Consider the following 72,089-nt stretch of genomic DNA (forward strand, 5'->3'; position numbering starts at 1 on the left):
CCATAATCAACATGGATCATTAGCCAAAACCATAAATATGACTGATTGAATTAATCAGTCCTTGTTAATTTAATCTATCTCTTTGGATCACTAGATTACTTCAAAATTATTTCTTGATCAATACTAATTAAATAATATGATTCCTCAATTAATATATTATACTTACAATATATTAATAAATCACAAATAACCTCTTTCTCAAATAATCATCCAATCAAATTGTCCTGTTGAAGGCGACCCGAAATGGACCATGCTAATCTCTCGGGTCAAGTACATACCAGTTATAGTTGTGGGCTTAGATATTTAACCCAACACGATGATATCTTGATTTTCTCCTTTTCTGTGATGTTCATCCTTTTTAGTGCATTTAGGAGTACGATGCTGACCGTGGACCTCCATCAACAAAGATCCTTCTAACGAAGTTGTTAGCCATGTACAATGTTATCACGAGTCCGTCATGGTGAGGAGCCTGGATCCCTTCCATGTCTATCTCGTTAAATGTGATTTCCTTATCGTTGCTAACCATGATATTCTTCCTTGTTCTATCCTCCTTTTTTGTTTTAGAGACCTTGGCGTGTCTTTTAGCCTTTAAGTAAGAAGTACCTCAAATGTTGGATTTGTCCGAGATAACATTACTTATCTTGTTGTTTGGGGGTGGAGATCATAGTTTCTTCGGGATCTTGTGACCATCCTGGTTGTTATCCTTGGACTTTTCTCTTTTTTACTGAGAATCTCTTTGAGGTTCCCCTTGATAAGGAGGTAGCTGATCTCCTTTCTTAGGACTATAGAATCCTCCATCGTATGACTGAAGTCATCGTGATAAGCACACCATTTAGATTTTTCTTTCGAATTGGTGGAGATGTTATCTTTCTTTGGCCATCTTTCTTTGTCTTCGAGGTCTTGCATAGCATGGATTATACCTAAAACATCCATAGAAAAACAATAGTCAGTGATCTTAGTGTTGGATAAGGTGTCTAAGTCCATAACTTATTTGGTATATACTTGACCCGACCCAGCATGGTCCATTTGGGTTGCATTTCATCCAAACTATTTATGGATAATTTTATAAGAGTTATACACATATGTTTATTAATATATTACAAGTTATAATATATTAATATGAAGTTATGTTATTTAATTAGTTTTAGTCTTAAATTAATTATGAATTAGTTTAGAGATTAAAAGGAAGACTAATTAGATTATGGGCTATTGGTTTTATATAGTGTGGGCTAATACTCATTTGTTAATGGGCTAGGCTTATATGGAAGTCCATGGATGATCCATGGAGATTTCAACCCATGGATCCTTGGAAAGGAAAAGACATGGGTTATTAGGGTTTCACCCTAACCATGCACACTATATAAGCATGCTTATGGAGCATGAAATGGGAACTAGTAAACTAGTGTGTGTGCTTGTGTGTGGCTGAAAATACAAGAGTGTGTATACTCTCTCAAAGTTTTCCAAGTGTTTGTGGTGATTTTTGATTCCATTTGAGGCATTCACATTATTAATGCTTGGCCCTCAAACTCCAAAGAATCAATCCCATTAAAAAGGTATGTAATCTCTTCTAACTCTTTTATGTTTAAAAGTACCCCATGGCATGTTAGATAGGTTATGAACCTTGGAAAAATCATTATTTTGCATGTATTTAGACAAACATAAATCCAAGGTTTATTAGGGTTGCATGCACACTTAGGAAGTGTTAGATTGCTCAAAACCGAATAGTGGTATCAGAGCCTAGGCTTGCTTGTTTGATACTTTATGCAAAATAGTGAAAAAGGTTGAAATTGTTGTTGTCTGACGATTGGATTCGCCGAGTACAAGGCAAAATTCATCCTACTCGCCGAGTTGGTTCGTGCACTCGGCGAGTAGAATGAACAGAATACAGAATTTCGACTTTTGCTGCTGGAAATGGACTAGAAACATTACCCTAAACTGTTTTGGTGTTTTAAAACTTGTTTTAGTTGGTGTAATGGTTGTTCTAATCCATTTACAATAACATATATCAAAATTCCATGATTTTATGTGTTCATATAATTCTTGAAATCTTGGTGATCATGTTCATGTTCTTATGAATTTAGAAAAATGATAGGGATTATTTGCTGAATTGTTTAGAATTAATTCTTGATCATTTATGTGTTTTAATGGAGTCCATAATTTGTCCTCAAGTTATGGATTTCCAAAGGTCACTTTTATTTAACACACACTTAAAACACATAAGTTACATGAAAATGAAGAGTCTTCATTTTTATGAATCTTTAATTCATAAGTTATGAAATGAAAAGTTTTGCATAGTTATAAAACTTGCCCTCAAGTTTTGGAATTTGTAAAGTTTCACACACTTTAATAAACTTTAATTCCAACCCTTAGAGTTTTAATAGTTAAAATTCAACCCTTATACTATTTATAACATTAATGGTTAATTATTATATATATGTATAAGAATAAGTCGTTTTACCGTTAGTAGGCCTCATTCACGAAGCCGGTCTATAAGGTGGGTATAAGGTTGTTGCTTATAAAATAGCGACTTAATGGGTGTCCATTCTCACCCACCGCTTGCTTGATCGGTGGAGGGTCGTCAACCGAACGGGTAGAATAATGACTTTAAATCCTCACTAAAAGTATAATGATTATTATAAAGTAACTAAACTCCTTTTAATTCCCAATCTTAGTTACTTTAGGAAAAATGTGAACATGGTGCTAGTCCATGGAATTCACACTTTGTACCTTACCAAGTCGTTGGTGGAGCGTGTGTGGGTAACCGGCACACTAACTTGGACTAGTAAGGATCACGAAGGGTGACTTAATGTTTGTCATAGATCAATTGAGCGTGTATGGTTAACCGACACATTGATTAGGTGATAATATTAAGGGTACCAAGTGAATTAGCATGATTATTCACACCTTGTTTTGTGATCCTCGGCATCCCAGTCACAAAACATGAAGGGCACAATCGAGATTGAAACATGCCATTGAAAAGTTCAATGAATCTCAAAAGAATCTAGGAATTTCAAATCCAATTAAACCTAATAATTCATTTTGTTTTCGTGGTGGAAATTGGTGAATCGTCATTCACCTACCTTTCAAATATATTATTACTTAGATTACGGCATCCCTCTTCTAAGTATAATATATCGTGATTGGGTGCTAGCCTTAATATTACATTTGGGTGTCTTATTAAGGATTCTATGTATCTAATCTAAACTTGCTTTCTTCTTTCAGATGTCTTCCAACACTAATGCTTCGGGCTCTAACCCAACTGGTTCTTTCTCTCTCAGGAATCTTTGTGGGAGGGTCATCTTTGATGGTTCCAACTTCATGGATTGGATTAGGAACATCAAGATGGTTACTCGTTATGAGGGCAAAGAACATGTCCTCGATAAGGAGTTAAAAGAGCTTGATGAGTTTACTGCTACTCCTGAGGAGATCGCTGAATTCAGGACTCATGAGAGAGATGCTACTAAGGTAGCATGTATCATGATGGCCACGATGACAGCCGAGCTCCAAAAGTCATATGAAGATTTCTACCCTTTTGAGATGCACCAAGACCTGATGGAAAGGTACCATCAGAGTGCTCGTCAAGAGCGGTATGAAATAATCTCCTCCATAATAACTACCCGCATGAAGGACGGTGAATCCGTCACAGCCCACATGCAAAAGATGCAAAGGTATGTGGACCGTTTGCTGCTCCAACATCTACCCCTCTTTTGGCTATCGGGCAAGGCAAAGGGAAGAAGAGGTAGCACCCTTCGAAGGGTACCAAGGGAAAGTCTCTTGAAGGCTCCTCATCGAAGACCAAGAGCGGTTCTGTCACTCCTTCTTCCATTCCCAAGGATGCTGAATGCTTTTATTGCCATGAAAAGGCACACTGGAAGCAAAACTGCCCTAAGTACTTGCAGGATCTAAAGGATGGGAAAGTGAAACCCACCCACGCAGGTATTTACACTATATTGTCTAATTACTCATCATATTCTTACTCTTGGGTGCTTGATACAGGATGTGGTATTCACATATCTTCTGATTTGCAGGGCCTAAGAAGAAGTGAGGATGTGGAGCACGGGAAGATAAACTTGATCATGGGGAATAGGAAGGCTTCGCCTGTTTCCAAGATCGGAGTTTATACTTTGTTGCTTAATAATGGGTTGAAATTAGATTTGAATAAATGTGTGTACTCGTCTGAAATGGCGAGGAATATTATTTCTTTTCATGCATTGTACAAACAAGGTTTTACCTTTTCGTTTGATAATGAATGTGGTGGTATTGATGCTTTCTTTAATAATGTGTTTTATTTTAAAGCATTACCTTGTGATGGTGTGTATGAAACTGTGTCGATTGTAGACAACTTAGGAAATAATGTGTTTTATATTGATTCTTCTACTAGTTTAGATAAAGCATCATTGTGGCATTGTCGTCTTGGACATGTAAACAAGAAACGCATAGGCCAACTCCAAAAGAGTGGAGTCTTGGATTCGTTCGACCTTAAATCAGATGATAGTTGTGAATCATGTCTACTTGGAAAGATGACAAAATCACCCTTCACGGGAACTTGTGAGAGGGGTGAGGGTTTGTTGGACCTAATACATACTTGATGAGATTTTAACTCTCTTTGATCGATTAGATCTTTGTAACAGGTTTATAAAGAAAGAAAAGCAATGAAACAATACTCAAGAATGGATTTGAATGTGTTGAATGATTAGAACTTTCAATCCTCAGCAGAGCTCGATAAAGAACTTCCGCTGTAGAGGATTCTAGGGTTACAAAAGAGATCTTCTAAAATTACATGTAAAAACCCCGATCTATCTCTTACTAAAAAGATGCATGCAAACATCTATTAATACACAAACCCTAGAAAATAAGATACGGATGGACAGGCCCATACCGTATAAAATATAGGCTAGGAAGCGAGCCCAAGGCGCAACACCAAGTAACCAAAAATCTCCCCCTTTGCGTCAATTGGGGCGAGACCTCACTCCAGCTTGCTTACCTCCGCAGCATTGGCTTTCTTGACGGTCTTGAAGAGGAAGGGGATGATAGCAAGAAGTGTTTCTTGGAAGTGAATGTACCAGTTTATCATATCATTGAAGTACTTTTTATCACTATCCGAGTTCTACTTGCACTGATTGATTATACCCAGAACATGCTCCAGACAAGTAGTAGTGTAGAGATGTTTGTCAACCAAAGCAAACAGGCATTTCTGACCTTCTGCTCTGGTGAACATGACTGAGTTCTGTTTCGGAATAATCTTTCCCATCTTCATTCGGTTTATATCGCTTGCAGAACCGACTGGAGTGATGATGGGCTTCTTCCTCAGAACATTAGCAACCTCTTGATCAAGCTTAGCTACCTCCAAAATATAGCAAACTAACATTCTCTTGAAATAGTCTATGATCAGACCATATTCAGCTTCATTGACAAGAAGAATGTTGTGCAAGACAATCCAATCGTGAGGGTTGAGGTTGGGAAGATCAGCCAGAGAAATGGAATGCTCAGATTTTTCAGATCCCCTCAAGACCTTGAATCTAACATTAACGAAATTACCTTCATGAATAGGCTTGAGTACCCGAACGTTGGTTATCTTCTGTGCGCTCCAAGTCTGGTACTGAGGTTGAGCAGTCCTCAGGTAATAGTCTATAAGCTCCCTATCCACCTTCGGGTGAGGATGGGGAACTTCAACTATATGAGCGAACGCATAAAAGATGAAGGCCTTTCGGGTCAGGGACATGTCGAACTGGGAATCAACCGATTTGACACGGTCTAAGGAGATGACCGGTTTTAGCCACACAGTGCAAGGGGGCTCAATGGCTTCTTTGATAAGCACTTCGAGAGTCCAAGGAGGAAACAAAGTTTTCCTGCTTTCAAGGAGATCATGGAGCCTCCTTTATCTTCCTCTCCTTGGCCTCGGCTTCCCTGATGATGCGAGCATTTTCATCCAGCTCTCTCTCTCTGGTCTGCTTCCTGACTAAGCTGACAATCGGTTCTTGATCATCACTTTCATCACTGTCGTCGGCAATTTGTTTGGCTTTGGTTTGAGCACTCAAACCTAATGAAGGACCAGATGTTGGTTTGGGTGCTTTCGGAGGGACAAGTGATGAAAATGGAATAGTTTGAGCTTTGGAACTTGGAGGGGGTTTCTGTTGAGCTGTGGACTTCTTTTCTCCCCCTTGTTTCGGATGGTCCTCCTGCTCAGGAATGCCTTCAATACGGCTAAGCAGGGCAAGAGCAGGAGCGAGCTTCTCTGCAAGACTACGCCTCACCGAATAGTTGAGAATCAGATCATGGGCTTCAATGATGTTAGACAGAGCTCCGTGGACATCTGAAACACAACTCTTGACCACAGCTTTCTCAGACCGAAGAGAATCGATCTCCTTCTCGGCTTGGGAGAGTTGATGAGTTGCCAAGGTAAGCTCGGATGACTTTCGGGAAAACTCTTCCTTTGTGGTAGATTCGGCAGCAAGAGTGGCTTGGAAGGAAAGAAGACGATCTGCAACCGAAGACTGAAATGATTGGTTGTCTTCTTTGAGTTTTTGGCGAAAGCTGGAAAATTGGTCTTTTTCAGTTTCGAAGGAATGGACCAGCTTCTCCACAACGGTGCAGATCTTCTTAGTGTTTGTCTCTGATGCCGCCTGTAAAGACTCCAGCCAGATCTGGGCGTCTTGAAATAGTTTTTCGACTTTTTCGGTCGCAACAGCACTAGCCTTCGTGGATTTATCAATGGCAGCAACAACTGAGCTGATAGAGGCTTCGTGTGCTTTGGAGAGTGACTCCACCATACCCTGAATGGCAGCCTCCGAAAAGTGAGATGTTGAGGAAGAGGAAGAAGCCACAAGATTGTCAATTTTCTCGTGGAGATCCTTGATGTGGTTTTTAGTGACTGGATCATCATCATCATCATCACTCTGAAGTTGATAGGGGCTGTAGTAGATGGAGTCAAAAACGGTATCCTCCCCTCCCAAAAAGGTTTCGGTTTCAACAGATGGAGTGGGAGATAAGGGTGCGGTTGGTGGTTCGGTAGTGATAGTGGGTTCAGGAGCAGAAGTAGGTTCGGGTTGTGAAGTAGAAACCCCCATATCAGATACGTTGGTTGGAACCTCACGGGTGGTAGTTTTGGTGGCTTCTGTGAAAAGTGGTGGGGGGAGGGTGGTTGTTGTGGTTGGAAGAGAAGTAGAGGAAGTTATGGGGGGGATAGAAATAAGGTTAGATATGGAGGGAATGGAAATGGAGGAGGTTATGATGGGAATGGAAGAGGTAGGTATAGGAGAAGGGGAAGGAGGTTTTGATGAAACATGTACCTCATGACCAGGCGAGTGAGGCGGAGTTTCGCCTCTAGCTGACTCATCTGAGTCAGAATGATTCTCTTCCGAATCGCTGGAGGAAGAAGAGAGAATAAGTTTTCTCTTGGGCTGTACTTTCTTCTTCTTCACTGGTGGGGAAAGATCTGGTTTTGAGGGTTTTCGCGTCTTAGGAGAAGGACCATTTGCCCCCTTTGCTGCTTTCTTTATCTTCCCTTGCTCGGGTTTCTTCCCTCTAGCAGCAGGTTTATCTGCATCATTAATGGACTGAACCATTTCAGCAGAAAGTTCCCTTGGGCCCGAAGGACGAAAGTCCTTGTAGGCTTTCATTATGATGCTCTCCTTGGACACCCCAGCGGACATAGAGTCCGGAATGGATCCGACGAAAGAAAATTTTGTCGGATCGGTGACAATTATTTTGGTGGTGTGGAAGACGCTAATGGTGGAGAGAAGGGAACCTGCAACAGTGGGAAGAATATTTATGCGAGCACCATTGGATACATATAATTCTCGTAAGCTTTAGGGTTGAGATCAATCACCAGGCTTTGTTGAGCGCGGATTGGAAGAATATATGTGTGGGAAGAGGTTTCCTGAACTAATGAAGAATCCGCCATTGTTGAAGGTAGAAGATGATGAACATTAGATGAGAAATTGCCTGATTTTGCTCGTTTGAGTTTTGAGTGTGATAATTTTGGAATGAAGCAGATGTGTTCCTTTTATACCGTGGGTAGAGGAGAGAGAAAGATCATCACCCAAATCTTCTTGATACATGAAACGGTTTCGGATTTGACTGAAGCGCGATGGTTGGCACCCCCGATGATTACACATGAGAGAGAAGAACTGTTCCGTTTTGCACGCGTGCCCGTCACCTCACTATTGAGGCCGTTACTCTGTCGGCTGAGTCAGCATCTTATCTGTTTAATAGCTGTCATCCAAACATAAGATTATAAGGTCACCGAACGAGAATTTTGGAAAATCAAAGATTTCCGTGCATAGAGTGTGAAAGATAAGGAAATTAAGCGAGATATATATGGGAAGTAGTGATGTCAATATAGACACAAAACAGTTGATCCCGGGCACGAATCACTTTCTTCAAGTTCAAGAGAGACCTTAAAGTGTTTGTATGGATTCCCGTTGAATTACGATCAATTACTTTCTAAGAAGTGTTGAAAGGCATCTTTTTCTAAGGCTTAAAAGGGTGGCTTTCGCTTCAGTTTATAATCCCGGACCTTGACATAAGACCGAGACTAAATGAAGTACTTGTGAGACCGATGTGGTCTGTTGAACAAGTAGGCTGGATAATTGATATAGTGACTTGGAGAAAATATATGATGGTGAAATCTCAAAAAAAAAATTAAATTGGATTCTAAGGGAAGAAATGTTATGGTAAATAACAAATTCATAAGAATCGCACAACCAAAAAGAGATTTCATGTTGACCGTCAATTCATGTTAGGTATTGAATTTTTGGTTTCACTGAGCACGTAGTGACACGTGGCTTAGATCATAAACACAGATATTTCGGAACCATAAACCTCAGTGTTTAATTCTGAGAGTCTCAAGGGTTACGATAAGGGACCGAAATATGATGGAGAAGAGTAAGGTGGTGAAGAGAAGCGATAGTACCTCTACTGAAAATAGTGATCAAGCAGTAAACTCTCAACCCATATGAGAAAAGAGTAAGGTAGCTCAGGATTAGAATAAATGGAGCAACCTTATTGGGAAGACAAGGTTTGTATATACCTAGTCATTAAGGCTTTTATTCAAAATCAGTTGAGGCTTTGGACAACATGCAGCAGCATGCTTCTAGGGACGCTTAACTAGTTAATATAAAGTGTGAGAACCAAACCTATCCCAACTATATTTAAACAAGAATGAAAGAAAAAAAAATATTTTTGGAGATTTTAAGATTTTGATAAGAGAAAAACCAAACAAAATAAGAAAGAGAAAAAAAAATTGAACCGAACCCAAAATGGACCGAACGCTCGGTTCATTTCGGTTCCTAAAAAAAATATTTTTGGATTTTTAGAAAACAGCTTTACAAAAGAGAAAAACCAAAACAGAATAAGTAATAATAATAAAAATAAATAATTGAACCGAACCCGAAATGGACCGAACGCGCGGTTCATTTTGGTTCCTAAAAAAATATTTTTGGATTTTTGGAAATCAGCTTTACAAAAGTGTACAACCATAGACAACACCTTTTCGAGATTGAGCGAAAATATGTGCTATGGTACCAAACCCAAAATAGACCGAACGTTCGGTTCATTTCGGTTCATTTCGCTCCTTACTTTTAACTTTGGGATGATGTCTTTGGTACCGATTCTGATTCCATCATTCCTAGACCATGAAGGATTTTATTGAAACTGGCTTCAGGTAGGGATTTGGTGAAGATATCGGCCAGTTGATCGGTGGTTCGAACAAAGTGAATTTCGACATTTCGATCCTCCACATGATCCTTAATGAAGTGATACCTCAATGCTATATGCTTGGTCTTAGAGTGTTGCACTGGGTTATGACAGATCCTAATTGCACTTTCTAAATCACAATATAGTGGGATCTTTTTCATGTTAAGTCCATAATCTCTGAGCTGGCTTTGGATCCATATGACTTGAGATGTGCAGGAGGCGGCTGCGATGTACTCTGCTTCGGCTGTAGAAAGGGAAACAGAAGTTTTCTTCTTTGACTGCCAGCTGACCAATTTCCCATCAAGGAATTGGCAACCCCCTGTGGTGGTTTTCCTGTCTAAACCACATTCTCCAAGGTGTGCATCAGAGAAGGCTTGAACGAAGAAGCCTGAGTTGGATGGATACCATAGACCGAGAGAGGTAGTTCGCTTCAGATACCTGAGTATATTTTTCACTGCAAGCATATGTGGTTCTCGTGGGTTCGCCTGAAACCTAGCACAATAACATACGGAAAACATGATGTCAGGCCTGCTAGCAGTAAGATACATTAAGGACCCAATCATCTGGCGGTATAGCGTAATGTCAACTGCTGGTTTATCCAGTGAAGGGGTGAGTTTGGTGTCGAATGCCATTGGAACCTTGACCTTTGAATCTCCCATCATACCAAATTTGGCAAGAAGAGTTTTGGTGTATGCTTCCTGGTTGATAAAGATGTCTTCGGGTCCCTGTCTAATATTTAACCCAAGGAAAAAGTTAATCGGACCCATGGAGCTCATTTCAAATTTAGTCTCCATCAGCTTTCTGAATTCAGCTGTTAAGCTGGGATTCGTTGAGCCAAAGATGATATCATCGACGTAAATTTGTACATTCATAAGGTGGTTACCTTCCTTCTTACGAAAGAAGGTTGGGTCAACCGAACCTTGTTTGAATTTAGACATCTTTAAAAACTTTGTTAACATTTCATACCAGGCCCTAGGAGCTTGTTTCAGACCGTAAACCGCCTTGTCCAGAATATAGTAGTGATTTGGGAACTTCTCATTGACAAAGCCAGGAGGTTGCTCCACGTAGACTGTTTCTTCGAGTTCTCCATTCAAAAAAGCGCATTTGACATCCATTTGGTAGACCTCAAAGTTTTTGTGTGCTGCATAGGCAAGAAAAATGCGAACAGATTCCAGCCTTGCAACTAGAGCGAAAGTCTCTTCATAGTCAATTCCTTCCTCCTGACAGTATCCTTTCACTACCAGACGTGCTTTGTTTCGAATCACATTCCCTTCCTTGTCCATTTTGTTCCTGAATACCCATTTGAGACCAACAACTAATGCATTTTGAGGAGTTGGAATGAGGCGCCAAAGTTTGTTCCTTTCGAATTCGTTCAGTTCGTCTTGCATAGCTTGAACCCAATCGAAGTGGTCAAGAGTAGCGTTAACTGTCTTTGGTTCAACTTTTGAAACGAAGGAATTAAACATACAGAATTCTACATTTGAAAATAGGGAAGTTTGTTTTGCCTTAAGTTGTGATCGGGTCAGAACTTTTTCAGAAACGTTACCTATAACTTGAGAGACAGGATGATTTCTAGTCCATTTGATGAGAGGAGGGTAATTTGGATCATAGGAATGATCCAATTCAGCGTTTACCATCTCTTCTGGTTGGGATTGACTTTCATTGTCATAAAGCATATTGGCATTCTCCCCCTCGAATGATGAGCTTTCTGGAGCAGTCGAACTTTCGGGTATAGTGAAGAGTTCGGGAGCTCCTGTGCCTTCAGATGTTGTGGAGTGTTCAGGTGTTACAGTACCTTCGGGTGCTGTGGAGCATTCGGGTGCTACAGTACCTTCAGGTGCTGTGGAGCATTCGGGTGCTACAGTACCTTCGGGTGCTACAGTACCAGTGTGCTCCCCCTCGACTGAAGCGCTGGAACTGGATACTCCTTCATTCATTCGCCTTGTAGCATCTTCTACTAGTTGCTTCAGATGATCCACCTTGTTGTCTGTTGCGCTGGCTTCCGAGTTAATGGCCTTCTATGGTTCATCAAATAACTCGACAAACTTCTCGAAGAGATTTGCAATTGATACTGTGACTTGACCTGTTTGAGGAAAGATTTCACCAGTTGTGTCTACGTTGGCTTTTGACTTTTTGACATAGCTATCATCAAAGGTCACGTAATACGTCTCTTCTATTTTCCTTGAACGTTTGTTTAATACCCTGTACGCTTTAGAAGTGAGAAAATAGCCCAGAAAAATCCCTTCATCGGATTTGACATCAAACTTGTTGCGATGTTCTTTAGAGTTGAAGATGAAGCACCGGGAACCGAACACATGGAAGAATTTAACGTTCGGCTTCCTGTTGTTGATGATCTCATAAGGAGTGAGCGTGAATCGCTTATTGAGATATGACCTGTTTTGTGTAAAACAAGCTGCAAATATAGCATCAGCCCAAAAATATAAAGGTAAAGAAGCAAAACTTATCATGGTTCGAGCTGCTTCACACAAAGATCGGTTTCGTCTCTCGACTATTCCGTTTTGTTGAGGTGTGTAGGGAGCTGAGAAGTTGTGACTAGTTCCTCTTTCCGCCAAGAATTCTTTGAATTCTATATTTTTGAACTCCAGCCCATTGTCGCTCCTGATGTTGCGAACGACTTTCTTCAGCTGTACTTCAACCTGCTTGATGAACATCTTTAGCTTGTGATTCGCTTCAGATTTAAGCATCAAAAAGAACACCCATGTAAAACGTGAAAAGTCATCAACAATAACAAGAATGTACTTGCTACCGCCGATGCTTTCAATTGATGATGGACCACACAAGTCAATGTGAAGTAACTCTAGTGGTTCAACAACTTTTGTGTTTATGATTGATGGATGACTTTGATGACTCTGCTTCCCCATTTCACATGCCGCACATAAATGTTCTCTATCGTACTTGAGCAATGGAAGACCACGAACATGACCTCCAGTGACAAGTTTGTTGATATCCTTAAAGTTGAGATGAGAAAGCCTTCGGTGCCATAGCCAGCTTTCGTCAGATTGTGCTTTTGATAACAGGCAGATTGCTGGATTCCCTTTGATGGGTTTGAGATTTAAGGGAAACATTTCACCTTTGCGCTCTGATTTGAGAATAACTTTGTTCGTTTGCTTCTCAATAATTTCCGAACCCTCATCATCGAATGAGACCTTGAGACCAGTACCTCCAACAAGCTAAGATACACTGATGAGATTATGTTGTAGTCCTTCTACGTATGCAACCTTCTTGATCGTGAAATCACCGTTTGTAATCATTCCATAGCCTTTTATGGTTCCGAAGGAGTTGTTCCCGAACTTGACATTTCCACCGTTTGAAAGAGATCTGAATTCCCTTAGTTCTTCCTTCTTTCCTGTCATGTGACGTGAGCAGCCACTGTCGATATACCATTCTTTGTCAAACTGCTCGTCACTTATAACCTGCACAAATTAAGCAGATTTAGGAACCCAAAGTTTCTTGGGTCCACGTGAGCCTTTCACAGGAACAGGAGTAGTAAGAGAGATGTCAACAAAATATGTTCTTTTTATTAACGTTGTTTCATCTTTCTTTTTGATGGTGAAAACTTTAATTTTAGTGGGATTTGATGCTTTTGGTTTGGACTCGGATTTAACTGACGAAATCTTTGATTTCCCTTTCAGGTCAGTTGAAGATTTAGGTTTTTGAGTTCGAGCAGAATTGGATTTAGAGTGGGGTTGAGAAGAAGAATGATTGGAAGGATTAGAAGAATTAGAATGAAAGAATTTAGACTAAGATGATTTCTTGACTTGATATTCCAGGTGACTCTTTCGGTTTTGATTATCAGTGGGACCAAACCTAGAATTTTGGTCTCTTTTGCTCTCTGAACTGAACCTCTGCTTTCGGTTGACGTTGTTTTCTGAACCGAACCTCTGCTTTCGGTTGTCATTGTTCTCTGAACCGAACTTCTGCTTTCGGTTGTCATTGTTCTCTGAACCGAACTTCTGCTTTCGGTTGTCACTGTTCTCTGAACCGAACTTCTGCTTTCGGTTGTCATTTCTCTCTTGTGATCCAACAGTATTTTTCTATGACTTTAAATTTCTGTCACGATATGAGAAATAGGCATTTTGAGACTGCCAAAACTGTTTTCTTTCAAAAAGATTCTTCTTGTATCTCTGATTCCTTTGTTGTTTTTGGTTTCTCATCTGTTTTGGGTGACGATGGATGTTCGCCTTTTGTTTTTGATTTGTGTCAACAGGTCCACTTTGAACTAATGAAGATTCACTTGAATCTGCCTTTTCTTTAGGAACATTTTTTGTACCACTAGTAGTTGGTACGTCAAAGTTATCAGGCTTATTCAGTGGCTCCGGAATATATCTTCCTTATGTTTTCCAGGATGTTTGCTCTGATAAACTAACTGTTTCATCAGCATTGTCGATAGGGGCAGACCAGAAGAACTCATCACAATCATCGGCATTATCTTCATTTACAATGGCTGTGAGTTCGGTTGTCTGATGTTTGGTTACACTTGATTTGGTGTTGTCCTTACCTTTTGGTAAACAACAGCCTTTTCTTCAAGTTTCGGGGACTTTTGTTGGGCTAAGCGAGCAAACTCTACAGAATTTTCTGAGATGAGATTTTTGTGGATTTCGGGTTCGCTCTTGACAAACTCAGAGCAGTCAACTTCATCCTCTACAGAAATTTCACTCATGTCATTATCCTCATTAAGCTCAGATGCATTTTCAACATCGATTTTATTTTCTGAGCTCAAATTGGCATTTAATGAGTCAAATTTTTGTATGGTTTCGGTCCTTAGATTCAGTTTGTCATTTTCATCCAAAAGGTTTTTCAGCATGTCCTTATGGTCCTTTGACTTAATGAAAGATTCAATTTTGTCTAGACCATACATATACATCGGATTAACATCCTCAGACGAAACCACACTTTCACAATTGTATGCTTCAGCGTCGATTTCATCCTCCTTAAACTCAAGGAAGGGCAAAATCATACGATGAATTTTCTGCCCTATTTCACAATTTAAATGAAGTTGAGTAATATTATTGTAAAGACGCTTAGCAATCAAACAAAAAACATTTCGCTGTTTCAAAAGTTTTAAATTGTCTCTTTGCAAATAAATGTTTTCGTCCTTGGGTTTGATTAACTCCGACTCCTTCAGTTCGATCCACATCCTCCGTTCCTCACTCTTCGAAGACACCCTGCTTATTTGGTCAGTTAGGTTAGAATTGGTGACTCGAGTTTGAGTTAAACTGCTGTCTAGATGAGAAATTCTTGAATTAACATTTTTTAATTCCTTTTCATATGAGCATTGTGGGACTTTGAATGAAACAAAAACGGATTGTACCTTCATGATCAGTTCATCAAGCTTGTTGAATTGCACGCTGAGCGGTTTTTATGTAAAGCACATGTCCTATTGCTCCTTCGTGTCTTTGCTCCTTCGTGTCTTTATTCCCACCATCTGTGTTGTATCCCCTCATCTGAGATACATCAGACACCATCAAGCATTTTCCACTGCTATCCTTCTCTTTCGCCACATAAGCTTTTCCATGAGAAGGCCTCCTTACTTCATCATCCTCGGAGTCGGTTTACCAGACCTCCACTCCTCTGAATTCATCATTTGCTATCGAACCCTGCACAATTAAAGCATTCATAGAAGGGTTAGCAGTAGATTTCTTCTTCCTGATCTCATCCAGCTTTTTCAGCAACAAAGCTTCTTCATCTTTTTCCTCATCCTTTTCTGCCATTTTCTTGAGGATACAATCTTTAGCATAGTGATTCTTTCCTCCACAGTAATAGCAGCTCACTCCCGAATCTCCTTCAGCTTTCGGTTCCCTCTTTGATTCTTCTGCTTTTGGTTCGTCTTTGACCTTTTCAGAGCTATAACTTCCCTGCCAATTTTGGTTCTTATTGGTGGGAAATATTTTCTTTATGAACCTCTTGGGGTTTGATACCATCATAGCATAGTCTTCAGAAGTAAGATCATAGTCTTCTATGTTGAGGTCTTCATCTTCCATCACCGCTTTACTTTTGGATAGTAGGGCTAATGAACCCAGGCTTGAAACTACATTTTTCTCCTGTGGTACGATCTTTTCTTGAGATTTTAGAATACCCACCAGTTTCGCTAGAGAATAAGATTTGAATTACTCATGCGCTTTAACTGTGGACACTACAACTCTCCACTCAGATCTGAGGCCGTTCAAAAACGTAACCTTCTGCTCAATTAGCTTCCTTTCAATATCATGTTTAATCATCTTGCTAAGAAGATGATTGAAGCGATCGAACGTTTGAGTCACGGTTTCTTCGGCTCCCTGCTTGAATTCACCAAAATCGGATAAGAGTAAGGTTTGAATGGAGTGTTCAAGATCTTCGTCCGTAGAATACAATTCTCGAAGCCTGTCCCATATTTCTTTGGCAGTAGTACATGAACTCACCAGCCTGAAAGTGTCAGATTGAAGAGCGAATATGATTAATCTCAATGCTTTAATATTGCACTGAAATTTATCTTTTTCGTCTTGGGCAACATCTTTAACATCTTTCAAAAGATCATTATACTCCTTTTGAGTTTTAATAATCCTTGAAGTTGCAGAATGAGTGAAGGGTGTCGATACGATTGCTTCCCAGATGAGGTATCCATTGTCCTCAGATCCTATAACATAATCTTCAAAGTGATGTGCCCAGACTTCATAATCTTGGGTGTAAAGGATGGTAATCTTCGTTGTTGATCCAATGTTGTTCGAAATATTAATGGGATTAGATGGCGACTCGTCCATGCTTGATCAAATAACCTGTTTGAAAGATCAGACTTGTAATATATAATATTAGGGCAAAACGAACAAGTAATGAGATACGTCAATTATGGGGTGACGACTCAATAAATATTAGTTAATGCGGAATAAACCCTAATAGCTTCTTTCACAGAAGAGATGTGTATGAATTACACAGCCTCCTGCTCTGATACCAATTGATGAGATTTTAACTCTCTTTGATCGATTAGATCTTTGTAACAGGTATATAAAGAAAGAAAGGCAATGAAACAATACTCAAGAATGGATTTGAATGTGTTGAATGATTAGAACTTTCAATCCTCAGCAGAGCTCGATAAAGAACTTCCACTGTAGAGGATTCTAGGGTTACAAAAGAGATCTTCTAAAATTACACGTAAAAACCCTGATCTATCTCTTACTAAAAAGATGCATGCAAACATCTATTAATACACAAACCCTAGAAAATAAGATACGGATGGACAGGCCCATACCGTATAAAAGATGGGCTAGGAAGCAAGCCCAAGACGCAACACCAAGTACCCAACAATACTGATGTATGTGGGCCATTCAAAACTGCCACAAGGGATGCTAATCGGTATTATGTGACTTTTATTGATGATTTTAGTAGATATGGGTATGTCTACTTAATCAAACATAAGTCAGAAACCTTTGAAAGGTTTAAGGAATTCAAACAGGAAGTAGAAAATCAATTGGGCAGGAACATTAAGATGCTTCAATCCGATTGAGGTGGTGAGTATCTTAGTACCGAGTTCCTCGACTATCTTAAGGAGTGTGGGATTGTCTCACAATTGACACCTCCCAGGACACCACAGCTGAATGGTGTAGCTGAGAGGCGTAATCGAACCTTGATAGACATGGTTCGCTCTATGATGAGTCGAGTTTCATTACCAATCTCTTTTTGGGGGTATGCCTTAGAGACTGCTGCCCATATCCTTAATCTAGTCCCTACAAAGAAGGTTACCAAAACACCTCATGAGATGTGGACTGGGAAGGTTCCCAATTTAGATCACATCAAGATTTGGGGTTGCGAGGCTTTCGTGAGGTGTGAGACTCAAGATAAGCTCGAACCCCGAAGTGAAAGGTGTATTTTCATCGGCTACCCACAGAAATCCTTCGGTTACCTCTTTTACAGACCCAGTGAGAATGTGGTCTTTGTAGCAAGAAGAGGGTTCTTTCGTGAGAGAGAATTTATGATCCAAGGAGACAGTGGGAGGCAAATTGATCTTGAGGAAATTCAAGAAGCAATTGGTGAAGGAACCTCAGACACTAACAATCAACCTGAGGAGGAAACTCCTGTTGAGCAAGCTGACAAGTCTGTACCTCCGAGGCGTTCCACACGGGTTAGAAACACACCTTCGTTTTATTATGGTTTTCATATTACTACGGAAGGTGATACATTTATCAGTGATAGTACATTGGTAAATTTGGATGAACCTAGCAGTGTTAAGGAAGCCATGGCAGGCCCAGAGTCTGCTAAATGGAAGGAGGCTATGGACAGCGAGATGTAGTCCATGTATGACAATCAAGTTTGGAACTTGGTTGACAATGTACCAGGCCGTAAAACAGTCGGGTGCAAATGGATCTTCAAGAAGAAGACTGACATGGAAGGAAAAGTTCATACTTATAAGGCTCGACTGGTTGCGAAGGGTTTTACTCAAACTCAAGGTATTGATTATGATGAAACCTTCTCGCTGGTAGCAAAGATTAAGTCTATTAGGGTTATGTTAGCCATTGCCGCATTTCATGATTATGAAATATGGAAAATGGATGTCAAAACCGCTTTCCTTAATGGAAAGTTGGCTGAGGATGTGTACATGAATCAGCCAGAGGGTTTTGTCAGTGCAGAGTACCCAAATAGAGTATGCAAGCTTAAGAAGTCCATTTATGGATTAAAACAAGAATCTCGTAGCTGGAATCTTTGTTTTGATGAGAAGGTCAAAGAGTTTGGTTTCTCGAGAAGTGAAGATGAGTCTTGTGTGTATGTCAGAGCTAGTAGGAGTATAGTTACCTTCTTGGTACTGTATGTGGATGACATACTACTTATAGGAAATGACATCCCAACCTTGCAGGAGGTTAAGTCCTGGCTTGGGAAGTGCTTTGCTATGAAGGACCTAGGGGAAGCTGCCTATATCCTAGGGATAAGGATATTAAGAGAAAGGAGTAGAAGAGTGATTGGACTTAGTTAGAGTACCTACTTGGATAAGGTGTTGAAAAGGTTCAACATGGAGAATTCCAAGAAAGGAGATTTACCGATCCAAAGCAATGCCAAACTGAGTAAGACTCAGAGTCCAAGTACAGAGGCAGAGATAGCTGAGATGAGACAACTACCGTATGCTTCCGCTGTTGGCTCGATCATGTATGCTATGACTTGTAACCGCCCTGATGTGGCCTTTGCTTTGAGCATGGTCAGCAGGTATCAGGGGAACCCTGGCAAGGCTCATTGTACCGCGGTAAAGAACATTCTCAAGTACCTGCAGAGGACTAAGGATTGGATCCTTACCCTTGGTGGGAGTGATGACATGAGAGTATTAGGGTATAGTGATGCTAGTTTTCAGACTGATAGGGATAACTTCCGCTCTCAGTCAGGCTGGATCTTTACCTTAAATGGAGGGGCAATCTCTTGGAAGAGTTCCAAGCAGGAGACGGTGGCTGATTCGACTTGTGAATCAGAGTATATAGCAGCGAGTGAAGCAGCAAAGGAGGCGATATGGCTAAAGAACTTCATCGGAGACCTTGGAGTTATACCAGCTATTAAGGAGCCTATGGAGATTTTCTGTGACAACAATAGTTCGGTTGCCTTAGCCAAGGAACCGAGAGATAATGGCAGATCCCGACACATTGACAGAAAATATCACTTCATAAGACACAAGATTGAAGAAGGACTCCTCGTGACAAAGAGGATATCATCGGATGAGAATCCTGCAGATCCCCTTACGAAGGGACTGACGAGGGTTAAGCATTTTCAGCATGCGAGGCGCATCGGGCTGAGGGATGATATTAGTTTTACAGATTAGATAGTTTTCCTGAAGCTTGTAAAATGTAATCGACGTTTGATGATGAATAAAATTTGTGATTTATTTATGAGTAAAGTGTTACTGTCATTGTCAATTATTTACTATTGTTTCAGTTTTGCATGTTTTGACTTCCAGAATAATTAATTATTCAAACCTCCACAATCAATCATACGTCGGAAGTAGGTATGAATCAAGATTGTCATGAATTGGGTTTGTAGATGGCTAAAGGTGTTTAGACATGGAAATGGTTGCTGCAACATTCATGAGTTCTCATAAGTTATGATATTGGATTAAACCCACACTCACTTGTATCACTTCATGGAATTTATCTCCAGTGATCGTGAGATGATAATATCATATAAGTCTTAAAACCTAGAGATATGAGTTGTTACCTATGAGTTGGCTGTGCATTGATTGCACGTAAACGCATCAGTAACTTGATGTTATAAAACGTGCCTTTGTGTACAATTCAACAAGTAGTAGAACAAGCATATGAGTCGAAGTTTATCTGTTCTTTCTAGAAATAGAAGCGATACTTGGGCCCCTCGATGATTTTGTGTTGACCCATGTACCGGGCCCGGTCAGAACTAAATTGATGTGTTCAGCTAAATTCTTTGTCAAACAAATCGGAAATCGAGAAACAACTGCCAGATAATAAGCAAGACATAGTTCCATGTGTTTGTCCGGTTGATATCATGAGAACAGAGGTTTATGTGATCACTTGTCTTAAAATGGCGCTTCATAGTTCAGCGGAGTTTTCGAGAGCTACGATTGCTGGTTGGTTCCTGAAGTTATATAGGCAAATACAGTTATTAGACTTATCCAAGTGGGTGTCTGTTGGATAAGGTGTCTAAGTCCATAACTTATTTGGTATATACTTGACCCGACCCAGCATGGTCCATTTGGGTTACATTTCATCCAAACTATTTATGGATAATTTTATGAGAGTTATACACATATGTTTATTAATATATTACAAGTTATAATATATTAATATGAAGTTATGTTATTTAATTAGTTTTAGTCTTAAATTAATTATGAATTAATTTAGAGATTAAAAGGAAGACTAATTAGATTATGGGCTATTGGTTTTATATAGTGTGGGCTAATACTCATTTGTTAATGGGCTAGGCTTATATGGAAGTCCATGGATGATCCATGGAGCTTTCAACCCATGGATCCTTGGAAAGGAAAAGACATGGGTTATTAGGGTTTCACCCTAACCATGCACACTATATAAGCATGCTTATGGAGCATGAAATGGGAACTAGTAAACTAGTGTGTGTGCTTGTGTGTGGCCGAAAATACAAGAGTGTGTATACTCTCTCAAAGTTTTCCAAGTGTTTGTGGTGATTTGTGATTCCATTTGAGGCATTCACATTATTGGTGCTTGGCCCTCAAACTCCAAAGAATCAATCCCATCAAAAAGGTATGTAATCTCTTCTAACTCTTTTATGTTTAAAAGTACCCCATGGCATGTTAGATAGGTTATGAACCTTGGAAAAATTATTATTTTGCATGTATTTAGACAAACATAGATCGAAGGCTTATTAGGGTTGCATGCACACTTAGGAAGTGTTAGATTGCTCAAACCCCAACACTTAGGGAGTTCCTCTTCTTCTCCTTCATCTTCGAGGGCATTAACCTTGTGTTGATCCGGTTTGGAACAGGGCTTCATATTGTAGAACCTTGCGGCCAAGGATTCGACCTTCCTGTTGGGAGTCTCATATTGAATTCAAAAATTTTCTTCTCTTCTGTATCTCTTTATCCTCTTCAAGACTTATAAATCTCAATGCTCGGCACCTACGTTCACCCAATCCCTTGTATGGGGTCATCACAACATCTTCATAGAAGGGTGAATCATTCCTTAGACCCATCTTGAAGGCCTCTACAGCAGTTACCATGTTGATATTGGGGATGCTTTAAGCTTCCCTGCCAAACCTATTAACAAAATCTCTAAGTCGTTCCTTAGGATCCTGAACCACCCAATAGACATCAATAGTTATCATTCAGAAGCTTTTGCTTCAAGAAAACTAGTTATTGAAAATATTAACTAAGTGTGCAGATGAAGTAATAGAATATTGAGGAACATTTAGCAGCCATTTGAGAGATGATCCCATAAGGGTTGAACCAAAGCCTTTGCATAGGGAAACTTCCTTCAAGTGTACTGGGATTGGAATGATCTGCATCCATTCTCAGAATTATGCTACGTGTTCTTCAGGATCAATAGTTCCATCGTAAGGCTTCATGCTAGGGGTTTGGAAGCGCTTGCGAACTTCAATATCGACTATTGCGGGAGCAAATCTTGAGATCCAGTGACTTGCTGGATATGCTTTTGGTATGGCTTGGACCACCCTAGGTACACTTGAGATTATATGTCTCAACTGCTGAAGTTCCCTAGCCATGTTTAGATTTATTCATGTATCAATAATAGTAGAGTTAGTATTAGTAGTATTGTTATTTAAGAAATTAAAAGAATCAAGGTTTCTAGGAGTAATGAAAGGCTCATTAGGATTATTGATCATAGATGATTGGTTGTCCATAGTCACCCCACCCCCCGAAGGTGACGCCATAGTGGTAGGAACTATGTACTTCTGCTAATTTCCTGAGGATCCTACATTATCGATGTTTAGGATCCTTGGTTGTATAACTGTGGGTGCTGTTTCCTAGGATTTCTGAAATTCTGCCTTCACCCACTCCACATCTCTGAGAAGTTCTATATTCTAGATCTCTGAGAAGTGTTGTATCCTTGGTCTTGAAGATAATGGCTCTTTGATATCGGAAGCCATGACTGTGCAGGCGTTCTCTCATACTGGAACAAGGAGGGAAATAAAAACTCAAGTTTATCATAATAATCTTCTTCTTCAAGTAAAAGATGTTCCACAGGATGAGAAAGACAAGCTAATCAGTAACGTCAAGGTGATGAGGATCATTAGGTTTGATTTTCCTTTAGACACAATTTTTCTTGTGAGTTCTTTTGACACAACAAAAGCGATTTGGGACAGGATCAAAGAACTCTACTCAATTGATGCAGATCTTGAGCACTTTATTAAACACTCCTAATTTTGGAGTTTGGAGCCTTCGTTCAGAAGCAAGAGGAATGTCTCGATCAAATGTTCAACGTTATAATCATTTTTTAAGTAGGATGATGAAACATAAATTTGGATGAGAATTGATAGAACAAAAAGTCATGTTCATGAACGGGTTGAAATCTGAATGGAATATTATTGTGTCGGCGGTTAAAGGGCATGATCAGTTTAAAAACTACTCTTTGGTAAAGCAAGTTGGTATTGTTAGGTCACACGAGGATGAAAAGACAAATGAAGGAAATGTAGTATCTAGGATGGGGTCATTGGCCCTTGTTTCGAAGGGCAAGAAGGTTATAGAGGAAAAAGCCTCAAAGTGTGATCTCTCCAATTGTCAACTCACAAAGGAAGAGTCTGCTATAATTGTGCAGGAAAACTAAGATCAGTTTGGCAGAGTTGAAGTACGATCGACTGACTCTCAAGATGAAGAAGTTTGCAGAACAACTCAAGGGAGAAGCTTCATACCAAAAGATGATGTTTCACAGTTCAGAGGAAGATGCTTAATGGTGGTCAATGAAGTTTCAGAGCTAAGAGGATATGTTATAGATAGCGATCGTGTCTCCAACAATTGTTTCGCTATAAAACTAGTCCATGAGCAGATCAGCGAGTGTGAGATAGTGATTAACAAGGTATACACTATTCTTGATTCTCTAAATATTTCTCTTTCTCGGTATGAAACTAAATTAGATGATTTAAAATATGCAGCCTCTAGTTTTAGGAAAAGTTTAAAAAGAACCCGTTTGAATAATTCTAACTTAACCAATCAACTCGGCAAGGTTTCAACCAAAAGTAAAGAGTGGTACAGGTGGATTGATAATTTAGAGTCTAATTTTTCTAGGTCTACGTGTGACAACCAGCATGCTCCTAGTCAAATCAAGGTCAAGTCAAGGCCAACAAGTCAAGCTGGTCAACTCAACTAGTGTTATATGTTAGGGAATTCTTAATATTTACTAATGTACAACTATAAATTCTAATGCCAAGTAACACTTGAAAGTCCTAAATGTTCAAAACTTAACATCCTAATCTGATTTAGGGAAGTAACAACTATATAAAGTACTATTAAGTACCATTCAAGGGTGTATATCACTCAAAATGGGATGTAACTAAGTCTAAAGTCCTTACTCTACGAAGAAAAACATTTATAAGGGCTCCCGATAAAGTCTCTCTCAATGTCTCCCACTATATCTCTCAATCTCTCCCAAATCTCTCCAATTATGTGAAATCTCTCCCAAATCCCTCCAAGTATGTGAAATCTCTCCCAAATATCTCTAAGTATGTGAAATCTCTCAAAGTATGTGAAATGTCTCCTAAATCTCTCTATGTACCTTCCTTAGTAAAAGATAGCCCAAAAACCGGACGACGAACCCTCTTGGCTCTAAACCTCTTGTCCGAACCCTATTGGTCCTAAAACACATATCCAAAACCCTCTTGGTTCTAAACCTCTTGTCCGGAATGCCTTCTAAGGAGCCAAGAGGAAGCACATCTTCGAAACTTCCCTTTCCTTGGACAACCTCACTGGACTCCGGAAGGATTGGGCTGCGGAAGATCTCGCCTCGCACCATTACGGACTGGGAACCGGCTTCGCATATCCGGACCAGGCTTCCGGACTTCCCCTCCTTACCAGAAACCGAGAAGAGCCCTCGAGATCTAAGCAAGCGGCTTTTCATCATTTTCTTCCTGAACCCTCCAAAATTCTTTGCTCCAAAAATTGGTAATTGGCTCCGGAATCCTTCCTGAACCCTCCGAAATTCACCCTAAGCTTCGGATTTTCATCATTTCCGTACATTCTTATCATTTTAAGGCATTTTGACGTTGGGAATACCTCCAAACTCATATTTTTCATATCTTAGACCCCTTAAACCACTATTTTACACCAAAATTAATTATCTTAAACATATTTATATAAAATAACACTCAAGATTTTTAAGGAGATTCTAAGGCAAATAAAGGGGTTTGACTTTGTGATGTGATGTAACTCCTTCATTCCTTATGCAAATCTCAGTAAACCACACATTATCCATGGATAACAAGCTTTACCCACCATCCTTCCTTATAAATGTCAAGTCACTCCCTTTACCCCCCATTTAGATACGTGAACGTTTTCCCCCCAAGTTCCACTTCTCTCATTCACATTTAGTAAACTCCCAAGAATACTCCCAACACCTTGAAGCTTCAAGTTCATCTCTTCAAAGGAAATTCCCAGCTTTCATTGGTATGAATTTTATCCTCTTTGAATAATTATTCTTCACATTATTCTAAGATTTCGTTATATTTGCGCACAAAAATCGTTCTCATAATCCTCTAAAGGTTTAAGAATCTTCCAAGATTTGGAGCTTGGAAACATCCTTATCACTCTTCAAATCACCCAGCAAGTTAACCAATGTGAGCTTCATACCCCACTTTTTTACAATATTTTAGTGTTTTGGGGTAGAGTACAAGTCAAATCTTGTCTAAATACTTGAAAATTGCATGTATACGTATATGTGAAATATTATTAAAATATTATTTTAGCAATATTCTTATGAACGTGAGTTTTCACCATTTCATGAAGATCAGTAGGTAACTAATTCACTCCATAAAGGATAATTGTGGTACAAATGAGCCTCCCAACTGTTGGGTGTGTCCAACATAACCCATTTATCAATGCGTTCATGTCCAAAGATAAAAGTTATAAAAAAGGACCTTGATTAGTTGACCCTATTTCTAGTGACTTTTCAAAAATTGGAACTTTGTGACTATTTTCAAACTATTAGGGATTATTTATAAATATTTGATGAATAATTTCACCATGAAAATACACAAATGAAGCCTCTATGAAAAAAAAAATTGCATGTCATAAAGTTGTTGTCATGAACTCACACAAGTCAAAGTTATATATACAAATCCCAACTTGGCATTTTCGGACAAATTGAGACACACATAGTATTTTATAAAGAAAAAGCGGTGGATTGTCGGTTTTGATAATATCGAGTCATTATAATAAATAGTTCAAAGTGATTGATTTCATTAAACGAACGAACAAAACAAAATATCTAGATACGACTACGACTATTACTATTTATTCAGTAAATAATGATTTTCTCGATTTGCACAAAGATCGGTTAGTATTCTAGTCAGTCAAATCTTCATAGTACATATATTAATACAATATTGTACACTTTAAGTCCTGCAAGAGTTATAACTAGAGTCTCGTGGAGGAGAGCGGGAATTTGTGTATAGATCTATACGGGGTTGACACCCCACACATTCGGTGTTCGCTATAGCTAGACCAGCCAATCTAGGGTAACAAAACCGACTCAGTAGAATACATTAGAAATGTCATAACAGACACTCCATAACATCAGTATGGTTATAACGACTCACTAGAATATATCAAAAACATATTTATACAGATTTCACTTTCGTTTTGAAATCAACTATGTTGTGATTATCTCAATGAGACGTTTCCAAACAAGTGTTATGTTAATATGAAAGCTACTATTTTTACACATCAGATAATATAGGATTTTCTCAGGGAAACGATTTGTACGATTTTTAAAATGATGATTTAAGACACACATGCAACTATACTCGATTTGAAACGAGAATTACAACTATTTTGATAGGAAAATATTGGATTCTCTGGATTTGAAACGAGAATCACCAACATATTTTATGTGGAAACTTTTCGAACGACTAGTATTCTTAGGAAATCAATAAGCAGGTTATGGATCGCGGACTCAAGATTAACTTTTGTGTTTTGGAAATTTGCTTACCGACGTTTCTTTTGTGTAAACTTGAAAACATAAACATGATGTAAAATAATGTAAGCTTGTATTATTGATTTATGATGTATGGGTTTGCTATGTTTCATTTATATACAATTGCTATGATACTGCACAATGATGTCACCCGCCTCAGGATGTTTCCGCCGTTCTGGTTTAGGGGTGTGACAGATTTGTATCAGAGCATTGTTTATAGTGAACTAGTATATCCAGCCATACAGTATATACAACTATAATTACAATGGGACTAAAACAATTTGACAAAAACAACGCATACTTGCTAGGAATGTATCATAACAAGAGATAAAACAAAATAACTCAGAGGTTGAACACTATAGTCAAACCTGGGCAGTTATGTAATAATATATGGGATAAATATAGCCTGATCAACTATAAATATTTGAGATATGACCAACATGTGTTCGGGAGTGGTAGTGGTGTTGCAACAGGTCTAAGGCTTCCCAACTCGTTATCCAAAAGTTTTAAGAACCAACCCTAAAACAAGTAAAATACTATAGGAGTATTTTGACACACTATCTATTTCCTCGTACTCACTTATTCTTGCACAGACAACATGAAAGACTTTCACCACCCCAGAGAGCCTTATTCTCCCAACCAGGGAAATGGAGGTTGGATTGAAGAAGACCCAGAGGAACCCATGGAGGACCCTGAAGAACCAACATAATTTGAAGAAGAGGACATTGATTAAAAGATTGAGGAGGATAATGGGGAGGAGGTTGAGGAGGACGAGGAATCAGACGCTGAATCAGAAATTTCCAACCCTCCCTATATGGAAAGGCTACCACCATATAGAATGGGCTACAATGGCCCTAAACCTCCTTGGGTTGACACTATTGATTGATGGGGCCGACGCTAGGGTCAGCAGCCACCATTTGGGATGAACCGAGATTACTACGATGTTCGGCATGGAGGACCAACGGATCATGCACTCCCCATCATGGTCAGACGTATTAGGGACATCAGGGACCACTCTCAAGTTTCCACTGCACACACAGAGGTCATAGAATACCAGGAGAGCCACGCCGCTTTAGTAGAGCATGTACGATCTCCAAACGCAGGTTAGCAGAGCTCCATGGAGCGTCCACCTCATCGTTAGCACCACCGAAACCGACTCGTCGCGACTAGTATCTGGTCACTAGCTACCACATTTACTTTCTTGTATGCACTACTCTATGTATTTTCATGTTAGCTTTTAGTTCAACGCATGTATTGTATGCCTTTACGGAAAACATTTCATGTACTTAAGAAATTAGTATCAATGAAAAGCGGATATATATTTCCTTATGATATGATTTCCCATTTTTTCACTCTATTGTTACTATTGCATGTTGAATTTATACACACACTTGTTCATATGCACGCAATGCACCGATACTATCCTATAATCAAGAAATCGTATAACAAAATACATTGGATACTCATTTCACTCCTGATCCATGACAGAAAGATGCTATAGAGACCAAACAGAAAGAACACCACCACAACACCACCACCGCTACCCCCGCTGGAGATAAACTCCGCCACCATCCAAGTGGCAATTTCGACAGCAGCAACAACAACATTAGATCACATTCAAAGCGGAAATAATGGTAGTAACAGTCAATGAACGGGAAGCTCCCATCAAGGGATAAATCTTGGACCCGTAAGGGCCTACACCTGCAAATATTTTTCCAATGCAGGACCTCACACTTTTAACAGGACTGGAGGAGTCATAGCTTTAAAATGATGGATCGAGAAAACGGAATATGTCACACCCCCAAACTAGAACAACGAAAATGTTCGGGGGCAGAGGACATCATATTCAGTGTCATAACAATTGAATAGTAAACAAAGTACACACCACCAATACGTATATTTGAAAAGTTTACATGATTGTTTTCTATTACATGTTTAAGAATTAACTACTGCATGATGAGTTCAAAAGATGACATTAACACCGGAGGGTTAATCCAAAATTAATTGCTAACCATGCTTAGCGGTTTCTTGAGAATCCAAGTTATTTCAAGAAAAAGTGTCAACGATTAAGTTGGTGAGTTCAGAAGTAGTGTTTTGAGAAGATGTATGTCATTCGAAAGTTCGTGTTTGTTTTTCCAGAAAACCCCTTGTTTTCTTATAGATGTATGCAATGAGTATGAAAGATCGTTGTATGAATTATAAATAGTTGAACCAGGAAAATCCCTTATTTTCCAATTGTGAATAGCAGTCTTAAATGTCCAAGACCGTAAAATGTAAGCAACTATAACATGCTTAAAAAGATAGAGGTACAGTTTTATATAATAAAACTATATGAAGATCGATCTTGAAAAATATGAAAAATAACATTAATAGTTACTTTCCACCGAATCATAATACCATAATAATTGTCTATATGATGAGTTGCTATAACCATACTATCATAGTTTTTCTTGTGGCGACGTTCTTCAGGCATCGAAATGTTACGACACTTGTCACCCAAAGGACTGTAGCTAACAGTCAGGATGTGGGATCATTAGTCCCGTATGGATCTATACACACTTATGACGTTCTCCAAACGGGAGATTCAGGTTATAAACATGACTTTTGTTAAAAGGTAGAGTGAAGGCGAATCGTCTCACAGATTCTCAACTAAGTCGCGTATTCAAAATGATGATTTTGTATGCAATGATTGTCCTTTTTAACAATGTTAACAAAGGCATAATTCGTGTTTTCTTGAATGCATAAAATCGTTTAACAAGAGTGGTTACCCTTGATATAATGCATTTGTATAGATGAGATTCGTAATAGTATAATTTTGTTTCATCCTATAAGGATAAGACCATGTAAAATGTGTTTTGCATGCTTAACAATTCCATTTTATAGACAAGATAATCGCATGCAATGTATAGCAAAAGGTTCCATATTTTCACTCGGGATTAACTGGTTGTTTACTTGTATTCTCCCCCGTAATATGTTCAAAAACATTTATAAAACATTTAAAAGCGTTGAAATGGGGGTATGAACTCAATTGGTAGATGGGGCGGTTTGACAAAAACGAGACTTGACTTGTGCAACACATCGACTAGAAAGAAGTCTATTTCTTAGGAATCACGGGGGCATCGGGACTCGCGTCGTGTTCCAGGAGTGTTACCGAGGCTTCGGGGTGGTTTAAAGGGGCTTAATAGAGAGTAGAAGTAGGAGAGAGGATAGGAATGAGCAGCGAAACTCGGAAAGCTTCGATTTCTATTTATAGGGTTATTTTGGGGTCTCACGTCATGAACTTGGTTGTCACTGCATGCGTCATCGCAAGTTGCGTCTGACAGACTTCAGGAGGCGTCAGCACTATGTTCACATCGTGAACCTCTGTTTCACGTAGTGAACTCTGACACATTGTTGGGGTTCGTGCCCCGAACTTCAGAAATTCATAACTTTTGCATACGAACTCCATTTTCAACGGTCTTTATATCTACGCGAAGATGAGATTATGATCTACAACGCTCGTTTAGACTTCGTTGCATAATTTTGAATTTAAATTTATTATATTTATTTTTAGTAGGTCGGGACAGGAAAACTCTGTAAAAAATCCATAACTTCTTCCTCCGATGTCCGTTTTCATCTGTATTTTTACTGTTGTACCACTATTGTCGAGATCTTCGATTCACATTTAGATTGCATTGGCTAAAAGTCTCTCGATCTCTATTTCGAGTTTTTAGCTGTCTACTGTTATGTCTGAAACTTCGAAAAATCATAAGTTCCTCATACGAAGTCAGATTTAAGCATTCCTTTTGTGTACGTTTACTGTTTAATGATATCTACAACTTTCATTTAGATACCTAAGGTTAAAAAGTATTTTATTGAAATTTCGTATTTTACCCTTAACAGTATTTTACAAATTTTGTTGCGGATCTTCGATTGGTCATAACTTCTTTGTTATAACTCGGATTTCAGTGTTCTTTATATTTTTGGAAACCTTGTTACGATATCTACCACTTGGTATATCCAAATTATGGTTTTATAGAAGTTAAATTTTGACCCTAATTTCACTAGTGTTACATTATCCCCCCGTTTGAGGGAATTTCGTCCCAAAATTCGTATTTTGAATTGAACTTTAATTGTTGAGGACAGGTGTGAGTGCTTTTGATCCATTTGTTCTTCTTGTTCTTTTGTGACTCCAACTCTAGAGTGGGTGTTCCACAAGATCTTCATCGCTGCGTCTATTGCTTAGATCGATAGTAGTCGTGTGGGTTTGAGTTCATTTGTCTATGTCTATCTAAATGCTAGCATGTTCACCCATAGTATAGGGCAGATTTGTCTTTGAAGTTCATGGTTGAATTCATACCTAGTTTATCTATCACCACCTTTGTAGTGGTAGGTAAACTGTATTCATTCCTAGCCTCTATGCTAGAACTTGACTCGTTGTACGCGTGCTATTCCTTAATAGTCTATCAGTAATACTTCGGGAAGATTGCAAAGGATATCATACTCCTAACATGAGTACTATGAGATTTTGAAACTAGAATAGATTTGGGAGTTGTGCCGGGTTCGTCGTTATAAATTGATAGGTTTTCGTTAGCCAACGGTGAAAGTCAAGGGTCTTTTCATAGCACATGCAATTGGCATGGTGAAGACCAAGCTAATCCATTTCTAGTAGCTATTTTGGGAACTTCTTATCGTATTTGTTTTTAGTGTGATAGTGCACTCTACATATTTGTTTTTAGCGTTTTTAATCTATCTTGATTACTATGAAGGTTTTGCTTAATGGTTTGGGTGTTTGTTTGAATAGATTCTTAAATTTGTGACTCACAAAACTCTTCTCTGCTACTATTATTCAATGAAATGCATGTAAATGAGTTATCGAAGAGAAATGTACCCGTAATACTCGTGGGATCTGCAACGGCTTCCTCTTGTCCATTTGCGAATACTCGGCCTCCTCTCCCAGCATTCCGGTTGTTTGTTTTCGGGCAGTCCCTTTGGAAGTGCCTCGTTGCTCCACACTCATAGGAAGTACGACCAACTCTGAAATTTGTGGTTGGAGCGGGTGGTTGGATTGGTCCTCTGTAGTAGCGGAAGGTGTGCCCCCTTGCTGTTGAACCTATTACAATACATTTCATGGAAAGGTCCGTGATGATGAAAGTTGCATTGTTTGCACTTAGACTGGTTGTCGTTGTACGGCCTTAGGGGTGTTGGGGTGGTAGGAATAGTAACAGTGTGAGCTGTCACTATCTGTTGTCTTTTGGGAGGCCCTTGATTCAAACTGTTCCCTTTCCTATTCTAGGATATTTTTTTCCTGTTACAAGGTTTGTGGGTTGGAGTACTTTTATGGGTTGACACTCGTTGGTTTCCTTGATTGTTGCAAAGATTTGAATTGTCGACACCATTCCCATTTTACTAACATTACTTGAATTGATATAAGCCATGATGGCTGATACGATGATTATGACTGAAGCGTGAAGAGTAACTAAGTCTATATGAAGAAGTGTTGTGTCGTCAGTTGGTTGATTACTTCCAGGTGAAGACATGATTATGTTACATTATGTAAAACGAGTTGGTTAGATAACTAGGATCGTTGTTAGTTGGATTCTATACGTATAATTTCCTCACTTTGTTATTCGGTTTCTAATGTTCCGACTTACATTCCTTATGATGTATTTTTACTTGAGCGTGAAAATACGTATCACATTTAAGTTAAGTTTTAGCAATTTAGGGTAGAAATGTTGAAATCTCAAGTTGATCTGGTTTCATGAGTTTTGGGAGAGGGTATATCCTTTACTTTTCCGAGTTATGAAGAAGGATGTGATGTACCCATCTCATAGCGTGAGTAATATAATTACCAACTCATTAAGTATAATAATTATTACTTATTAGTCTGACGCATCGGGTTCTCTACCACCTCGCATGCTTCAGGAGTGGTTCCCTCTGTTCTCTATCCTCTCCCCGGTGGTAACAATTTGTTATATCTTGTATCTTATAAACACAATGTCCTTGCTTTTCCTTAGGCACGTTTTAATCTCTATTGTTGTTTTGATTGCCCTAGTTGAAGGTATAAAGTTTTGTTATCCTATGATAATCGTCTCTCTCTCTAAAAGGTGTAAGTGATAGAAAAGTTGGGTTTATCGAAGGGTTTAGTCCGTTTGACTAGCGAGAAGACATTTTCCAGCTATGGGGTCATAGATGAAATCGTGGCAACACTTCACCAAAGATGTCAAATTCAATAATATTGAACTCCAACAGATTAGATTGACAAGGATATTGATAGCTTAGTTGCTATAACAATTTATGACATGAACTGTTTACATAGCCAAAGCATGATTTGATAGCGATAATCTTTAAGGAAAACAAGAAGTACGTTATAATAGTGGGTATGAATGTTACATAGAATTCAGAAAACATGACCTGGGAGTAGGTCTACAATATACCACACAAGGAAATCTTAACAGTACAAAGATCTAATGAAATGATACTTACTAGATAGTCATATTTACATGAAAAGAGTACTACTTAGGTACATACTAAGGTTAATTCACCGTCTAAAAGGAGGAGTTAGTGGAGTGTCATCTACTTGCAACGAGAACTGCTTACATGAGCCTTGGTTTCTGCCAATTGACGCTCCATCTCGAGCATACGAAATTCTTGTTTTTCCTGGCATGCTCAAAGTTCCCTCACTTCAGTTTGAGTTGCAGTTAGCTCTCTCTGTAACGCTTAATTTTAATTTGTGATTCTTCCACAAGCAGATTCTAACTGTCGGATGTGAACTGTATTGACTCTAGTGTTCGCATCATTCTCCTTAGTTTGATGGATGATTTCCCTTCCTTGTTCATCAATGAGAGCTATTCGGCGAACCAGTATAGGAAGGACTCTGTCTGCCGAGCTTCCTCGCGTAGATTGTAGAAGCTTCGGTCTCCATTGTATGGAAGGGGTTGTCCCTATTCGCGACTCCACCTATTCAGGTTCGTTGCCCACAGAGGCGTCGAGCCTTGAAATCCCGTTTGAGGAATAGAATTTTGAATTGGAGCCACTAAGGGTAGGTTATTTTCCTCGGGATCCGAGTCAGAGTCTTCATGTTTTTCTTCCTTAATTTCTCCTTTCGGATCACTCTCTATCCCTTCTCCACTGTCTTTGGTCGAGTAGTAGGGGTCCCCTCGTAGATGAAATCCGACCATTGTGTCTATATGAGAATAGGGATATAAGAATTGTCTGGAACTAAGGCTCATAAAGTTTGAACATCAAATTTAAACTATTGTATGAATAAAATATTCCTATAGTCTTCTAAATATTATGTTTGATTCTAACGTTTATAAGTTTGGTAAGTTTTAGACTTGTTGTCCACTGTAGATATCCCCTACCATATGATGGTCGGCTCTCGGACAAATATAGTTGATCAGGCTATATTCATCCCAATCCCGATTACATATTCCAAGGCATACCTGTATTGCACAACTTATCTGTAACACTTCTATATTGTTTTCATTGTGATACTGACCCTGTTATCAAATAAATTTATGTATACTTTATAAAAATTTATTTTATAAAGTATAACTCTTAGTCAGAGTGTTTTTGCCCAATTGTGTTTATAGTTGTATATCAAAAATAGTTTTAATATACTTAGTTCACTATAAACAATGCCTTGATTCCAATCTGTCACACCCCCAAACCAGAACGGCGGAAACGTTCGGGGGCGGAGGACATCATATTTAGTATCATAACAATTGAATAATAAAGAAAGTACACACCACCAATATATATATTTAAAAAGTTTACATGATTGTTTTCTATTACATGTTTAAGAATCAACTACTGCATGATGAGTTCAAAAGATGACATTAACACCAGTGCGTTAATCTCCACAAGTAGTTGCTAACCTTGCTTAGCGGTTTCCTGAGAATAGAAGTTATTTCATAAAAAAAGTGTCAACAATTAAGTTGGTGAGTTCATAAGTAGTGTTTTGAGAGAATGTATGCCATTCGAAAGTTCGTGTTTGTTTTTCCAAAAAATCCCTTATTTTCTTATAGATGTACGCAATGAGTATGAAAGATCGTTGTATGAATTGTAATTAATTGAACCAGGAAAATCCCTTATTTTCCAATTGTGAATAGCAGTCTTAAAGTTTCAAGACAGTAAAATGTAAGCAACTATAACATGCTTAAAAAGATAGAGGTATCGTTTTATTTAATAAAACTATATGAAGATCGAGCTTGAAAAATATGAAAAATAACATGAATAGTTACTTTCCATCGAAATCATAATACCATAATAATTGTCTATCCAATGAGTTGTTATAACCATACTATCATAGTTTTGCCTGTGGCGACGTTCTTCAGGCGTCGAAATGTTATGACACTTGTCACCAAAAGGACTGTAGCTAATAGTCAGGATGTGGGATCATTAGTCCCGTATAGATCTATACACACTTATCACATTCTCCAAACGGGAGATTCTAGTTATAAACATGACTTTAGTTGGTACCTTTAACAAAAGGTAGAGCGAAGGCGAATCGTCTCATGGATTTTCAACAAAGTCACGTACTGAAAATGATGAGTTTGTATGCAATGATTATCCTCTTTAAGAATGTTAACAAAGGAATAATTCATGTTTCTTGAATGCATAAAATAGTTTAACAAGTGTGGTTACCCTTGATATAATGCATTTGTATAGATGAGATTCGTAATAGTATAGTTTTGTTTCATCCTATAAGGATAAGACGATGTAAAATGTATTTTGCATGCTTAATAATTCCATTTTATAGACAAGGTAATCACATACAATGCATAGCAAAAGTTTCCATATTTTCACTAGGGATTAACCAGGTATTGACTTGTATTCTCCCCCGTGATATGTTCAAAAACATTTATAAAACATTTATAAAAGTTTCCATATTTTTACTAGGGGTCTCACGTCGTGAACCAAGCTTATTCACGTCGTGAACTTGGTCGTCACTGCATGCGTCATCGCAAGTTGGGTCTGACAGACTTCAGGAGGCGTCAACACTGAGTTCATGTCGTGAACCTCTGTTTCACATCGTGAACTCTGACACAGTGTTGGGGTTCGCACCCCGAAATTCAGAAATTCATAACTTTCTCATACGAACTCCGTTTTCGACATTCTTTATATCGACGTGACGCTGAGATTATGATATATAACTCTTGTTTAGACTTCGTCGGTTAACTTTGAATTTAAATTTTATTATATTTATTTTTAGTAGGTCGGTACAGAAAAACCCCATCAAAAATCCATAACTTCTTCCTTCGATGTCTGTTTTCGTCTGTCTTTTTATCGCTGTACTACTATTGTCGAGATATTCATTTCTCATTTAGATTGCGCTGGCTAAAAGTCGCTCGATCTCTATTTTGAGTTTTTAGCCATCTACTGATATGTTTGAAACTTCGAAAAATCATAACTTCCTCATACGAAGTCAGATTTGAGCCTTCATTTTTTGTACGTTTACGGTGTAATGATATCTACAACTTTCATTTAGTTACCTAAGGTTGAAAAGTATTTTATTGAAATTTTGTATTTTACCCTTAACAGTATTTTACCGTTTTTGTTGTGGATCTTCGATTGGTCATAACTTCTTCGTTATAGCTTAGATTTTAGTGTTCTTTATATTTTTGAAACCTCGTTACGATATCTACCACTTGGTATATCCCAATTATGATTTAGTAGAAGTTGGATTTGTTGGTGTTACAGAATCAGTGTTCAAAATATTTCAATGCCAGAAAGAAACTAAGGTCAAATTCGTTGCCTGCACCTTCATTGATCAAGCACTGTCATGATGGAATGGTCACATTGAGGTCATGACACTCCCTGGTGCAAACGCCATGTCCTAGGAAGAACTCAAAGAAATGATGATTGTCGAGTACTCTCCCCGAGGGGAGGTGTAAATGCTTGAGCAAGAATTCTGGATCCTTACATTGCAGAACTCGGATATTGACACATACATCTCAAGGTTCAACGAGTTATCCCTCTTGTGTCCTCGTATGATTACATCTGAAGTAAAGAAGGTCGAGAAATTCATCTTGGGGTTGACGCCTCCCATTCAACGTAACATAATTGCCTCAAAACCCGAGACCTATGACAGTGCAAAGCGCCTGGCCAAGAAGCTTTACAATCACAGTGATAAGAAAGGCACCAAAACAACCGAGGGAGAGAGCAAGCAAGAAAGAGGAAACAAGAAGAACTTGGGAAACAAGCAAAAGGGACGGAAGGAGGCAGGGCCATCCAAGAAACCACATACAATAGCAGTTTATTCTGCTACAGCTACAGCTGCACCAGCCCCAACTGCCCTAGCCTCAACCACCACAGCGCCAACCAAGTCATACGTGGGATCCAATCCCAAACGTGACAAGTGTAAGTAACATCACTATAGAGGATGCAAGGATTTCCAATGCACCAACTGCAATCAAAAGGGATAGACCGTACTGAATTGCAAGATTCCCCCACAACAAAACAAGTAGCATAATGACAACACCGTCGGAGCCAGCCGCGCATGCTATGGATGCGGAGAAACCGGCCATTTTAAATGCAACTACCCTAAGAACATCAATCAAAATGTGGTAAGGGTCTTAACCATGGGGTATGGAGAAGTGGTTCAATATCCAACAGTGGTTACTGGTATGTTTCCGCTAAACAACTCTTATATGTGCGTTTTATTTGATAATAGAGAGCTGAGTGAAGCTTCATAAGCCATAAATTCAAGCTCTTACTGTAACGTCCCAAAAATCACGACTAAAAATTTCTTTTAAAACATTACTAAAACCATACTTATAAAAACCGCATCATAAGTTATAACATAATTTCCAAGTATTAATCCAAAACATAATCTTATTATCAGAGTAAACATTCCCAAGCTAGCTGACTATGGTGTGTGTACTGCAATCTCTACGAGCTCCTCCTTTGAAAACCGAGTACCTGAAACCAAAGACCAAAACCGTAAGCATGAAGCTTAGTGAGCTCCCCCAAACTACCACATACCATACAGAAAGCACATACTGAGCCTTGCCCACTGCATCGGACCGAGGTACGGAAAACTGATTGGGACATTGTCCCCTGCATCGGACCAAAGTCCGAACTAACTGGGGCCTTGCCCCTGCATCGGACCAAAGTCCGGAAACTGACTGGGACAGTATCCCCTACATCGGACCAAAGTCCAGACTAACTACATCAAACTGAAGTCCGAAACTAACTGTACATAGCATAACATAAACATATCAACTAGCATGAACACACATATACTGCATACTGCATCGGACGATAGCCCGGAACACATAACACATAAATCTTGTCTGAGCCACGAAGGCATCAAACATACTAACTACTGAATCGGATCGAAGTCTAGAAACTACTGCTAGCTAAACGGGCCGGCATTGTCGCCTTAGACCCGTTCCTACTGGAAGGAAACTCACCTGGTACTGCTGAACTTGCTGATAACCCCTCTGGATGCTGACCGACAATTCCCTGAACCGCTGCTCCACTAGCTCCCCGAGCAACCAATATCAAAACATATACCACTTAGCTTAATTGATCTCCAAAAGTCAACTATGTCAATTCTAGTCAAAGTCAACCTTCTAGGTCAACCCTACTCGCCGAGTCTGCCTACTAACTTGCCGAGTTTATTAGCTCAAAATCCTTTCATTCGCGACTCGACTTGCCGAGTCAGCCCCTGACTCGCCGAGTCTACTAATTTCCTAGTCCTAACCTGCCCAACTCACTGAGTCCCCACTCAACTCACTTATTCGAATCTTAACTCGAAGAGTTTGGTATTTCGCGACTTGACTTGCCGAGTTCATGAACAGACTCGCTGATTCCAAGACAATCTTCAACAGACTCACCGAGTTGTTCTTCCAACTCTTCGAGTTGCTGCCTAACTTCATCCAACTCACCGAGTCCACCCATGTGACTCGTCGACTTCCTACGCGACTCTAAGTCTGATATCTTTCCCGACTCACCGAGTCATCTCGAGACTTGTCGAGTCCATACGTACTTCCCCATAATCTCAAGTTACAGAGATACTCCTTTGCTCCAAACCAGAGATGTGGGTTTCTATAGTCCATTAGCAACATAAAGTTGCTACCTTTACGTGCTTCTTGACCCCTAATGCCAAAAACCAATCTAGAAAGAAACTTAACTCATGGGGGGTGGATTTCGCATAGCAACTAACAGGGCTTTCTGCATCTATGATCCAAATAGAGCTCAGATCTGGAGTTTCAACTATAAATCTAACTTATGCACCAAATTCTCATCACATACTCTCAAAGAAACCCTAAAACTCCATGAAAGATGGATCTAGAAAGGGGAAAGCCAAGGATAACGATTCGTGACATCCAAAACGTCCTCTTACTGAAAAGGAATCTGAATCTCCATGAACCTCCTTGGTCCAAGCTTTTTGATCTTCAAGATTTCTTCACAAAACAATTAACAATGCCCCAATTTGCTTCTAATAGCTCTCACTTATGATTCTAGGGCTTTTGGATCTCAAAGAGGAGTAAAGAGGCTGGGGAAAGGTTGTAATGTTCTTTAAATAGGGTGCAAACCCCTGGATTAGGGTTTTTCTCACTCAAACTAGACTCGCCGAGTCCATTCTTCGACTCGCTGAGTCGGTCACTTACTCCTCGATCCGGATCCCGCTCGGACTCGGCGAGTTCTTCCATGGACTCGACGAGTTGACCACTTTGACTTAGGGTTTTCTTTCCTTTCTTGGACTTTCTGATTTTGGGTATTACAACTCTCCGCCACTTAAACTAAACTTCGTCCTCGAAGTTTCTCTACAGCCAATCACGCTACAAACTGCTATCAACACTCTGCTTGGTTGATCTATCATCCGCTGACCACCTTTGTTGGCCTTTCGCCTGGCCATTCTGACTAACATTAATCCTTGTGGATAATAATCTCAGGTCAACCCTGACCCTGAATATTCTAGGAACACCACTTACTCGACTGACAAACCTTCTGATACTCCTCGAGTACTTATGATGAACACCCTAGGGGTTCACCCCTTTCTTTCCTAGCGCGATTTTCGGCCTTTCCAAGGCAACGCTCCATAACCACTACTTCTTTGTCACTGTGAAGGACTCATCCTTCACCGAATCCACTACTCCCGCTCCTCCCACTATGGGTCATTACCGCTAGTATCCACTAGACACTTCTTGTTACTATAACTTAATACTGAGCACCCATCAATCAACTAGTCGAATTCTACCATAGTCTGCTTTCCATTACTGCCACTGACTGACAATCTCTGTTGTCCCTTATCCGCCTTCCGGATGATCTGAGACCACCCTGGTCCCTACTGATGTTTCCATATCTGGGTTACCTGACTCCTACCGGTTACTACACCCCATCGGAATCTCCTAGTTGCTTTCAGCGACTTCTGAAGATACCTCGACTATCTATAACTGTTCTACCCACTCTGCCAATCATACTGAATCGATTTTGTTGGAACCAGCCAGCTTATCTCTCATCTGACTACTCAACTTCCAATAACTTGAGCCTTCCATCCTGAAAGAAGGCTACCTGCCTAATTATCCTTGCAGATCACTTCTACTTGGCAAAAGACTCAACTGATCCTGCTGAGAGGGACTTCCCATTTCCAATCGACCAGCTATACCATCAGCTCTTGCATTCCAACACAAATACTAATACAGGGCATCACACTGCAACTACCGAAACACTGAACTACCTGCAACACCGAACTGCATGAAACATTAGACTGCCTGAAGCACTAAACTGCACGAAACATTGAACTGACTGAAACGTTAAACTGCCTAAAACACTGAACTGGTATATGGCTGCTTCCCAAAATATCTCAACACCTTCCTTGTCTACAATCAGTTTTCGGTTATCTGCAACCCTGAGTTCCAACTCAACTGTGGAGTCCAAGGACTCCTCACTTAATCGCTCCCAAGACTTCTGAACGAAATCTTTCTCTGGAACTAGTTTCCACTAGTTATCCTGACACTATGGCTCCAACCACCTCCCAATCCAACCAACCAGATCCACATCGAATCCTGACATCCTCAAATCCAATACTAAAATGATGGCTCCTAGACTAACGGTAGCCCATAACATACATGAACCCAAGCGGTCTACTACATCCCAGATCTCATAACTGTGGTGACAATCCACTAACAAATCATCGACTTAACCATAACTGAACAATTTGGAAAATCCGAAATCTAACCCGTGGATTCCCATATCCTCACTGCTGCACCTGAATAGGTGGGTACTATTGCTTCCCCCGCGTCCAAACAACATGCTCATGCTGACTACTAACCTAACGAATGCTCAAGCTACATCCGCGGACTTACAACTCCCTAATACTATCTGGCTGCTAGTGAATGCTACGGCTACCCCCGTAGACTTACAACACTCTACTACTATCTGACTGCTAATGAATGCTACGGCTACCCCCGCAGACTTACAACACTCTACTACTATCTGACTGCTGCTAAAAAAATGTACGACTTTCCTGCTATACCGAAGCCCCGGTGTCCATACTCAAGTCCCGAAGGTCGTTTGTGCTCCCGAGATTCCTTAGAATTCCGAGAAAATCTGCTTTCTCGAGTCAAAGTTCTACTTGGTTTTCATCTCGCTTTCTTCGATCTTTCAAGTGAGTTCATACTCCTATAAACTACGTTTTTAAATGCTTTATAAATTCTTTCTATACAATATTAAGGGGGGGGGGGGGGGGAATGCAAGTAAAACACGCGGTTATTATCGTATGTAACTTAACGATTCACTATATAAACTTTTTATTTAAGTAATCATATGTGATTCATAAACTACTACATGAGTATCCTTGTATGAAATATATATTTTCAATAACACCTTGTCTTGTGGAAATAAAACTTGTTTATATATATATATATATATATATATATATATATATACAAATCAAATGCTCCATTTTACATTAGGTATATGTGATCAGTTAAGTCACTTTACGTGTTATACTTTACATAATGAGTGAGCATTACACTAGGGTTTACTAGTGGAACGAAACACACTATGAAAGACTATAATAGGTATAGTTTACGAGGAAATCGCGAACATTACATACTAGGTACACTACATCAAAGAAGATATTTTCATATACAAGAACAAATGAACATTTTCATACGTAAATCTGTTTTATACTAAATTTTGTGAGACATTTCATATACTTTTAAGTATGCATTTTAAGTCCTATATTATATACCATAATCCCTTGTAGGGGGGAGCATGATACTTGTGTATAGATCTATACGGGATTGACAATCCCACACCTAAGTTGTTAGCTACAGCTAGGTCAGCAGGTCTGGGGTGACAAACGTCATAACTTTCCAACGCCTGAAGAACGCTGATATAGGAATCCTGGTCAAATAGCACGGTTATAAGACTCACATGGAGTATTAAAAACACTTTGATTTACGGGATTTTTCTAATTCCATAACGATTTGCACATAAAACTACTATTTTAGGCATGAAAAGCACTATTGCATAAAAAGTTTTGGAAAAAATCAAACAATCATCTACTATGCAGAAAATATGGGATTGTCTTGGAAATATTTAACGTGAACAAAACATTTTCATTCTTTTTCATGTAAACATTGTCAGTAAATACTTACGAGCTCACCGTCTTAAATGTTGACCTACTCTTTCAAAACCACTTGTATTTCTCAGGGATTCATTAATACAGGTAAACTGCAACTTTTGAAGAAGGGACGCTGCAGCGTTAGTTTAATTTCATTTTAAACATCATGTTGTAATTTCTTTTGAAACAAGTACCTTTCAACAATGTAAAATTTTAAATTATATATGTGATGGTTGTATTGCTTTCTTTACTATGTATTCAATTGTTACGATACTACATGAAGTCATCCACCCTCGAACGATTCCGCCGTTCTGGTTTGGGGGTGTGACAAATTGGTATCAGAGCATTGTTTATAGTGAAATAAGTATATCGTACCACATAAGATATAAAAACTATAGATGCTTAGGGAATCAAAGTCTCTGACAAAAGGTTTTTACACCTAAAACCTCATTTCATTTAAATAGATTATTGTGGGTCGTAAAAGTACAAAATACATGCATACAACGATATATTTTCATGGTTAGAACTATGCAAGAAGTATTAAGACTAGTTGGGAACTACGATTAGTTCTCGATATATGTAATTGAATTTGGGACGAATATAGCCTGATCAACTATATTTAACCGAGATTGGACTAACGTATGTTGAGGAATGGTCATAGTGAGCAACAAGTAAAAACTTACCAAAATAGACACTAGTATCAAAACATACAAATTTAAATACTATAGGAGTATTTGGTGCATACAATAGTTTAATCGACATGTTTAGTGTTACATGTTTTCAAATTTTGTTCAATTCTTATAACCCTATTCTCGTATAGTCAAATGGCTGGATTCCACCCACCAAGGGACCCCTACTACCCTAACCAGGGTAATGGAGGATGGGTAGAGGAGGATCCCGAAGAGGATGAAGAACCTATTGAGTTGGATGAAGGGAATGACTCTGGTACGGACTTAGAACCAGAAGTAGTCGACCCTCAAGCCATTAGGAGAAACTTTCAGGGTCTGACTCCCATTTGGGGAAGTCACCTCCACCATTGGAGTCAACAACAAGGGATACGTTCTCCTTATGGTATGTGTCAGAACTTCTACGACATCAAGGAAGGAGGTTCAGCCGACCGAGCACTCCCGGTCATGGTGGGCAAACTGGCCAACCAGTCCTACCAATCCGGGGTTCAAGTAAATCGACTTCGCGAAGTCAACGTGGAAGTACAAGTTCACACTTCCGACATCCGTCGACTGGATAGGTTGAAGGATGACATCCATCTCTACACCGACGCATTCCAAGCACAAATGATTGCAGCGCTCGCAGAGATGAGGGAACAGCAAGCCGCCTTCGATAGGCGTCTTATGGAAGCAAAGCAATCAAACGCGGAGTCAAGCTGCAAGCGCAACCTACACCGCAAGTAGTGCTTGCTAAAACCCAAAATTTTGTTATAGATTAGGAACTCGGCTAAAAGTATTACTTTTCTTTAACTTCTGTATCGGAGATCCTTAGAAGGGTCAAAATATTTCCTAACTCCAAATGTAACTCGGCATGTGTTTAATATATATGAAGAAATTCATATATGTATAAATTCCTTGACTACCACTCAGATTCATAAGTTATCTAAAACTGTGCAAACGTTTATTATGAGTCAAACTCTAACCCATGGGTAGTTCAGTCGAATTTATAAATTGGTAAAAATGACAAATTTATTAACACACTAAAAACTTATGTTCTTCATTCTATTTCTTTATCAGCACAATGCCACCCCATAGATCTACACGCCGTGTCAACAATGCACCACCTCCACCATCACCCCCTCCCACAACGGAAAATGCCTCATTGATAGTTGCGGTAACAGCGGCAACGGTTCAAATAAGCAACAATGGTTCTGGTGGGGGGAGTAAACAGTTCTACAAATGGCCAACGTCAAGGTCGCCCAGGGGATTGTACATATAAAGATTTCATGAATAGCAAACCCATTACTTTTAATGGGGCCGGAGGAATAATAGCTCTATCCCAGTGGATAGAGAAAACTGAAGCGGTTTTTGAAATATGTTCTTGTCTGGAATGCAACAAACTGAAGTTCGCTGCCTGTACATTGTTTGAAAGAGCTCTAACATGGTGGAATGGCCATATCAAGTCACTAACGCTAGTAGTGGCTAACTCTATGGGCTGGGAGAACCTAAAACAAATCTTACTGCAAGAGTATTGTCCACCGAGCGAATTGCAAAAGCTCGAACAGGATCTTTGGGGCCTTACCATGGTAGGCTCAGATATCATGACCTATACCAATAGGTTCAATGATTTGGCAATCCTTTGCCCAGGAATAGTTGCTTTATAGAGCAAGAAGATCGAAAGGTACATCTGGGAACTATCACCCTAGAATCGGGGGAGTGTTCTAGCCTCCAAGCCAATGACCTTCGATAGCGCCAAACAGTTGGCACAAGCTCTCATAGTTCATGGGGTCTGCTAAAACTTCGCAACTACCGCACCGGAGCAACCCAGAGGAAGCAACAACAAAAACAACAATACCACCACCAACAACAACAAGAGGTTCTAGAACAAAAGGAAGGGTCAACCTTCATAGGAACCTTCCAAGAAACAACAGATCGTGGCAGTCCATGCCGCTACTGCCCCCTCTGCTGCACCAATTACCACTACACCAGCAAATCCATATGCTGGAAACCTTCTGAAATGCAGCAAATGCAATTTCCATCACAACAGAAATTGTCGGTAGATGCATTGCAACAACTGCAACAAGAAGGGCTACGCTGCCCGTTTCTATAGAGCACCAGCACAGCCGATCACCCAAGTCCAAGGAGCTGGTGTAGGCCAGGCATGGTATGGATGCGGTGAGGGTGGACACTACAAGAGAGACCGCCCTAAGGCAAGGAATTCTAGCAGCATAGGAAGAGTGTTAGCAATAGGGCAGAACGAAGCAATGGTTGATCCCACGGTGGTTACGAGTACGTTTGTCCTCAATAACGCTTATGCATGCATACTCTTTGATTGTGGTGTAGAGAGGAGTTTCGTGAGTCATAAATTCAAGCATATACTAAAACAGAACCCTAAAACACTCAATGAGATATTCACAGTAGAAATGGAAAACGGTAGAACAGAAAGCACAAATGATATGTACACAGGCTGCACACTAACTCTAAACGAACATTCATTTCAAATCGATCTAATGTCGATTACTATAAAGAGATTTGATGTCATCATCGGTATGGATTGGTTAAGCCGACACAATGATGATATTCTTTGTCACGAAAGGGTCGTTCGCCTAAACCTACCAAGTGGCGAGACTCTGGTCATTTACGGTGACAAACCCGATACCAACTTACAAATCATCTCTTGCGTCAAATCCCAGAAATACCTACGTAAGGAATACTATGCCTTCTTAACCACGTAGTAGATAAGGAAAAAGAAACGAAGAGCATCAAAGACATTCAAGATGTCTGTGATTTTCCTGATATCTTCCCTGAAGATCTCCCAGGAGTCCCGCCAGAACGACAGGTTGAGTTCAGAATCGATTTAATTCTCGGAGCTACCCCAGTAGCTAAGTCGCCATATCATCTGGCGCCCGCTGAGATGCAAGAACTACCCAGCCAATTAAACGAACTGCTCAACAAAGGGTTCATCAGGCCAAGCTTCTCACCTTCAGGAGCACTGGTCTTGTTCATAAAGAAGAAGGATGGATCTTTCCGCATGTGCATTGATTACCAGGAACTTAACAAGCTTACTATCAAGAACCGATTCCCGCTACCCCGCAATGACGACTTGTTCAACCAACTCCAAGGAGTGAGTCATTTCTCAAAGATCGACTTAAGATCAGTTTATCACCAACTACAATTCTTGGAAGGAGATGTTCCTAAAACATCTTTTCGAACTCGTTACGGCCACTACAAGTTTGTAGTGATGCCCTTTGGATTAACAAACGCACTGACAATGTTCATGGACTTAATGAACAGAGTGTTTCGTTCATTCATGGACAAATTTGTGATCGTGTTCATAGACGATATACTTATTTATTCAAAGAATGGAGAGGATCATAGTCAACACCTCCAACAAGTCTTGTAAACGCTAAGAAAAGAGAAGCTATACGTGAAATTCTCCAAGTGCGAATTTTAGATTCGGAAGGTAGATTTCCTAGGTCACGTGGTTAGCAAAGATGGAATACACATGGACCTTTCCAAAATCAAAGCAATCGAGAGATGGTCAGCTCCAAGAACCCCAACAGAAATTTGACAATTCTTGGGTCTTGCTGGCTATTACCATAGATTTATACAAAACTTCTCGAACATTGCTAAACCACTCACCACCCTGACACAGAAGGGCGTAACTTTCATTTGGGAAGGAAAACAAGACGCTGCATTCCAAACACCTAAGCAAGCACTATGCAGCGCACCTATATTGTCCTTGCCAGAAGGAACAGAAGACTTCATAGTGTACTGTGATGCATCGAACCAAGGTCTTGGATGCATACTAATGCAACAAGGTAAGTTCATCGCTTACGCCTCAAGACAACTCAAGACACACGAAGTCAACTACACTACCCATGATCTTGAACTAGGAGTAGTCGTCTTCGCACTCAAAATATGGAGGCACTATCTTTATGGCACGAAATGCACGATCTTCACCGATCACAAGAACTAAACCAGTCTAGGGTGACGTAAACCTTACCTTATTCCGTCAATGTTCAACAACGCCAAGACAGGCAAAATTGCCATTATCTATTATGGTTATAACAACTCACTTAGAGGAATTAACATTATGAAATTTACAGGAGACCATTCTCTTTTCTCATTGGATTACTCAGTAGCATACTCGCGTCGATACTCATTCTCGGGGGTTGATGTACCAACATTCTCTTTCACAGGCAACATTAGCTTGTCTGGGGACATTCACTTTACATTCTCTTCATCCTCTTTTTGCATTCTAGTAAACAATAACATACATGCATTAATACAAGATCAAACACAAACATACTAAATTGTTTTTCAGAAAATATAAGATTTTCTAGTCGTTACAAAGTTATACAAACCATTTTCTTAAACATGCTTATGAACTCATCAACATTTCTATGTTGACCTTTTTATATTAACTTGTATTCTCAGGAAACCGTTGAGCAGGTTGGGCGGAACGAACTACTGGATATTTTGTTATATTTTGATTCATCGTACTTTAACTATTTTGGCATGTAATATTCAAAACACTACACTCGATGTAAACAATGTAGGTTGTTATATTACATGTGTGATGATGATGATGTTATATTTCAATTACATACTGCATAATGATACTATAATGTTGAAAGTCACACCAAGCCCCCGGATATTTCCGTTGTCGGGTTCGGGGATGTGACAATATCTAACATTGTCACCATTGACTGTAATATAGGTAGTTAATTTGTGTAGTTTTGGCCGAGAATGATAGATTGTGGGCAACAGTTGACGATTTCTGACAAGATGATGTGGCGACGCAAGGTGGTAGAAAGCAATAAATGGAGGAACTCACCAAGGGTGTTTGGATCGGACCTCCTGGTGGTTAACACAGTATTGGTTGTAACAGAAAACGGCCAACTTAGTTGTCACACCCCGCTAAAGCGGATACGCAAGATATGACAGCGATAACGGTTTCATTGCAAAAGATAAAGATACATCACCATAGCAGTATTTAAAAGTTTACAACCCATAGCTTCAAAAGAAACAAAATACAAGTTTTTCCAAAATAACATTGTTCAAAGATAACTTCATAAATAACTTCAAAACGATGTAGCATGCTCTATGATGATGAATCTTTATATCCACCTACTAATTATTTCCTGAAAAAGCATGTAAAACGAGCGTCAACTATGAAAATAGTTGGTGAGTTCACAAGTTTATAAAATCGAGCTTGAAATAAGGCTTTTCGTAAATACAAGTACATTGCTTTAATGAGAAACAAAGTTGATTGCTATTAATGAATACAAGTTTATTGCTATAACAAGAAATGAGTTTGTATGTGTATGAGCAAACAATGAGTCTCAACCAAACCTATGACTGAAGCCCTATCAAGATCTATGCTTATCGTTCCATAGATGAATATAGTATCATGCACTCCAGCAATAGGGCGACTAAGGAGTTGTCATTTCCTAATAGCGCTATCCATAATGACCATTGGCTCAAAGAGTTAATGGTTAGAGATAAGGGAAGGGCCTTAGTACAATAAGTTCTCATGTTCCGTGTTGCATAGACATACTTAGAGAGACATAGCAATACAATAGCAATCATGTTTGATACAAATCAATTTAAATACAACATGCAAATAATAGTTTTTCTGGACATGCTTTTCCACCCCAAAACATAAAAACTGAAAATAGGGGAGTGCGTGAATACTCACAATGTTTCAAGTAGATACAAGTGGTGCCTCAAAATACACCAACATCTTAATACCGGGATCCTACGACATCAAACACACACTAGTGAGTTTCCATGTCGAAATCTAATGCTAATATACTAAGCTCTACATATAGTGAAATGCCAATTTATGTTCTAATATTGGATTTTATATTAATTGGTTACACTTTTTCTGAAATGATGAAATTCTACAAGTTATGCAATTAATACAACTTTGGGATATTAATTTTCTGGATTTAGTAATATAAATTTAAGGGTGTTTCAACACATTTAAATGTGTTTCAAATTCCTAAAAATGTAAAATATTATCAAATAATTTCCAAAAATTGTCAAACCTTGTATTTTTCATTCTAAATACAATAGAGGTTTTCCAGAAAATTTTTCTTGAATTTTTGATATGGTTAACTATTTTCCAAATTTTTAAGCCTTTATAACAACATAAATTCACGAAAAATAGCATTCACAGGATAAAAATTCTCAAACTTTTTATTTTACTGTTATTACACATTACTAAGCTAAGAAAAATATAAAAAAGGATTTCCAAGCTGTTTAATTATATTTTATGATTTTTGAGCATTTGTTCCAATAAAAATTGGAATAAATAGAAAACAGCTTCCAAAATTACTCAAACTTTTTATTTGACTGATATTGTACATAACTAGGTTGGGAAAAATATAAAAGATATTTTTCAGTGTGTATTTCTATTTTTCCTTGTTTTATCCCCTTAAATAATCATTAATTGAAGAATAAATAGTAAACAGTTAAAATAAATTACCAAAAATTTTTGTAACATCATTTACAGTGTAAGTAATCTGGGAAAAATACCAAAACTGGTTTTCATATTGTATAATCCGGTTTTGAGTATTTATTTGTATTTAAGTGTATTTAACATTAGAAAATAAGAGAAAAATAGTTTACAGTAGAGAAAAATCATCAAATTTTTAATGTAACCTCCTACTATACCACATGATATTCTGGTAAAATTTCAAGAATTTTGGATAATCAGCACTATTTTTCCATCTTTTAGGCCATTATAACTACCAAAACTTGGGAAAAATAGGAAGGCATGATGAAAAATTCCGATATTATTTTTCTGAGTCTACCACCACAGGTAATAGCTGCAAAAATTGTTAGATACAATTTGCACACTCTCTAAAGTGGTTTTGTGATTTATTGTACCCAAACAAAAAGAAAATCGAAAATCATATTATACTGCAACAAAAATCAATGAAAATTAATGAGGGGTTATTATTCACCATAGTGGTCATCCACGAATTTATTTCGGATTTATAGAGCTCTGGAAGTATTTTATGTGATTTATGACCTTGTTTTCTTGTAACAATTTTAATAAATCAAAGAAATGATAAAAACTCTTGAAATTTTCCAGATATTAATATTACCTTAACGGGAATCTGGAAAAATTTTGGTTTGAACAGAAAAGAACTTTTAGATATTTTTATAGACAAAATCGCTTACATGCACTATTAACAATGCACTTTGATCATCAAGCTCATTAGCTTGTTGTTCATCACATGCATCACGGTTTGAGGACCATGCATGGACATATGTTTGTCATAGTGATGTTTTTAAAAGAAATACTTGAAAGCATAAGGTGTTTGAACCTTCAAAACTTGTAAAAATCCGAACTTTAGTGTTTGACATAGGTTTTGGTCCTTGGATGTCACCATTAAACAACATGCATGTCGTTCTTGTGTGAAACCCTACCACCATCATCATCAAACTCGATATTCATGAACATGTTCATGAATGTTCATAAAGAATGGTGTAGAAGGAAGAGAAATACAAGAAAAACCTTTTAAAAACAAGAAGAAAAGTAAGGAAAAGTGAAAGATTTTCGTGTCTACCTTGAAGATTAGTCTTGGAGGATGAAGATTTGAGTGTGGAGGGGTGTTCTTGGCTGATGATTTTCATGAGTTAGAGAGAGAGAGAGAAAAAAAGAGGGTTTGAGTGTTGGAAGGGTGGAGTGTGAGAGAGAGTGAAGAGAGAAGTGGAAGAGAGGAGATTGTGTTTTAATAATTGAATTGTGGGGAAGAGAGAAGGCATGGGGAAAGGTTGGCCAGATTTTTGAGTGCCATAAAGCCTCCTCTCTCCTAAATTCAATCTTTATAAAACTCCTTCCTTAATTTTTAGAAAAACCTAATTTTTTTAAAAGTGTTTATTAAAGCAATTCTTTATTTATTTAAAAATCTTGTTTTTAACTAATAAATTATGCTTAATGTTTGATAAATCAAATTTTTATTTCATTGATTATAATCCATAATTTGATTAATAATTTTTTTTTGATATTAGGAAGTTTATAGCCAAATTTTATAAAGTTTTTAAGCTTTAAGGTTTATAAATTTGGATTTTTGGCTCTTTAGGGTTTTTGGAACATTGTTTGATATTCACCATCATATTGAAATGTAATTAGAATATTTTAATTTATTTTTAGGGTTTTATACCCTTTTTCAATTGTAACAAAGTTTGAAGTTTCATTCTAATTATGGTAATGGCATTTCCTATTGTAGTTAAACAACTTACTAGAATCGTAAGAGTCAAGTATATTAGTCCTAGATCTTAGTTGGATCCTAGTTTATGCAAGATTTTTGACCTAATTTATACTACTAGGCCATGGCATGTTGTGCATGAATACTTTTTATAAAGATGCATGAGTCTAAGAATGACCTGAATTTGACAGTTATCACATTAGTGGAAATCTGGAGGATTCTGGCAGAATGTGAAAAGGTTGTTGCGGTGGCTGTTGGCACCGTTGGGTTGAACAAGATTCCGGATTTGCCACTAAGTCGGTCGTTTTTCTGTTACAACCAATATTGTGTTAACGACCGGGAGGTCTAATCCTAACACCCCTGTTCAGTTCCTCCATTCGTTGGTTTCTACCACCTTGCGCCACCACATCATCTTGTCGAAAATCTTTGATCGTTCCCTACTATCTATCATTCTCAACCAAAACTACACCAATTGACTAACCACACTGTCATCAATGGAGATAATGTAAGATATAGGGTTTTCAAACAACTAGGTCCACCGTTAGATCTTTTTAGGTAGTGCAGGCTTGAAGCTTCGATGTTATAAGGTTGTGCATGGGTTGTGGAAGGCAACGAATGGAAGAACTGACCAACTAGTATGATTTTGTGGCGTAAGCTGGTAAAAGGCAACAAATAGAGGAACCGATAGGGGTGTTTGGGTTGGACTTCTTGGTAGTTCAAATAGAGATAGTTCTAGTGGAAAACGATCGGCGTAGTGGCAAATGTAAAGGATTCTGACAGATTGTGAAGTGGTTGTCGTAGGTGGCTACTGATAGTTGTGTTGGGTCCCGACTATTTTCGACAATGGGATGCGGTGCTTTTGTGTATTCCAAAGACTTGGTGGTAGAACCAATAAATCAAAAAGAATTAACATTATAAATTAAAAAAAAATTAATTATCCACTAAAACTTTATTTAATATATATAGAATATAATAAATTAAACATAATAATCCAATAAAAAAATCTAATAAATTTATTTTTAAAATAATACAATAATTTTTTTTCAATAGTTAAAAGAAATTAATAATATAATAATATAATATTTAGTAATATATAAATATTATAATATTTATTAATATATAAATATTATATATTAAAAAATAAAATTAACTAATATATAATAATCAGATAAAAAAATTAATCCAATAAAAGTAAAATTAAAAAAAGAATTAATGTATAATAGTTCAGTAAAATTAAAATGAAAGAAGAATTAAAATATAATAATTCAATAATTTTAAAAAGAAAAATTGTAGAAACGGTCCTTGTAATTTGGTAAAAAAAATATAAATGCAAAAATGACCATTGACGGTAAAATTGTCATTTTAAAAAAGTTAACAGCCAAACTTACGATATTAGGTCGTTTTGTATCATATATATATATATATATATATATATATATATATATATATATATATATATATATATATATGCACACACACACACATTGTAATTATACAATGTTCTTATAATTCAACTTCTAACTTGATTTACTTCCAAGATTTTTATAAATTTCACATTTATCTTCTTGTTGTATAATTTTTCATTTTCAGCTATAATATATATACCCTAGTAGGTGTTCGACAAAAAAATATGATGTAAAAGGAAGATGATAGTGAAATTTCAAAAATTTTGAAAGTAAATCTTGACAGAGGTTGAAGTTTCATAACAATATAATGAATATATCAAATAAAACGACGTGTTATGGTGGGTTTGCATATATAAGTTTATATACCCTTAAGGGTATATTCACTTTTCCTATATATATGTATTGATTCATCGTAGTTTAACTATTTTGGCGTGTAATATTCAAAACACAATACTCTATGTAAACCATGTATGTTGTTATATTACACGTGTGATGATGATGATGATGTTATGTTTCAATTATATAATATGTGATGATACTATAATGTTGAAAGTCACACCAAGCCCTCGGACGTTTCTGCCGTCTAGTTAGGGGTGTGACAGATTGGTATCAGTGCATTGTTTATAGTGAATTGGCATATCTAATCATACAGGATATGCAACTATAAACACAATAGGACTAAAACATACTGAATAAAATAATACCTAAGTGTGCACTAATGTCATATCCCTAAAAGTCTCTGGAAGAAGTTGAACATTGTACTTAAACACGGACAGTTATGTAGTCCTATTAGGGATAAATATATCCCGGTCAACTATATTTATTCAAAATATGACCAAAATGTGTTTGGGGGTAAACATGGTAGGAAATGAATCTAGAAGCTTACCCTGTATCCAAAAACTCTAAGGAGCTCAAACTTAAACAATTAAAATACTATAGGAGTATTTTGGAATCCTATTTACATATACTACCATTACACACTTCTTACCCTTCCAATTTCACCCACAGTCTTCATGGAAGAAGTGCAGCAAGGAATCCTTTACTATCAGGATTTGGTAGCCAATGGGATAATTGAAGGAGATCCTATGATGGGTCAAGAGGTAGAACCTGATGTTGGGCCTGAGGAGTACACAGAAATAGACTATGAGAACCCCGATGAGGTAATGGAGGAAGACGGTGATGCTAATGAAGTTCCCAGTGACCCTCCAACTTCAGATATACTGTAGGACTACTCTACAACACCACAAGATCCCAATAATAGGACTTGTCGCTTAGAGGTTGAGTTTGCCACCCTTCGGCAACAACTATTAGTAGCAGAGGCCTGAGTCGTGCAGGCAGAGCACGAGAGGGATGAGGTCACCAGGGAGATGAGCGAGATGGCCGATCTCGTGGCGCGACATTTTGGCATGTGATTTCACCATCAGACCCTTCTCGTTGCAGCTAGTACCCGTTCATCTGCTACCTACTACCGTTATGATTTTCCTTTATGTACTACTCTAGGTACTATCGACTACACAATTTAGTAATTACACTACTCATGGAGTTGTTACCCTATCATATTTTACTTAATGTCATGTATTGTATGCCTTATGTAGGCAAAATGTTCATGTACTCAAAAGATTATCATTAATGAAAACGACTATATATTTTCTCATAATATTGTTATTTGCTATGTGTTCTATTACTTTTACTACATGTTGATTGTATGCACCCACATACTAACACACAACTGAATCACCGACACTGCCTATAATCAAGAAATCATGAAACTAGAATACACTAGATTCTCAACATCTTTCCGTTCCATGACCGAAAGAAGCCTTAAAGGCCAAATCACGGAAACAACATGGCACCGACGCCACCGAAGATTAACTCAGCCGCATTCCAAGTGGCAGTGTCAGCTGTGGTCATTACATCAGTGGCATATATTCACATCAGAAACAACATTGGAGGTAATGGGCAAGGTGAAGTTTGCAGCATGCACATTCGTCGATCAAGCTCTCTCTTGGTGCAATGGTCACGTGGAGGCCATGACACTCCCTATGGCGAATGCTATTCCATAGGAGGAGTTTAAGGAAATGGTGATGGTTGAGTACTATCCAAGGGGAGAAAACCAAAAGGTTGAGCAAGAACTATAGAACCCCATAGTGCAAAACTCTGACATTGATGCTTACATATTGAGGTTTAGTGAGTTGTCTCTCTTGTGTCCAGGGATGACCACATCCAAAGGGAAGAAGATTGAAAGATTCATCAGGGGATTGACCTATGCAATCCAACGGAATGTAATCGCAACGAACCCGGGAACATATGACAGTGCTAAAAGGCTAGTCAAAAAGTTATACGACCATGGAAACAAGAAGGGTACCAAAGCAGGGGGAACAGATGTCAAGAAGGAAGGTGATAACAAGAAAGGAAAGAACAACAAGCAAAAAGGCCGGCAAACCCAAGATTCATCAACGAAGCAATAGATTGTAGCTTTCCACGCTGCTACTACTCAGGTTACCATAACACCACATGCTCCAGCCTCATCTAAACCAACTACTACCAGACAATACTTATGGACCCTACCTAAGTGCAACAAATGCAGTTTTCACCACCATAGGGAATGTAGGGAGAAGCATTGCATGAGTTGTAATCGAAAGGGTCATACCGCACGATACTACAAAACTTAACCTCAACAGAATCAAAAGTCAAATAAAAACAACAACATCAATCACAACAACAACAACAACAACAACAACAATGTTGGGGCCAGTTACACTTCTTACTAGGCGTTTCAAATGCGATTGCCCCAAAGCCAAAAACCAGGGGGAAGGAGGATCAGGAAGGGTATTGATGATCGGTCAAGGAGAAACCATTCAAGACCCAATAGTTGTTACTGGTATGTTCCTACTTAAGAACACTTACGCATGCATTTAACTGAAAGCGGAGCTGAGAGAAGCTTCATTAGTAACAAATTCAAACACTTACTAAGTTAACAACCCCAAAAGCTCAACGAAGCATTCACGGTGGAGATGGGTAATGGGGAAACAGAAACAACCAAAGGTGTTTACGTAGGGTGCATATTAACACTAAAAAACCATTCATTTCAAAAAGATTTGTTGCAAGTAAATATTAGGAGTTTTGATGTGATAATCGGCATGGATTGGTTAAGCCCCCACCATGATTATATATTATTTGTCGCGAGAAGGTTGTTTGCCTTCACCTCCCCAATTCATGAAACCCTATTAATATATGCTGATAAACCTGGTGCTAACCTTCATCTCATTTCATGCATCAAGGCGCAAAAGTGCCTGCACATGAAGAACTATGCTTTCCTTGCTCATATTGTGAATAAGGCCAAAGAAGAAGTAACCATTAAAGACATCCTAGTGGCATGTGACTTCCCGTATGCCTTTCCAGAAGACCTTTCAGGAATACCCCCAGAAAGACAGGTTGAATTTCGAATTGACCTAATACCAGGATCCACATCAATTGCCAAATCACCTTACAGGTTAGCTCCCGCCGGAATGCATGACTTATCCAGCCAACTAAGTGAGTTGTTGAGCAAGGGACTCATCAGACCAAGCTTCTCACCCTGGGGAGCTCTGATCTTGTTGTCAAGAAAAAGGACGGATCTTTCAGAATGTGCATCGATTATAGGGAATTGAACAAGCTCACTGTGAAAAACCGATACCCACTCCATCGGATTGACGATCTATTTGACCAGCTTCAAGGAGCCAGTTACTTATCCAAAATATATCTAAGATCCAGTTATCATCAACACCATGTCCGAGAAGAGGATATTCCAAAAACTACTTTCCGAATTCGATACAGTCATTATAAATTTGTTGTGATGCCCTTCAGTCTAACAAATGCCCCATAGCAGTTACGGACCTCATGAATCGAGTCTGCCATCCATTTCATGATAACTTCTTTATCGTCTTCTTCAACAATATCCTTATATACTCCCGAAGCGAAGAGGAGCATGATCAACATCTCTATCAAATCCTAGAAACTCAAAGTGCTGAGCGTAGATATGCAAAACTCTCAAAGTGCAAGTTTTGGATTCGTAGTGTAAACTTTTTGGTTCACGTAGTTAGTAAGGAAGGGATTCACGTAGATTCTTCTAAGATCAAGGCCATTGAAGGCTGGGCGATCCTGAAGACACCATCAGAAATTCAAAAATTTTTGGGCCTCACTCGCTACTACCGAAGGTATATCGAGAATTTTTCCAAGATAGCCAAACCCCTGACCACCTTGACACAAAAACGCGTATTTTTCAGTTGGATAGAAAACTAAGAAGCTACCTTCTAAACCTTGAAGTTAGCCCTCTGTAGTGCACCGGTGCTATCGTTAACAGATGGAACCGAAGACTTCGTGGTCTATTGCGATGCTTTGAACCAAGGATTAGGTTGTATCCTCATGCAGCGTGGAAAGGTGATAGCTTATGCATCCAGGAAATTGAAGACACATGAAGTGAATTACACCACCCATGATCTCGATTTGGGAGCTATGATATTCAACCTAAAGATTTAGAGGCACTACCTCTACAGTATAAAGTGCACCATCTTTATGGATCACAAGAGCCTCTAGCACAGTTGAACATGAGGCAACAAAGGTGGGTTGAGTTGCTGAAAGATTATGAATGCGAGATCAAGTATCACCCAGGCAAGACTAATGTGGTAGCTGATGCCCTTAGTAGGAAAGAATACGCAGGTCATCGGGTGAAGACTTTATCAATAACCATCCACTCTCACCTAACCTTACCGATCAAGGGAGCCCAATCAGATGCGTTGAAGATGGAAAATGGCATCAATGAAAAACTATGTGGGATGGATAAAAACTTTGAAGCCACGGAGGATGTAGCTTACTACTTCATAAATTGAATCCGAGTCCCTATACTTGGGGGATTCAGAGAGATAGTCATAAATGAGGCTAATAGAATGCGATATTCCATCCATCCAGGTTTGGATAAAATCTACCTTGACATTAAACAACATTTTTAGTGGCCAAATATGAAGGCAGAGATTGCCACTTACATGGGCAAGTCTATCCCTTGCGCCAAGGTGAAAGTGGAGTATCAAAAGCCCTCGGGATTTTTACAACAGCAAGTAATACCCGAGTGGAAATGGTAAAGGATTACTATGGCCTTCATAACCAAATTACCTAAGACAGCAGACGGATTGGACATCTGGGTGATTGTCGATAAGTAACTAAATACGCTTATTTCCTACCAATAAAAGAATCGTACAAGATGGAAAGATTAACATGAATTTATATCAATGAGATTGTGACACTTCACGGAGTGCCAGTATCTATTATCTCCGATCGTGATAGTAGATTTATTTCATGATTTTGGAAGTCACTCAAGATGTAACATCGTTAAATTTCACAAAAAAAATCATTCAATTTTAATAAAAAAATTCATTTCCAAATCATATATCCAAGATTTTCACCAAAAAAAAACATAATACAAAATCTATATCCCAAGATCTCAAAAACATGTCATCTGCAAGTGTGTACTGATCATGTCAGTGCCTTCCCAAGATCATCACTGGTACCTAAAACACATAACACACAAACGGTAAGCATAAATGCTTAGTGAGTTCCCCAAATTACCACATACAACACATTTGACTTTCCAGGCCATAACTCCATAGGATCTTCCGATCCAAGTGTCTCAGGGGATTTCCATCCCATAACTTTGTTGACCTTCTGGCCCATACTCTATTGACCTTCTGGTCCATATAATCATACTCATATCATAACATATCACATATATAACATGCATCACATAAACATCATACACATAAGACCTTCTGGTCACACCTAGCTACCCCATCGGGTATGCCAAAGTGAGAAGACTCACCTTGCTGATGTCGGATAATCACTCGAGCTCGATTCGCCGATGTATCGCCTCCTATATCATAAGTATATCTCTAATTAATACCTTCCTGACTTAGTTTGACTAACACTATTAAGTCAACTCTAGTCAACCCTGGTCAACAATCAACCTTTGACCCGACTCGTCGAGTCTTGCATAGACTCGTTGAGTCCATATGTGAACCCGAGTCCTTTGAATCCCTTCTGACTCACCGAGTCACTCACCCAACTCAGCGAGTCATCCACTAATCTGAATCACGAGACAATCTGTTCCATCTCGTCGAGTCTGTTCATCGACTTGGCAAGTTAGTTTCATGCACAACCTCAAACGACCTTCTGAGGTCAGATCTATTCCTCTAATCCTTAGATCTAACCTTTCCAAGCTCAATAATTATGACAACCCAAAATTTTCATTCGGTCAAACCCTAAAGTCAATCACTTCAAATTATAAGTCAAGTTCATTTTTATTTTTTTTAGCAAATTTAAAGTTCGTTTGATTATTTGAATAATTATTCTTTAAACGAACGGGTGAAAGGAAGTGTCGTCTTGAGTCTTGAAATTCCAAAACCGCAAGTACCGCGTAGTTAAGAAATTCACGGTCAAACTTTTATGTTTCGACCGTAAATTCTTTCAAAATCATAAACTCATGCCTTAAGCATGAGTTTACTCCCCAAAATACCTCATTTATTACTTGCAATCTCAAGAGCAAACTCCAAACACTCTCAACTACCATCCCGTCTTTCACCCGATTTCCCGAGAACGGAAGTACTTCTTGGCTTGATTTGTTGTTATATCATAACAACTAGTGATTATACATCTTTTAATCCATCAAATTTCATGTTTTGATTAGATTTCCAGAACACCAAGAACACACACTAGTGTTCTTGGACTTTTAGCTCATTTCAAGCTTCCATATAGTAAGTACCTCTATCCTAGAGTCTTATAAAGCTTGTTATACATTTTTACATCAAGGAAATGTCCCAAGAACACCAAGAACAAGGTGTTTACAGTTTGGGAAGCTCCCAAAACCGTAAACACCAAGTAAAGGTGCCAAAGGGTGCCTTAGGGTGCCTTAGTCCATTCACAAGCCTAAGGGACATGTCTAGATCCTTCCTTGATGTGTTTATCACATAAAAAGGCACAAAAATCTCCCATTTATATGTGTTTACGGTTTTGGTAGCTCCCAAAACCGTAAACACCCCAAAGCATGTATAAATTACCCAAATTTCCTTCCTATGCCTTAGTAACTAACATGGTTCCATTCTTTGATGAGCTAAGGACTTGAAAACCCCCAAAATACCATAAACCTTATGATTTTACGATATTAAACTCAAAGGAATGGTTTAAGAATTGTAAACTCCAAATAGGAGTGAAATGGTGCCCTAGTTCCTTCCTTAGTCACATACTTTAAGTAGAAAAGCTTCTAGGGACTTTTAAGGCTTCAAACAACAAATGGTCAAAAGTGTGTGAGATTACGACCGTAAACTCAAGAGTTTACGACTGTAAACTCTTTTGGTTGTGACCACAAAACCGTAAACTCCCTAAAGGCGTTTTCCTTGAACCCCAAACACACTAGCCTTTCCCTACAACACTTAGATGCAATCCTTGGGACTTATAACACTTGTGTAAGGTGTTTAGCATGTCCTAGGGTGTCTTAACTCTATTTATTAGTTGTTTAAAGACTAATTGGATACATATATGTGATATTATATGTTAACTAGGATCATACAGTGTGTTCAAGACTTCACTTGACACCTAGCAATCATACATCTTCAGTTCATCCGTACCACTCACTACAGGTGAGTTCATACCCCTTAATCTATCTTTTAAATGTTTTTAAATACTTTTATGGGGGGATACAAGCTGAATCATGCTAGTTATTATATCAATCACATGTGATTGATAACTAGCATACAAATAGAATTGCTACACTTTTAGTTGTTTTACCAAACAGGTTACTTCAAATGGCTTTCCAAAATGTTTTTACTAGTTTACAATTCTTTATCAAACTGTCTTACATAATGAATGTTTCTTATCAATTCTCAGTGACGATTGTGTTTCCAAAACAAAGGGTTCATTATACTTTAAACTATTCTTAACAAATAAATTGTTTTCAAACTGTTTTACAAACTGACATCAAGTCATCTTTTCCTAGTTATAAAACTTTTCAAAGGTTTTACAAAACTTCTTATATACTTTTATAATGTCAATTGCATGCCTAGATATGTATAGTTATATAAGTAATGTTTGAAGGACTTACGAAGGCTAACTTGCCTTATTTCCTTTTCCCCGTTGGGATGTGGTCTGGTAGGATATCGGGTATCCGTTCGAAGGTCGTTTAACTATTAGTTATATATCATGTGTACATATATAGTCATAAAGGTTCTTCCAGTCAATTCAATACCCTGGGTAGCAGGGGTATACTCCCATGTTCATACGTATAAGTTATATTACTAGTCAACTACAATAAGCGTAGTTTAGAGTTTTACTAATACTAATACTAGAACAATGAATCATACAAAGAGTCAGTTCATACATGAGTCATAACTTATAGTGATGAGAAACAAACATAATACATAGTGATGAGAAACAAACATAATACATAGTGATGAGAAACAAACATAATACATAGTGATGAGAAACAAACATAATACATAGTGATGAGAAGCAAACATACAGGCTAGACAGAGGAAGAACACACAATACAGCTAGCACATACATTTCATATACTTTACATTCAGTTATGTGAGCCATTAAACAGGTCATGACACTACCTTCCATGACCGTTTTGTATCCAGAATCTCCTTAATTGGGGAGCGTATGAGTTTGCGTATAGATCTATACTGGATTGACTATCCTACACCTTGTTGCTCGCTACAGTGGGACTTGCAAATCTACGAGTGCCAAATGTCATTTCTTATGGCGTCTTGCTAAACAACACCACAAAGGTCAAGAAAGGCTTCCTTTCTCTTTCAAAACGCTGAAGCACTCTAGGGTTTCTCTCTATGGACTGGTAGCCTCAAATGAAGGCCATAAGGGCCTTTAAATAGGTCCCAAACCTGAGAAATTAGGGTTTCTTTCGTCAGCTCTGACTCGGCGAGTCGCTCCCCTGACTCATTGAGTCCCCTCATTAACCACATCATCCAGTCGCGACCCGACTCGATGAGTCTGAACACCAACTTGTCGAGTCACCCTACATAAATAAAGAATTGCAACATAAATCAATATACCTAGAAAACTGGTTGTTACATTAGAAGTCTTTGGGGACACAACTTGACATAAGCGCTGCCTACCACCCTCAAACCGATGGCCAGAGCGAGCAAACCATCTGAATACTCGACCACATGCTCCGATCTTGTGTGATCGATTTTGGAAAGTCATGGGATACCTACTTTCACTTGATTGAATTCTCATACAACAACAGCTATCAAACGAGTATATGGGTTTCTACTTTTGAAGCCTTATATGGTCGCAAATGCAGATCGCCTCTCTGCTAGGCTGAGGTGGGTGACACCCAGCTGGCAAGAGAGTAATCGATGAGCTTCACTTTTATAGGACAAGAAATCATTCGAGAAACTACAGTGAAAATATTCCAAGTCAAAGCCCGACTCCAAGCGTCACGTGACCGACAAAAGAGTTGCACTGACAAATGACGAAAACTTATGGAATTCCAAGTCAGAGATTGAGTACTTTTAAAGGTCTCTCCCTAGAAAGGAATGATCCTTTTTGGAAACAAGTAAAACTAGGTCCGTGATACATCGGGTCGTTCGAGATTCTTGCCTGAATTGGTCCGATGGCTTATAAGCTGCAGCTACCTCCGGAGCTCAGAAATGTACACTTTGTGTTCTATGTTTCAAAATTTAAAATGTGCTTATCAGATGAAACCCTTGTCATTCCTCTAGAAGATATTTATTTAAACAAGAATCTCCTATTCGTCTAAAAATCGATCGAGATAATGGATAGGGAAGTGAAGTGTACGAAACAGAGTTGCGTTCCGATTGTGAAGGTTCGATGGAACACTAAGCATGGATCGGAATTCACATAGGAATGTGAGGACCACATGAAGTAGAAGTACCCTCACTTATTCTATCATTCGTGATCCTACCTTTAAAAACAATTTTGGTATGAAATTCCCTCTAAGGAGGGGATGATGTCACAACTAGCATTTTAGCTATAGAATTTTGTCCTCACGTAAACATCAACAATTGTAAGGCTTGTACTCTAAATACATATCATACTCTATTCTCAATCAAAATCATCCATTTGAATCAAAACTCCTAATTAAGTGAGAAACCTAATACAATACATCTTATATACTTAACTATGGGTCTGAAACCCTAAATATCCCAATTCAAATTCAGTATGGACTAGGATCCTCTTATTGGGCCTAATGGGCCAGTAAACATTCTATTTGATGATTTTAGGCCAATGAAACCCATTTGGGCTCTAATTGGGCCCACATTCGTCAATCCATAGCAATTGGGCCATGTTGGGCCTAAAATCACTCACTTATTTGTCATGAGCCATAACAGATCGTGAACCATTCTATTTAACCTTAATGGGCTGTGAACTCATTTAGGCTGTGAACCCATACTTTTTTCCATTCATGGCCCACTTTAAAAAAAAGAAGGGATATTAGGGAGTGCCACCTTATCTTTACTTAGTGGTAATCTAGGTAAAGTAACTCACATACAACTAAGCATCTACACTCTAAACTATCATGTATTAACCACTTGATCCTCTCTCCTCCTTCTCTAAAACACTTTGAATAAAATAATACCTAAGTGTGCATTAATGTTATAACCCTAAAAGTCTCTGGAGGAAGTTGAACACCATAGATGGATAGAAAAAGTGGAATCAGTATTCAAGATCTGCAGATGTCTTGAGGAGTGTAAGGTGAAGTTCCCAGCATACACATTCTTCAATCAAGCTCTCTCTTGGTGGAATGGTCATGTGGAGGCCATGACACTCCCTTTGGCGAATGTTATGCCATGGGAGGAGCTTAAGGAAATGTTGATGGCCGAGTACTGTCCAAGGGGAGAAATCCAGAAGATGGAGCAAGAACTATGGAACCTTATAGTCCGAAACTCTGACATCGATCCTTACATATTAAGGTTTAGTGAGTTGTCTCTCTTGTGTCTAGGGACAATCACGTCCGAGGGGAAGAAGATTGAAAGATTCATTTGAGGATTGACCTCTCCAATGCAAGGGAATGTAATTGCAGCGAACCTGGCAACATATGACAGTGCTAAAAGGCTAGCCAAAAAGTTATACAACCATGGAAACAAGAAGGGTGCCAAATCAGGGGAAATAGAAGTCAAAAAGGAAGATGATAACAAGAAAGGAAAGAACAACAAGTGAAAAGGATGACAAACATAAGAGTCATCAAAGAAGCAATAGACAGTAGCTATCCATGCTGCTACTGCTTAGGTTACCACAACACCACATGCTCCTGCCTCATCTACACCAACTACTACAAGGCAATACTTAGGGACCCTACCTAAGTGTAACAAATGAAGTTTTCCCCACCATGGGGAATACAGGGAGATGCATTGCATGAGTTGTAACCGAAAGGATCATACCGCATGATACTACCGAACTCAAGCGCAACAGAATCAATAGTCAAATAACAACAACAACATCAATTGCAACAACAATGTTGGGGTAAGTTACACTTGTTACTGGTGTGGAGGAACTGGACATTTCAAATGCAATTTATCCAAAGCCAACAACCAGGGAGCAGGAGTATCAGGAAGGGTATTGACCTTGGGTTAAGGAGAAGCAGTTCAAGACCCAATGGTTCTTACTGGTACGTTCCTACTTAACAACTCCTACGCATGCATTTTATTTGATGTAGAGCCGAGCGAAGCTTTGTTAGTAACAAGTTTAAACACTTACTAAGTCAACAACCCCAGAAGCTCAACAAAGCCTTCATGGTGGAGATGGCTAATAGGAAAACCGAAACAACCAAAGATGTTTACGTAGGGTGCACATTAACACTAAACAACCATTCGTTTCAAATAGATTTGATGCCTATAAATATTAGGAGTTTTGATGTGATAATCGGCATGGATTGGTTAAGCCCCCACCATGTTGATATTCTATGTCACGCGAAGGTCGTTCGCCTTCACCTCCCCAATCATGAAACCCTAATAATCTATGGTGATAAACATGGTGCCAACCTTCATCTAATTTCGTCCATCAAGGCACACAAGTGCCTACACAAGAAAAACTATGCTTTCCTTGCTCATTTTGTAGATAAGGCTAAAGAAGAAGTAAACATTAAAGACATCCCAGTGGCATGTGACTTCCCGAATGTATTTCCAGAAGACCTTCTAGGAATATCCCCAGAAAGATAGGTTGAATTTCGAATCGACTTAATACCAGGAGCCACATCAATTGACAAATCACACTACACGTTAGCTCCCGCTGAAATGCAGGAGTTATCCAGCCAACTAAGCAAGTTGTTGAGCAAGGGATTCATCAGAACAAGCTTCTCACCCTTGAGAGCTCCGGTCTTCTTTGTTATGAAAAAGGATGGATCTTTCAGAATGTGCGCCGATTATAGGGAATTGAACAAGCTCACTATCAATAACCGATACCCACTCCCTTAGATTGACGATCTATTTGACTAGCTTGTAGGAGCTAGTTACTTCTCCAAAATAGATCTAAGATCTGGTTATCATCAACTCCGACTCTAAGAAGAGGATACTCCAAAAATTGTTTTCTGAACTCGATACAGTCATTATGAAATTGTTTTGATGCCCTTTGGTCTAAAAAATTCCCCCTTAGCATTTATGGACCTCGTGAATCGAGTTTTCCGCCCATTTTTTTATAATTTCATGATCGTCATCATCGACGATATCCTTATTATACTCCCCGAAGCAAAAAAGGAGCATGGTCAATATCTCCGTCAAATCCTAGAAACCCTTAGGGCTAAGCGTTTAGATGCAAAACTCTCAAAATGGAAGTCCTGGATTCACAGTGTAAACTTTTTGGGACACGTAGTCAGTAAGGAAGGGATTTAAGTAGATACTTCCAAGATGAAGGCCATTGAAGGCTGGGTGATACCGAAGACACCAACATAAATGCGACAATTCTTGGGCCTCACGGGCTACTACAAAAGGTTTATCCATAATTTTCCAAAGATAGCCAAACGCCTGACCACCTTGACACAAAACGGCGTATCTTTCAATTGGACAGAAAAGCAAGAAGCTGCCTTCCAAACCTTGAAGAGAGTCTTCTGTAGTGCACCAATGCTATCCTTACCAGAGGGAACCGAAGACTTCGTGGTCTACTACGATGCTTTGAACCAAGGATTAGGTTGTTTCCTCATCCAGCGTGGAAAGGTGATAGCTTATGCATCCAAGCAATTGAAGACTCATGAAGTGAATTACACCACCCATGATCTCGTGTTGGTAGATGTGATATTCGCCCAAAAGATTTTGACACACTACATCTACAGTACGAAGTGCACCATCTTCACGGATCACAAGATCCCCATGCACATTCTGAACCAAAAGGAGATGAACATCAGGCAGTGAAGGTGGGTTAAGTTGCTGAATGATTACGAATGTGATATCAAGTATCACCCAGGCATGAATAATGTGGTAGCCGATGCCCTGAGTAGAAAAGAATAAGCAAGTTGTCGGGTGAAGACTTTATCAATAACTATCTACTCTCACCTAACCTCACAGATTAAAGGAGCCCAATCAGATGCGTTTAAGCTGTAAAATGCCATAAATGAATAACTATGTGGGATGGATAAAAACTTTGAAGCCACAGAGGACGTAACTTACTACTTCATGAATCGAATCCAGGTTCCTAAACTTGGGGGATTCAGAGAGATAGTCATGTACGAGACTCATAGAATGCGATATTCCATCCATCCAGGTTCGGATAAGATGTATATGGACATTAAACAACATTATTAGTGGCCAAATATGAAGGCAGATATCGCGACTTATGTGGGTAAGTGTCTCCCTTGCGCCAAAGTGAAAGTGGATTATCAAAAGCCCTCAGGATTTTTACAACAACAAGTAATACCTGAGTGGAAATGGGAAAGGATTACTATGGACTTCATAACCAAATTACCTAAGACAGCAGATGGATTGGATGTCATCTGGGTGATTGTCGATAGATAACTAAATCTGCTCATTTCCTACGAATAAAAGAATCGTATAAGATGGAAAGATTTACATGAATTTATATCATTGAGACTATGAGACTTCATAGAGTGCCAATATCTATTATCTCCGATCTTGATAGTAGATTTATTTCACAATTTTGGCAGTTACTCCAGAAGTCTTTGGGGACACAACTTGACATGAACGCTGCCTACCACCCTCAAACTGATGGCCAGAGTGAGCGAACCATCCGAATACTCGAAGACATGCTCCGAGCCTATGTGATCGATTTCGGAAAGTCATGGGATACCTACTTTCCCTTTATTTAATTCTCATACTACAACAACTAGCATACAAGTATAAGGGTTGCTCCTTTTGAAGCCTTATATGGTCGCAAATGCAGATCGCCTCTCTGCTGGGATGAGGTGGGTGACACCCAGCTGGCAAGAGGGAAATTGTTGAGCAACACTCTTACATGACCAAAAATCATTCAAGAAACTACATAGAAGATAATCCAAATCAAAGCCCGACTCCAAACGTCGCGTGACCGACAAAAGAGTAGCGCTGACAAACGACGAAAACCCCTGGAATTCCAAGTCGGAGATCGAGTACTATTAAAGGTCTCTCCCTAGAAAGGAATGATCTATTTTGGGAAAAGATGAAAACTAAATCTGCGATACATCAGGTTGTTTGAGATTCTTGCCCGAATTGCTCTGATGGCTTATAAGTTGCAGCTACCTGCAGAGCTCAGCAATGTACACCCTATGCTCCATGTTTCGAACTTGAGAAAGTGCTTAACAGATGAAACCCTTTTCATTCCTCTAGAAGAGATTGAATTAAACGAAAATCTCCAGTTCGTCGATGAACCGATCGAGATAATGGATAGGGAAGTGAAGCGTACGAAACAAAGTCGCATTCCGATTGTGAAGGTTTGATGGAATGCTAAGCGTGGACCAGAATTCACATCGGAATTCGAGGACCAGATGAAGCAGAAGTATTGTCACTTATTCTATTGTTCATGATCCTACCTTTCAAAAGAATTTCGGGAGGAAATTCCCTCTAATGAGGGGATGATGTCATAATTAGCATTTTAGCTATGGAATTATGTCCTCATGAAAACATCAACTATTGTAAGGCTTGTACTCTAAATAGATATCATACTCTATGCTCAATAAAAATTATCTATTTGAATCAAAACTCCTAAGTGAAGTTCAAAAACCTAATAGAATACATCTCATATACTTAACTATGGGTCTAAAATCCTAAATATCCCAGTTCAAATTCAGTATGGACTAGGATCCTCTTATTAGGCATAATGGGCCAATAAACTTTCTATTTGATGATTTTAGGCCAATGAAACCCATTTGGGCTCTAGTTTGGCCCAGATTCGCAAACCATAGCAATTGGGCCATGTTGGGCCTAAAATCACTCACTTATTTGTCATGGGTCATAATGGACCGTGAACCATTCTATTTAACCTTAATGGGCTATGAATTCATTTGGGCCGTGAACCCATTCTTTTCCACATTCACAACCCACTTTTTTTTTTTTTTAAAAAAGAGAGAAAAAGAATGGGATATTAGGGATTGCCACCATATCTTTATGTAACACTCAGAATCAGAAAAACCAAGAAAGGAAAGGAAAACCCTAAGTCAAAGGGGTCAAATCATCGAGTCCATAGGTGAACTCGACAAGTTGGAGTTGGTTCCGTGTCGGGATTTAAGTGACTGACTCAGCGAGTCGGAGGGACTGACTCGACGAGTCAGGTCTTGGATGGGAAACCCTGATTTTCGAGTTAGTGCCCTATTAAAGCATCATTTCAGGCCTTCACCCCAGCCTCCATCACTCCCTTTACCTTCCCTCGAAACCCTGAGCCTCCATTGTATCACTCTCAAGCTTTCTTTGCCATTTAGGTTCATAGAAGCAAAAAGGAAGAAATGAACCTTAGATGATTCAAGAAGTGGCAGTGGGCTCTGAGTTGGTGTCCTATTTCAGATCATTGGAAGGTATGGAGCTCATACCTTGGATGTTATTCATTCAGATTCCCTTTCCTAGTTATATTTTATCATTTTGGGCCATTTCCAAGGCCAATTCATGTATTGTGCCTTTGTGAGGAAAGAGAACTTCGGATCTAGAGTTGTCACGGCCAAGAAACCCATAAAGTATCAGTCTTTGGTGTGTTGGTGAAGTATGCTTGTCTCAAACCCTAGACCTAGAGAGTTTTAAGCCTATAACTCCTTGGTTTCACATAAAGTTTGCAACTTTACGTGAAGGATGGGCCTTAGAAGAGTGGATCTACAGTTTGGATCCCCTGCATGGCTCGAAAAGCCACTGTATGGATTAAGAACTAAAGCTACTCGGCGAGTCTATTCTTGGAAACGATGAGTTGTATGAAGATAGGTAGGAACTCAACGAGTTGGAAGAACAACTCGGCAAGTCTGTTCTGGGACCCGAAGAGTTGGATCTCATAACCTCAACCATTTCTGGTTAAGACTTAGATCGGTGAGTTGAGTGGTGACTTAGTGAGTTGGACAGGATGGGACTCGAAGATCATTGAACTTGACGAGTTGATGGGGTAACTCAGCGATTTGAGATGTATTGTGAGAGTTTCTGTGTATAAGGACTCGACGAGTCAACGAGTTGACTCGGCGAGTAGAGTTAGTCAGGAAGGTTGACTTTGAACAGGACTTGGACTTTGTCAAGAGTGGGCTTAGTTGACTTATAGAGTTTAGTTTGGATCTAAGTGATATATATTGTTATTGGTAGCATGGGGAGCTAGTGGAGCAGCAGTTCAGATAATTGTCGGACAGCAGCCAGAGGGTTATCAGCAAAGTTCAGCAGTGCAGGTAAGTTTCCCTTTTGTGTGAATGGGTCTAGGGCCACAATGTCGGCCTATGTAGTTATGAGTATGAAGACCCGGGGGTTAGCCCTAGGCACTGTTTTCTATTATGATATTCAGGACCAAGGTCCGTTGTCGGGCGGGTGCCCAAGGAGTGGTTTGCATAATAGAGTATACTTGTTTTCTGTGTGATGCATGTATGTGCCTGGTAGGGAGGTGAGTGTGGGCGAGGTCCCATATCTCACCAATAGCAGAGTATGGATGGTGTTCCATATTTCATTAGTATCAGAGCAGGGGCGAGGCCCGATATAGGTATGGAGTGAGTGTGGGCGAGGGGGGGGGGCGTGTCTCGCTTACAGTAGGAGCTTGGACGGGGTTCCTAGACTCACTAGTAACAGGATAGAGGAGAGGCCTAAGACAGGAGAGACCTTACGAAAAGAATACAGTAGGGTATGTTGAGTTATGTGTTATATGCTATTTTGTATTATGTGGTTAGCGGGCGGGGCCTAAAAGAAACAGATCTATATCCGAGCGAGGATCGAAGCCAAGTGCGGCCTGGAACGGCGGGGCCGTTGTAGCGGGCAATGCCCGAGGTAGAGGCGAGGCCCAAAATAGAGGACGTGGCCAGTATGTGTTATATGTGTTTGTGCAGGGTATGTGGTAGGTTGGGGAACTCACTAATATTCGTGATTACGGTTTCCAGTTTTGGTTTCAGGTACTTCTGGTAGCGGAGGGAAGAGCTCGGGGTGAATGCATGGCACACACCGTTAATTAGACAGCCTATGATGTTTTAGTCTGATAATGAGAATATGTTTTGAATTAATACTCTAAATTTATGTTATGAATTATGACATGGCTTTTATAAATATGGTTTTAGTAATGTTTAAAGAAAATTTTCGGTCGTGATTTTTGGGACATTACAAGTTGGTATCACAGCCTTGGTTTGAGGGACTCGGACATACTCTCGGTTGTGTCTGAACTCAAACTAACGAATTCGTATAGAAGTTTTCAAAATGAAAAGACAGTTTTGTGAAAGAGTTTTGAGAAATGAAATAGTTTTAGAAAAGCAAAAAGAATTCAGAAAGAAAAGAACTTTGATAAGAGAAAAGGGTGTTGTGCATGCAATCAGCCGAGCTCAAGTAAGTACCCCGAAATACCCATACAAGTTTATGTTATGATTATCAGTTAGTAGAACAGCGTACTAGATTAGGACAAAGGATCTAGGGAGGATGCCTTATGTGCATGTTATATGTGCTTTTGAGCTGCATGATGGTATTGGTTAGATAGTACTAGGGTATCCTGTTTAGGTTATGCCTGAGTATATGAGATTATGTTGCATCCTAGTATAGGTTCTTGATAGGAGATTATAATTGCTTGAGTGTGTTATGGTTAGATTTTCCCTTGTCTGAATGTTGCTTGCTTTGTGCATTGTGGGATTTTGAGTGATGGGAGTTAGTCGTTAGGTGAATACGTCACGTCACATGTGATCAGGGTTGAATAATCTCAGAGTGTTGGAGTTGACCCTATTGCGCAGCTCTTGTTGGAGTCTAACTTTTGTAGGGATGAGTCTTTTACTCGAAGGATTATTTGAGCCTCGTCACATGTGATGATATTCAGGTGATGGCTAATTGGCATCACAAAGAGGCCTTCAACAACTGAGGACTGGTTTAGGTGGAGTCAGAGGTCTCTCTAGGATAAGCCTAAGATGAGATAGTGTTGGGAGCAGTAGTAGTAGAAAAAGGGACCTGGTGGAGTTGAAGCAATTCTTGAGGAAAGTACGGATAGATGTGGAAGGTAGTATGGGCTCATACTACTGAAAGCAGAGGATTCGTACTCGATTCGAGGAGGGCCGAGATGAGACCGGGAAACTTGTAGTGTGTGTGTATGATCCCTCAGCAGTGATGAGTATCCTGATAGTTATTGTGATATGTTTTCAGCATGGTGACATTGCGTGAGAGACCAGTGGGCGGGTCAGGTGTCGGAGAGGGATAAGGCTTAGGTTCAGGGACCGAGCAGCTCGAGGAGCATATGAGAGAGTTTGTATCAGCGGAGGTTACACACAGCATACTAGATCAGACTCCTGTGATCTTTGGCACGGTCAAGGAGGGTATACTAGAGATCTTGGATAAGAGGCTGGGATCCTTCCGTACCGAGATGATGGCCTTGATGGGAGAGCGTACCTTGATGTTCCGAGAGTTTAGAGATTGCGGAGCACCATATTATCATGGGGCCAGGGACCCCATTGCCAGCAGCAGGTGGTTGGCCGATGTCACGATTGCATTCCGTACGAGCCGGTGTCCCGAGGGGGACAAGGTCTGACTTGCCTCCTGTATTCTAAAGGACAGAGCATGGGATTGGTGGGAGGAGGTGGACATGCCATTGGTGATGATGTCGTGTTGGACGCAATGACATGGAGTGATTTGTCGGCCAGGTTCAGGGCTAAGTTTTCACCAATTATTGAGGTGCAATAGTTGGCACGAGAGTTTCAGGATTTGACGCAGACTACTGAGACTGTGGCGGAGATCACCGCCAAGTTCAGGGAGAGGGCCCTTCTTGTTCCGCAGTATGTCGCAGATGAGGAGATAAAGAAGGCCCAATACAACGGGATGTTGAGGGATGACATCAGGTAGTTTGTGAGCACGTCCAACTGCAACACATTGGAGGATATGATCACTCGGGACGGAAAGGGGGAGATTGATTTGGAACAAATTCGGAAGAGGAAGCCGGATGAGGTTCAGGTATCCATAGGTTCGGGAAAAAGGCCCAAGGGGTCAGATGCGAGATCGAGGGATTACCAGAGTCGCGGCCGATGCGGGAGGTGCATCAGGACGCACGAGGGAGCGTGTAGGAGTGGTAGTGGTGGAGATTCGGGCTACTTTAAGTGCAGTCAGACTGGTCATTTTAGCAGAGATTGTACTGCTACCACCACACAGGGATCAGACCAGATATGTTTCCACTACAGTCAGCGGGGCCACAAGAAGGCCCAGTGTCATAGTTTGCTTTCGGCAGGATGGGTGATAGCACCTGCCCCTGCAACTCTGAGGATCACAGATGGCCGTCAGGACCGAGCAGAGGCGCCTACGGTA

The sequence above is a fragment of the Lactuca saligna genome, chromosome 1 (assembly GCF_052625555.1).
Source record: "Lactuca saligna cultivar CGN05327 chromosome 1, ASM5262555v1, whole genome shotgun sequence".
NCBI lineage: Eukaryota > Viridiplantae > Streptophyta > Magnoliopsida > Asterales > Asteraceae > Lactuca > Lactuca saligna.